Here is a 72,089-nt window from a genome sequence, read left to right on the forward strand (position 1 = left end):
TGGTTCAACAAGGTGTGGCGAAAGCACTGTTGGGGAAGAACAAAAGGCCTCCTTCCATGACGGAGGATGAATGGGATGAGATGGACGATAGAGCTCTGAGCGCAATCCGGTTATGTCTGGCGGACAATGTTCTGTTTAACATTGTGTCAGAGAAAACCGCCGCAGGCTTGTGGTCGAAGCTTGAGAAGCTCTATATGACGAAATCTTTGACAAACCGAATTCTCCTGAAACGGCAGCTTTACAGTTTGCGGATGAAAGAAGGTACCTCTATTGCTAATCACCTGAATGTTTTTAATACCTTGTTGGTGCAATTAAACAGTCTAGATGTGAAATTTGATTCAGAGGATAAGGCGATAACTTTATTATGTTCTTTGCCTGAATCCTGGGATCATTTTGTAACTTCCATAAGTTTTAGTACATCAGAAATTCTTGAATTTGACGATGTTGTTGGAGCCTTGTTGGCTGAGGAGACGAGGAAGAGGTCGAATGCAGACACCTCGACATCAGAGGTAATGATGGCCAGAGGTCGCTCACGAGAGAGACACTCCGGGGGAAAGCATAGCGACTCTCGTTCGAAGTCCAAAGGAAAGAAGCCAAAGGTGAAGTGCTGGCATTGTGGCAAGGCTGGACATCTGAAAAAGGATTGTTGGAAACGAAAGCAGGCTACTAAAGAAGGCTCTTCGACAGAAAAGAAGGAAGCCAACACCACAGATACAAGTTCAGTATCTGGTTCAGGTATGAGTGATGAAGTATTATCAGTTAATGTGTCAAATCATGGTCAACATTGGTTGTTAGATTCCGGGGCATCAAACCACATGTGTATCCATAAAGAATGGTTTAAGGATTATAAATCAATTAATGATGGTGTTGTGTACATGGGTAATGATGTAACATGTAATATTGTTGGGATTGGGAGCATACAACTACAAATGTTTGATGGGACAACTAGAATATTAACTGATGTGAGGCATGTACCAGATTTACGAAAAAATTTGATTTCATTAGGAGCACTTGATTCAAATGGATATAAAACTGTAATTCAAGGTGGAGTTATGAAAATCTATAAAGGTATCTTACTAGTGATGAAAGCTAAGAAAGTAGGAAATCTATTTCAGTTAGAAGGTAGAACTGGGTCAGATCATGTGTCTGTGTCTGAACATGACAGTAGTTCCATTCACTTATGGCATCAAAGATTGGGTCATATGAGTGAAAGAGGATTGAAAATTTTGGCTGACCGAAAGTTACTTCCTAATCTAAGATCTGGAAAACTGGATTTCTGTAAACATTGTTTGTTTGGTAAACAAAGTAAACAAAAGTTTAAAACAGGCAAACATACTAGTAAAGGGATACTTGATTATATCCATTCAGATGTTTGGGGTCCAGCTCCTACAGCTTCATATGGTGGTTCGTCTTATTTTGTATCATTCATTGATGACTTTTCTCGGAAAGTTTGGGTCTTCATGTTGAAAAAGAAGTCTGATGTTTTTACAGTTTTCAAGCAGTTTAGAGCATTGGTAGAAAACAGCACTGGTAGAACTATAAAATGTTTAAGAACTGACAATGGTGGTGAGTTTTCCTCCAAGGAGTTTGACAGCTATTGCAAGGATGCAGGGATCGAAAGACATAAGACCACGGTTTATACTCCTCAGCAGAATGGAGTTGCTGAACGCATGAACATGACTCTTCTAGAGAGAGCAAGGTGTATGCTGAGTAACGCCGGGTTGCCGAAGGAGTTGTGGACGGAAGCAGTGGCAACTGCTTGTTATGTGATAAACCGATCTCCATCAACGGCAATAGACTGCAAGGTTCCGCAAGAGGTATGGACAGGACACCCTTGTGACTATTCTAAACTCAGAGTGTTTGGTTGTGATGCATATGCTCTAGTGCCTAAACATCAGCGAACTAAATTAGATCCAAAGTCTAAAAGGTATATCTTTGTTGGGTATGGTGATGGAACAAAGGGATTTAGATTGTGGGATCCTACTACCCGCAAAATCATCATCAACAGAGATGTAAAGTTTGATGAATCCTCTCTTGTACAGTTAGATGTAGATAGAAGATTGAAATAGGATGATGTATCTGATTTCCAGCATATTCAGTTTGACAGCATTTCTAATGATAGTCATAACGACCATAGTTCAGATTCTAGTCATGAACAGGTTTCAGAATCAGATTATGAACAGGGTTCAGATGGAGGACATGAACAGGTCTCAGATGGCGATCATGAAGAAATTCCTACAGTTGATAGACAGCCCATTGTGGAAGCACCAGAAACATTCTTAAGGAGGTCTACAAGGATCAAATGCCGTCCGAGAAGGTATGATGATTCAGTTGCTTTGATCGCTAATGATGATGAACCTTTGTGTTATCAGGACGCTGTAGAAGGTTCAGATAGTGACAAATGGAAAGCAGCCATGAAGGAAGAAATGATGGCCTTAGGTAAGAATGGCACGTGGGATCTGGTTGAACTTCCCAAAGGCAGGAAAACTGTGGGATGCAAGTGGGTCTTCAAGCTGAAACGAGGTGTGAATGATACGGAAGACAGGTACAAAGCTCGACTGGTTGCAAAAGGGTTTTCTCAGAAAGCTGGCATAGACTTTCATGAGATATTTTCACCAGTGGTTAAAATTGTTTCAATTAGAATTGTGTTAGCATTAGTGGCTTTGTTTGATTTGGAGTTGCAGTAGTTAGATGTTAAGACTGCATTTCTACATGGTGATTTAGATGAGGAAATATATATGGAACAACCGGAAGGGTTTGTTCAGCATCGCAATGAGAAATTTGTCTGCAGGCTCAAGAAGTCATTATATGGCCTGAAGCAGTCGCCTCGGCAATGGTATAAGAAGTTTGATTCTTTCATGTTGAGTCAAAAATATGTAAGAAGTGAATATGATCATTGTGTTTACTTTAAGCAGTTAAATAATGGCATGTTCATTATCTTAGTGTTGTATGTTGATGATATGCTTTTAGCAAGCAAAAGCATTGAAGAAATCAACAGGTTGAAGACTCAGATGGCAAGGACGTTTGATATGAAAGATCTAGGAGCCGCAAGACAGATTTTGGGCATGGAGATTTTCAGAGACAGGGACAATGGTAAGCTGTGGCTATCACAACAGAAGTATGTTGAGAAAATACTTTTGAGGTTTGGTATGAATAATGTGAAGCCTGTGTCGATCCCTTTAGCTTCCCATTTTAAGCTTTCTTCGAGTTTATGTCCTAATACCGATGAAGAAAAGGATTATATGTCTCGAATTCCTTATGCCAATGTAGTAGGATGTTTGATGTATGCGATGGTGTGTACGCGACCAGATATTTCTCATGCAGTTGGGGTTGTCAGCAGGTACATGGCAAATCCGGGTAAAGAGCACTGGTCAGCAGTGAAATGGGTGCTTCGATACTTGAGAGGCACAAGTAGTTATTGTATTTCTTACAATAAGAGTAGTGAATATGTTTGCGGATATGTTGATTCCGATTTTGCAGGTGACTTGGATAAGAGAAGGTCAACTTCAGGGTACGTCTTTACTCTTGCAGGTGGAGCTATTAGCTGGATGTCAAAGCTACAGAACATTGTTGCTTTGTCTACTACTGAAGCAGAATACAATGCTGCTTCTCATGCTTGCAAAGAGGCGGTTTGGTTGAAAGGTTTGCTTGGTGAGTTTGGTAGGTTACAGGATAACATCAGGTTACTTTGTGACAGTCAAAGTGCAATACATTTGGCTAAAAATCCAGCCTATCATAGTAAGTCAAAGCATATTCCAATCAAATATCATTTTGTAAGACAGGTTATCACTGAAAGGGGAGTTTCTCTTGAAAAGGTGCATACAAAGGAGAACTGTGCAGACATGTTCACGAAACCAGTTTTGTTGGAGAAGCTACGTTGGTGTTTGGCTTCTCTTGGCTTGCAGAAAAGATAAAATAATAAACAAACAGGGCATCAGGCTAATTGTTGTCAAGGTGGAGATTGTTGAGATTTTTCTGTTTTAGACAAAATAGACAAAATCCCAGTGTGTGACAACAATAGAAAATCTGTTGCTGGATTATCTCCAGGTTGTTGGGAGCAAATTAATGCATCCTAAATTTGATGTGAGAGCAGTTAGGTTCTCTCTGCTATAAAATAGGTTGTCATACGGATAGCTGGGGTGAGTGTGAGAGTTTCATTGATGTAATCTCCAAATTTGATTAATGAGAATTGCCGATGCCTGTTTGGTGGACGTAGCCCAGATTGGTTGGGTGAACCACGTTAAACACTGTGTCATATGTGCTGTGTTAATTCTGCTGTGTGTTTATGTTATTTTGCTGTGCACCTGATCCAACAGATATAAGATTGTCAATTTACCCACAAATTTTCCGTACAAAATTATCCAGAGGGAATATAGAAACTCAATGTTGCCATGAGAGTAGCTAATGATTACTTTCCATGCTAAATATTGACACATATACACCTCAATTCAGCGCATGAGCCAGATATGCCAATACCTCTATATGGAGCTACGTGCGGAAGCGAAATAGATTACAAAGCTAACAAGTTAACAAATTCATAACATGTATTAAAATAATTTATAAATTATAATTATAAAAACAACTTTATTTTTCCTCAGTGTAAAAGAAGTAATTTTTGTTTTCCTTATCGCAAAGGAAACATCACTAAACGTGATACCAGTGATATTTTCTTTTTATTACTTTACACCGAAAAATCTAAACTTTAATTAAAATTAATATAATATATAAAAAGATATTTAATTCATAATATAATGGTTTATAATTTTTTATTTATTTATTACTTTACACTGAAAAATACAAACTTTAATTAAAATTAATATAATATATTAAAATATATTTAATTCATAATATAATAGTTTATAATTAATTAATTTATTTATTTTTGGTAAAATCATGTTATTTTAATATGAATGCAATGTCTAGTTCGGTGGGAATAATGATTGAATGAGATTTTATTAGTTTTATAATTCTTATGGTTTAATTATTTTATTATTATTATTATTAGATATATTTATTTATTTATGGAAATTGAATCTATATAATTAATATAGATATATTTTAAATATTGATTTAATATAAGTTCACAAAGATTCAATTTTTTTTATGAGGCAATATTATTTAATTTTTTTTACAGTTATTAATTTTTAAATTTTATATTTTTAAAATTTTATTTTATTTTATTTTGGAGGACATGAGCACAATTTCAATTTTGATGATGGACATACAGAGTTACACATCATACTGGTAGAAGAGTCTCTCTGCTCAATGAATATTGATAATTTTTTAATATGTTTATTGCTTTGATAATTTTAAAAATAAAATAATATTTAAATTTTAAAATTGATAATATTTAATAATTAAATAATTAAGTTGTTGTGTATTGGTTATGCAATTTTGCAGTTATATATTGTATAGTGAAAGTGTGAATATGGCTAAGTGTTGAGCACACATTAATTGTGAGAGTGGTGATTGTATTCAGTTATATTGAGCATAGAGTCATAGTGTGTCTAGTGTGAAAATGTGATGAAATGAGGTTTATGGTTGTTTATGTCGATGCAGGTGGATCCAATACCAAAAATTATGAAACGGGGTCCATAAGAGTTTGAAGGTTGGGACCTTTAGTGGGTGAGTGGTGGCTCACTAACAAGTGAGGGCTTATTGATTCAATGTGTAGTGGCATTCTTTCGGTTGTGGCCTGAGAAATTGGGAGTAGTGGCTTGTCTCTAGTGGTTGTTGGAATACTATTCAGTGTTGGGGCATCTAGCAAGTGGTGGCTGCAATGGGTAGGAGTAGTGGCTTCCAAGAAATGAAGCCCTACAAATTTTAGGAAGTGGTGGCTTCCATCACGTAGTGGCCTCACGTGAGTAGTTGCTCACATGATCGGAAGTTGTGGCTTGCACACTGGTGGTGGCCAATGATATTGATGACACACCCGACCGCTAATGTGGACGCTGCATGGCAACTGAACCACGTGATCTTCCCACGCAGTGACTCAAGGGTTTTGGAGAGGTTTTAATGAGGCTTTTAATGCCTCCACAGTCCACGAGGTTTTGGAGTTTTGTGCTGGCTCTATGGTTTTGTGGGAAACCCTTTCCCAGTCATTCACTTGCTCTGTTAGTAACCTAGTTGCTCCGTCCGCTATGGGTTTTGTTCCTGGTTATGTCTATGGCACTCGACCCTCCTCCGTTCACTGGCTCCGTCAACGTTCTCCCTTAAGGCGGTCTGAGACTGAGAAACCACGTTTGATTTGTTGTTTGTTGACTTGGCCTATTTGTTTATATGGCTCAGCTGTTAATAAACTATGTTGGTTCCACTAACAGGTTCTCAGTTCGTTTGCTCTGGCGACTATCCAGTTTCCTCCACAGGTAATCTTCCTTCTCTGGTTTCACTTCTTCGTGCTACTGTATCTCTTGCTGACATTACCGCTCCTTGTGAGCAGTTGTGGATTTATATGGCTCTTTGATCGTGCTTCTCTGGTTTTTGTTGAGGCTCTCAATTCCTGTTTCCCTCTTAGTGTTACTGCTGGTTCGGGGTTTGTCCAAACCCTCTTGTCACTCAAGTAACCTTACGACCTTTGTTGTCGTCATTTCGCTTTGCTCCTTTTGTTTATTGTTCAGTCAGGTTATGCTGCCTTAACTAACATCTCCGTTGTGCTATGCAGGTGGCTCATGTACTAGTGTTGAGGGCTCGGACTTGGTGGCTCGCCGTATCTCCAGTCTTCTGTCTCAGCCCTTGTTTGAAACGGGTAGGACCGTTCCCTTCAACTTGTTCTGGTGCCTTTTTTGAGGCTTTGTCTGTCAAAACAATATATAGTTGTCTCTCTGTAGGTTATGTAGGGTTGTCGATTTTCTACAGGGCTTCACGACCGTGACTCTATAGTTGGTCTTGCTGTTTCTATTGTTTCTTCGTGGTTACAGTTCTTTATATCTCGCTCTGTAGTCTGGATTTTATTTTCGTTCTTGTCTGGTCATGTTGGCCGAGGGTTTTTGGCCCTCTCTTCTGTAGATGAGATGGGACTTGTGGAAACCTGGAACTATGTGTTTGTATACAGAATGTGAATATGGAACAACATGAAGCTTGAAATGCTAATTTTCTCTGACAATTATTTGTGTAACATTCTCAATACATGTAAGTGTATTTAGATAAAAAGAAATTCTGTTGAGGAACGATAAAATGTTTGGTCTACGAGTACCTTTGGCTATACATGGTGGATGTCATTTTCCTGGGTGTGCGCACAGTTCCTATGTTCGTCCTTCGTTCTTAGATGTTTATGTTGGCACAGTCTTCATACTCGTTCTTCGTTTATAGTTTGCACTCATGCACATTTACATAAAATAATTCATGGAACAGTCTTTCTAGTTACCTAAAAATATCAATGTTTTTTCTTCTGGTTTATGCTTGTCAGAAAACTTTTACAATCTCAATATATTTCTATTTTCCTTCTCTGGATAGCAACCCTCGTGCCTTCTATGAAATGTATTTTAATAGTTTAGGTAGCCTCATTCAGTTGAGGAACTACCTGTGGTTACATTGCACAGTTACATCTCCTGTTATGGTTTTTAAACTAATTTTTTAAACTCACATTCATAACTAAAAATGAAACGGAAATAAAGAAAAGAAATTTACAATGGTTTTAACAACCTTCTTGGAAAAAGTTAAAAGTAAAAATAAATCAAAGTGAAATTTTCTGAAAGATGTTTTAGACAGCATGTCCATCTGTCGCCTCGCCATTGGATGCTCATGCATCAGGTTCCTGGGGTGAATGAATCTCATGGCTCCTGTCCATGAGCTCTTCAATCGAATATCTGGCGTGTTGAATCTGTTCAGCATCCATCCAGGTGTTGTCCTCTATCGGACGACCCTTCCACTTAACCAAGTATTGCAAGTACTCCTTCTGGCATGTCCGCCGAGCTACCTGAGTGTCTAGTATTTGGTCAATCTCTAAAGGCTTGGCTGTGGGCAGCTGCTTGATCCATGTCCCTGTGTCTTCATCTCCCTGGGTGTCTCGTGTGTGACCGGTTGAATCTTCCTCTTTGTCTATAGAAACATAAGGGTATAAGTCTGTGACATTGAAAATGGGCAAGATCCCAATACCCGGGGGTAATTGTTGTTCGTAGGAATTTGCAGAGAATTTTCGTAAAATTCGGCAAGGCCCTATCTTTTTGAATTTCAGCTTGTTGTATTCTCCTTTGGGAAACCTTTCCTTTCGAAGATGCATGAGTACCAAATCTCCTATATCAAACTGCACTTCCCGTCGCTTCAAATCTGCCTTTTATTTATACTTCTGACTACTGTTCTGCAACTCAACTTTTACTTGTTCGTGAAGTTCATTAATCATCTTGGCGAATTCTTCTCCATCAACACTCCTCCATTCCAACTGACCCAAATCTCGTAATTCGTGCAATCTTGGAGGGTGCATGCCATACAGGATTTGGAAAGGGCTTCTGCCTGTGCTACTGTCTGGAGAGTCGTTATAAGCGAACTCTGCCTAGGTGAGTATGCGATCCCACTGCTGTTAATTCTCTCCAACGAGGCTACGTAGAAGATTTCCCAGACTTTGATTTACTACTTCAGTCTGCCCGTCGGTCTGTGGATGATAAGCTGAACTGAAATTCAGTTTAGTGTCCAATTTCTTCCACAAAGTCTGCCAGAAATGGCCCGTAAACTTCATGTCCCTATCTGAAAGAATAGATGTCGGCAAGCCATGTAACCTAACAATTTCTGTAAAGAATAGGTGGGCTACATGCGTGGCATCGCTTGTCTTCTTGCAAGGAATAAAATGTGCCATTTTCGTAAAGCGATCCACCACTACCATAATTGAATCGTACCCTTTATGTGTCCTTGGAAAATCCAAAACAAAATCTAAACTAACCGAATCCCAAGGTCTTTCTGGAACAGGCAACAGAGTGTATAATCCCATATTCTGACTATGTCCCTTCGCCAGTTGACACATCTTGCATCTAGCCACATATCATTACATGTCTCGTTGCATCCTAGGCCAATAATAAAAATGACTTACTTGGCCCAATGTCTTGTCTACACACCAAAATGTCTGGCTAGACCTCCATTGTGCTTCTCCTAGATTAGATTTTACCTCATTGAGCACTCCGGAATGCACAACTGTCCACCCTTGAACAAAAATCCTTCATGCAAGTTAAAATCTAACCACAAGCTATTGTCCCTCAACAACAGATTCTGGCAAGCTTCGTATGCTTCACGAAAATATGCATCTGTCTCGTACAGATCCTTAAGATGCTCAAAACCCAACACCTGTATTCTGCTCTCCTGCATGATCAAACTCCTCCGACTTAATGCGTCTGCCACCTTATTGGCTTGTCCACTGATGTGCTTTAACACAAACGTGAAACTTTGGAGATATTCCACCCACTTCGCATGTTTGTGGTTTAATTTGTGCTGCTGCATAATATATTGCAGAGTAGAATTGTCAGAAAATAGGACGAATTCATTTCCCAACGAATAGTGTCTCCAGTGTTTCAGTGCTTGCACTACTGCATAGAATTCCTTATCATAGGATGTATATTTCTGTCTGCTCTCATTCAATTTTTCACTAAAATAGGCCACCAGTTTATCATCTTGACTCAGCACTAATCCAATGGTTGTTCCACTGGCATCGCAACGAACTTGAAAAAGTTTGTTAAAATCCGGTAACTGTAAAACAAGTTGTTCAGTAATCTTCTTTTTTAGTAGCTGAAAACTCCTTTCAGCTAAATTAGTCTAATGAAATGGCTGATTGGCCTTCTTGACAGTCTCTACCATGGGCGTGCAGATACCGCTAAAATCCCTTATAAACTTCCTGTAAAAACTTGCTAGCCCATGAAAACTTCGTACTTCAAATAAATTCTTTGGGGATGGCCAGCTGACTATGGCTGCAACCTTTTCCAGATCCATCTTCAACTCATTCTTTGAGATCACGAACCCCAAGTAAATCAATTCCTTCTTGAAAAACGTGCATTTCTTCAAATTTAACAACAATTTATTTTGCTATAATTTTTGCAAGACACACCTGACATGTCTGAAATGTTCCTCCGTGGTTCTACTGAAAATAAGAATATCGTCCAAGTATACAATAAAGAACTTCCCGGTGTATTCTTTCAGCATCTCGTTCATCAAGCGCATGAACATGCTGGGTGCATTACTCAATCCGAATGGCATGACCGACGACTCATACAAGTCCTCATTGGTCTTAAAAGCAGTCTTCCACTCATTGCCTTCTCGAATCCATATCTGATGATAACCACTTTTCAAATCAATCTTGGAAAAGTAAGCTGCTCCACTTAAGCATTCCATCATATCGTCCATGCATGGTAAAGGAAACCTGTACCTAATAATAATCTTATTAATCACTTGGGATTCGGTACACATTTGCCACTCCCCTCCTTTCTTCGGAGCAAAACTGTTGGTACTGCACACGGACTTAGGCTTTCCCGAATCACTCCCTTATCTAACAATTCTTGTACTTGTTTTCTATCTCCTCAATCTTTCGGGCTCATGAGATAAGCGGCTTTGTTGGGTAAGCTGGCTCCTGGTATAAAGTCGATATGGTGGTTGATACTCCATTTTGGAGGTAACTTATCTAGCAATTCATCCACTACTGTATCGTTGAATTCATGCAACATATCTTGGATTTCTTCTGGTAAATCCTTAACTTCAGTATGAACTAACACTTGCCTTGGCCTCCGTATGACTGCAAATTTAATCTCGTCATCTCCCAACTGCTGTAGGAACTCTTTCCGCCCAGCAACAAGGCTTTCGACCCACTGCTTTCTACTGTAGTTTCTTCCTTCATGGGTACCAATGTGTGTTTGACCCCATCAGTCACGAACTTATAGCAATTTGTTTTTCCATCGTGTACCACCTTCCTGTCATACTGCCAAGGTCTTCCCAGCAGTATATGGCATACATCCATCGACATAATGTCACACGTCACTTTATCTTTATATCTTCCAATATGAAATTCCACCTCACACTATTGATCAACAAGCAATTGGTGTCCTTTCTATAGCCAAGACACCCGGTATGGAGTTGGGTGTTTCAATCGCTTTAGGCCCAACTTTTCCACCATCTTTGTGGCTACCAAATTGTCTGTGCTCCCACTATCGATAATCAATTTACAACACTTCCCTTGCGACTTACACACAGTCCGGAAAAGAGCTTTCCCCTGTGTCGTATCAACTAATTTTTAGCTGGCTTCAATAAAAATTTATTTAGTACCAAGGCTTCGCCTGTTTCAGGCATGTTCTCCACTTCTTTAGGTGGGGCCTCGGTCTCCTTAGGCTGAGCAACATATGCCCCCCTTTGTCCTACCTGATCACTTTCAGGACATTCAAACGATCTGTGCCCCCATTTGTGGCACTTATAACACTGGTAGGTAGCTCCTCTGCCTCTACCATTACCTCTACCTCACTAGTAAGGCCTTCCTCCCCTAGTGTTACCCTCTTTGTCTGTTGACCCTGTAGCTTTCGAACTGCTGCCTTCATCATTGTTGCTGGCAGTTCTACCTCTACCATAGGACTATCCCCTTCCTTGTCTGGAACCACGTCCTCTCCTTGCATTCTGCCTTCTGTTAATTTTTTCTTCCGCTTTTAAAGCACTTTGATATGCTTCTTCTACAGATCTAGGAGAGAGAATACTGATCTCGTCTAGTATCTCCATCCGCAACCCATTCATAAACCTTGCAATCTTCTCTGGGTTGTCCTCGACATAACCTGCTCGCAAATTTACTCTATAAAAATCCTTTATGTACTCTTTTACAGTCATTGACCTCTGCTTCAGATTCTATACCTGTCTATGCAGCATAATCTGATAATATTTAGGTAAAAATTTACCCTTCAGCTTGGCCACCATCCTGTCCCACTTCTTAATCAGTGGTTTGTTGGATCTTTTCCGCTCCGCTTGCACACTGTCCCACCACAGTGTGGCATGCCCCTTCAACTTCGTAGCTGTAAACCTGATCCTCTTTTCATCACTGATCTCTTCACACCCGAAGTATTTACCTAACTCGCTAATCCAATCCAGAAGCAATTCAGTAGATAGACTACCATCATAATTTGACAGTTCAGGTTTCAGTTTATTGTTTGCTAACAGGATGGATTTCAACAATCTTATTTCTAGTCCTTCCTCTTCAGACCCATCTGTTGTAGCTATAGTCTTTGCATCACTGTCGTCGCCATCCTCTGGATCCTTGTGCCTTCCTACTTCCACTACTACTAGCCTGGCACTTAGGACCCTGATTTCTTCACGCAGTCCATCTTCGGCTGCTCTCTGAACACCTCTTCCTCTTCCTCTTCTTCCTACCTCCATAATTAAACTTTCTTCCCTAAGGAAAGAACTGCTCTGATACCAAAAATTGATGACACGTGATCTTCTCGTGTAGTGACTCAAGGGTTTTGGAGAGGTTTTAATGAGGCTTTTAATGCCTCCACAGTCCATGAGGTTTTGGAGTTTCGTGCTGGCTCTATGGTTTTGTGGGAAACCCTTTCCCGGTCATTCACTTGCTCTGTTGGTAACCTAGCTGCTCCATCTGCTATGGGGTTTTGTTCCTGGTTATGGCTATGGCACTCGGCCCTCCTCTGTTTGCTGGCTTCGTCAACATTCTCCCTGTTGTGGGTTCACCCTTAAGGCGGTCTGAGACTGAGAAACCTCATTTGATTTGCTATTTGTTGACTTGGTATATTTGTTTATATGGCTTAGCTGTTGATAAACTGTTTTGGTTCCACTGACAGTTTCTCGGTTCGTTTGCTCTGGCGACTATCTAGTTTCCTCCACAGGTAATCTTCCTTCTCTGGTTTCACTTCTTCGTGCTACTGTATCTCTTGCTGACAATACTACTCCTTGTGAGCAATTGTGGATTTACATGGCTCTGTGGCCATGCTTCTCTGGTTTTTGTTGAGGCTCTCGATTCCTATTTCCCTCTTGGCATTACTGCTAGTTCGGGGTTTGTCCAAACCCTCTTGTCACTCAGGTAACCTTACAACTTTTGTTGCCATCATTTCGTTCTGCTCCTTTTGTTTATTGTTCAGTCAGGTTACGCTACCTTAACTAACATCTATGTTGTGTTGTGCAGGTGGCTCATGTATCGGTGTTGAGGGCTCAGACTTGGTGGCTTGCCATATCTCCAGTCTTCTGTCTCAGCCCTTGTTTGAAATGGGTAGGGCCATTCCCTTCAACTTGTTCTGGTGCCTGTTTTGAGGCTCTGTCTGTCGAAACAATATATAATTGTCTCTCCGTAGGTTATGTAGGGTTGTCGATTTTCTATAGGTCTTCACGACCGTGACTTTGTAGTTGGTCTTATTGTTTCTGTTGTTTCGTCATGGTTACAGTTCTTTATATATCGCTCTGTAGTCTGGCTTTCATTTTCGTTCTTGTCTGGTCATGTTGGCTGAGGGTTTCTGGCCCTCTCTTCTGTAGATGAGATGGGACTCGTGGAAACCTGGAACTATGTGTTTGTATACGGAATACGGAATGTGAATATGGAATAACATGAAGCTTGAAATGCTAATTTTCTTTGACAATTATTTGTGTAACATTCTCAATACATGTAAGAGTATTTAGATAAAAAGAAATTCTGTTGAGGAACGATAAAATGTTTGGTCTGCGAGTACCTTTGGCTATACACGGTGGATGTCATTTTCCTGGGTGTGTGCACAATTCCTATGTTCGTCCTTCATTCTTAGATGTTTATGTTGGCATAGTCTTCATACTCGTTCTTCGTTTATAGTTTGCACTCATGCACATTTACAGAAAATAATTCATGGAGCAGTCTTTCTAGTTACTTGAAAATATCAATGTTTATTCTTCTAGTTTATGCTTGTCAGCAAACTTTTACATTCTCAATATATTTCTATTTTCCTTCTCTAGGCTGTAGAAATTTTGAATAATATGACACTTATTCACAGAGATTATCCTGATTATACACTATTGCGGAATGCATGCATAATACATAACCTCCTCTACGTTGATCATCAATTTTGCGGAATTAAAAACAATGAACATTAACACAGTATGTAACCCGGGGAAAGAATACAGCTGAAAACCCCACACTATCTGCATATTATATTGATTGAGAACATGTAACAATACATAGTACAATACTCCTCACAAGTACTCAGTACTATCTCCACCTGTTACACACAAACTAGCTCAGATCTGAATCAATCACAGGTTCAAATCTCCTCCGCTGCTTGCCTGCCTCCACTGCGCAATCCTGCATGAGAATGGATGAGAATGGATGATCCAAACTCGTATTTCCCTTGGCTGAACCACACAGTCCTCATTGGCAATACTCAATCCATTGATTGTGCAAATCTCATGCACAACTATAGTCACAACTGACAGCTGTCTTGCCCTTTCACTCACCTCTAACACTTGTCTCCACTGAACTGTCCATGCACTGAGTTAATTGATGTATTCTTTAGTTGCTTTATGAGTTAATAATTATTGAATTAATTAATAATTAATTCACATCACTCATCACTAGTGTATTTGCAGTTAAACTAAATACAACTAGTTCAACCAAGTCAAACTGAACACAACTCCATCAACTCCTCAATCAACTCCACCAAACTCAACCACTTGAGTTATAACTGAAGTCCATCATGCAATAGCTCAACTGACCCATAAGAAAAGTGTATTTCCTTTTGACAGCTGCATGTGCCACATCCGTAGCTCGAACTGAAGTGCTCTAAGAGGATAAGATAATGTTTACAGTCCAAATATTATTATGAGCTAATAATATTCGACTATTCTATTTTTAGCCTTGTAGTCTAAAAATAGAAACCGCCCATATGTCTAAAAATAGAAGTCCATATATTTTTACCAACATGACCAATCACCACAAATAGCATCTTGCAACTCATAGACCATGATCCATATATCTGCATGCAACACATTTGCCCGGTCCACTTGCTCCAACAACACTTGGAACAAAAACACTCCCAACTGACCACTCTGTTGGGCTAGGAACATACTCTGATGCTGAAGCTATACCTGCTGCTGACAAGTGCTCCCTCTCTGACATCTGTGCTACTGCAACATCTCCATGCATCTCGCACCATTGCACACCTCTCTGTACCACCTAGCACTGTGCAAAACACTTGTGCCTCTCGCATTGCTGCAACCTGCTAGCTATGCGCTGTCCTGGGATTCCCTGCACTGTCGCTTTCTCTGCCGCTCCATCCGCATCTGTCTCTACCCAATCAGTCAGTTCCTGCTACTCCACATCGGGGCTCCCGTAGCAAGGTCTCATCCAAGAGGTTGGGTACCTCAAGGATCCTGCCCCTCCTCCTTGGGACAATCAATCCACATCACCCCACCTCCTACCTGGAGGTATGGCTGCATGTGATTCCTCAGCTCACCTGGCTCGAAGTTTCCCCCTACTGGAGGTCTCTACATGAGTAGATGTCTCTACTCGATCTCCTCTCAGCTTCCCTTATTGTGGCTGCTCCACAACCTCCTGAAGCTGCTGCACCAATCGTGGCTCCTCCACAATCGTCTGAGACTTCTTCTGGCTCTGCATGTTGAGAGGTAATATATGCTCCCTCTCAACCACCAAGTCTCCATCAGTTGCCTCGCTGCTCAAGGCTTTGCATGCATCTTGAACCTCAAGAGCATATAGGTTCTTGACTCGTGAACCAATTTGCTTCACCTGTCTAGTGATGATGTGTCTAAGGAAAACCTTTCCCTTACTGAAGACTACATCACAGCCTCTGTCTTCCAGCATCATGATCGACACCAAGTTTCTCTTTAGTCTTGGTACATACTTGACATCGGTCAAGGTAAGGTGAGCTCCATGCTCCCTCTGAAAAATGACCGTGCCTACACCTGAGACACTATACTTCTCATCATTACCCATTGCTATGAGTATCTGTAGGTATTTCTCCTCCAAAGTACTGAACAAACTCTTGTCACCGGTCATGTGGAAAGAAGCTCCACTATCAAGAAACCAACCACTTCCCACCATGGATGAAACCATGCATGCGAAGAGTGTGAAATCCAACTCGAACTGTGAAGCAAGTGCCTCACCTTCAGATCCTTCCCCGGAGCCCTTCTTGGATTTCTTCTTTGGGCAATTAGTAGCATAATGGCCCAACTCATGAAAACGAAAGCATCTCACTTTCGATTTGTCAACCTTCTTCCCATCATTAGAAGAACTGGATTCAGAAAGAGAACCCTTCTCCTTCCCCTTCTTTTCTTTGGCAGACAAAGCACAATTTTCTTCATCAGATGCCTTTGATGAAGATCTATCCTTGGTATTTCGCCTGATCTCCTCTTGCAAAAGATCCGAACAAAGTCTCTCCCATCCTGGCAATTTCTCCCAACCATTGATAGAGTCCTGATGGGAATGCCAACTCTTCAGAAGACCAAGGAGAGCCAAGCTCACCAAGTCCTCATCATTGACAGTCACCCCCACACTTCCTAGCTCATCCCAGCATTGAGTGAACTTCGTGAGATACTTAGGCATACTGTCTCCTTTCTCACACTTAATGTTTCTGAGTTTATCTTTGAGCGCCAACTTCCTCTGGTCGCTCTTGCTTTGGAATAGATCTGTCAACTCTTTCCACATCAAGTATGGAGAAGCCTTTCCATGTAGGATGGATACAATGTGATCCTTCACGCCCTCCAACAGAATCCTTCGACACTTTGCTGTCTTCTTTTGCCAAGCCTCAAGTTGAGCAGTATCAGTAGGCTTTGGGACCTCAGCCTCTATGAACTCCTTCAACCCATTGTCATCTAACACCACCTCCATCCTGTCTTTCCATGCAATATAGTTCGAGCTACCTTCAAGAGCATACTCCAATCGCAATCCGTTGAAAGACATTTCAGCTTTGACACCAAGAAAACACTGCTGCAAATTCGAATTCCACCAGCTCAAAACTCAACTGCTTCTGATCTAAAATTCGTGAGAACAAATAATTTCTCGTACAGAGATGGACTATATGGGCTTTTACCGGATATCTCACCTTCCAAAGGAAGGATGAATCCAGAGGCTACCTGGCCCGATTACAGACTCTGCCTAAAGAAATAAAATGTAAACACTTTCTGAATAATAGATCTGATGATCAACAGCTCTGATACCATGTAGAAATTTTGAATAATATGACACTTATTCAAAGAGATTATCCTGATTATACACTATTGCGGAATGCATGCATAATACATAACCTCCTCTACGTTGATAATCAATTTTGCGGAATTAAAAACAATGAAACATCAATCGTATGCGCACATTAACACAGTATGTAACCCGGGAAAAGCATACAGCTGAAAACCCCACACTATCTGTATATTATATTGATTGAGAACATGTAACAATACATCTAGTACAATACTCCTCGCAAGTAATCAGTACCATCTCCACCTGTTACACACAAACTAGCTCAGATCTGAATCAATCACAAGTTCAAATCTCCTTTGCTGCTTGCCTGCCTCCATTACGCAATCCTGCATGAGAATGGATGAGAATGGCTGATCCAAACTTGTATTTCCCTTGGCTGAACCACGCAATCCTCATTGGCAACACTCAATCTGTAGATTGTGCAAATCTCATGCACAACTATAGTCACAACTGACAGCTGTCTTGCCCTTTCACTCACCTCTAACACTTGTCTCCACTGAACTGTCCATGCACTGAGTTAACTGATGTATTCTTTAGTTGCTTTATGAGTTAATAATTAGTGAATTAATTAATAATTAATTCACATCACTCATCACTAGTGTATTTGCAGTTAAACTAAATACAACTAGTTCAACCAAGTCAAACTGAACGCAACTCCATCAACTCCTCAATCAACTCCACCAAACTCAACCACTTGAGTTCTAACTGAAGTCCATCATGCAATAGCTCAACTGACCCATAAGAAAAGCGTATTTCCTTCTTACAGATGCACGTGCCACATCTGTAGCTCGAACTGAAGTGCTCCAAGAGGATAAGATAATGTTTATAGTCCAAATATTATTATGAGCTAATAATATTCGACTGTTCTATTTTCAGCCTGGTAGTCTAAAAATAGAAACCGCCCATATGTCTAAAAATAGAAGTCCATCTATTTTTACCAACATGACCAATCATCCACAAATAGCATCCTGCAACTCATAGACCATGATCCATATGTCTAAAAATAGACATAGTCTAAAAATAGACTTTGCGCCAAAAATAGCGTGCGGGCCCACTTAGTGAAGGCGACTTCTTTCCACTAAGCTCCATCATCTTGTTGCATTTTCAACATAGGTAGCAACCCTTGTGCCTTGTATGAAATGTATTTTAATAGTTCAGGTAGCCTCATTCAGTTGAGGAACTACCTATGGTTACATTGCACAGTTACATCTCTTGTTATGGTTGTTAAACTAATTTTTTAAACTCACATTCATAACTAAAAATGAAACGGAAATAAAGAAAAGAAATTTACAATGGCTGTAACAGCCTTCTTGGAAAATGTTAACAGTAAAAATAAATCAAAGTGAAATTTTCTGAAAGATGTTTTAGAAAACATGTCCATCTGTCACCTTGCCATTGGATGCTCCTGCATCAGATATTGTTTTAAAATTATATTTTCGATAATAAGAAGAAGAGCGAAGTAGAAGCAGATGGTGGTTGTTCCCTCGGATGGGTTTCCACCTTACATACTATGTTCTCATGTGATGATGGTTTATATGCTAATGCTTTGATGTGTTTTTATTCATGGTTTATCAATTCATATATAATGTTGCTCATGTTTATACGCTTATGACGTGTGCTTAGATCTATTGTTATATTATGATGTTATCATTGTATAACCAGTTAATGCGAAAGAAATGGAAAAAGGTGATTAAATTGATCCTTAGTGCATAATATTTATTCAACCCCACCTACCAGTATTGTTAAGATTCCAACAATATGATAAGTAGAGTTGTACCACCATTCAATAAGGTGTAACCATTGAAACCACCTATTTTGTTTGTTTCTTACATAACAAGAAAGGTAAGCTTCGAAACATTTATTGACAATTTCTAATTAACAACTTGTGTGAGGATGATAAGTCAAACCCATTTTGAGGTGCGCTCTAATTTATCTGAAAAAACTCCCTCCAAATGTACTCCTTAAATTTGGCATCTATATCACTAACAATGATTTTTAGAAATATATGCAATTTGCAGACTTTTTGCAAAACATTGCAATGATTTATTTTGTGAAGTTAGATTTTTTTTACTCCAATGAAGTGTGATTACTTTGTGAGTCCTACTATGTGGATTTTGTCTTTTCCATCTAACACAATTAGCCCTTTAATAAACTCCATTGATATTTCTTCCCACCTTTGATTTGGAATATGTAGGAGGTGGACCAATTCAAAAGTCATAATATTCTCATTTTATTTATTTGGCATTGGTCACACTCTACTATAAAATTTCAAATATTGTTACTCATGCCCTTCCAAAAAAATGACTCACATGCATTATAATGGATTTTAAAGAAACCGAGATGTCCTATTGCTAGTGAGTCATAAGATTCCTTGAGAACCTTATATTTAAATCTTGAAGTTGGGGTTAAGTAAATTCTTTCTTTATACCAAAGGATGTCATTTTTCAATTTGAATTTGGAGTTTTGAATAGGATGATGGATTATGGTGAATCTTTCTCAATTATTTGCATATTTGATTTGAAATTTATTGATCTATTCTGGAATTACAACTAAAATAGCAAGAGAGGGTGACTCTTCATCTTTTCATGAGAGAGCATATGTTACTATGTCATTGATTCCTTTTTTTGTACTATCTCCTTATCAAAAGTGAAAATTATTTTGACCCATTTTTGTTGCTCTATAGAAAGTGTCTTTTTGTTGGAGAATGTCTTGAAGATTATTATGATATATTCATGTGAGGAACTTTCTTCCCAAAAGATATTGTCCCCATTTGACTAGAGCATGAATAATGACTATAATTTCTTTGTGATATGTAGATTATAGATATTCCTTTTGATATTATTGCTTTCAACTTCTATTATGTGGCCATCCTACATCAAACTGCTCCTATTCCAAAACTTGAAGCATCACACTTGATTACAAAATGTTTTGAAAAGTACGGAGTTGCTATTATAGGGGTGGTTGACATCATCCCCTTTAATATTTCAAAACATCACTCTACTTTATATTTCCGTTGAAACTCAATGATAAGTTAAAATAGAAAATTTGGGGCGGAGCTCTGGAACTAGGGTTCTGAAAAACCCTACGATGACGCAGACTGCGCGACCTGCACATTCTGTGCCCCCTTCAGATCGATTGCCTGCCAAAAAGTCACAACCCTCCCTTGGTTCACCAACGCGGTAATGGAGTTTTCCCAGGGTGGGCATAAAAGCCCTCCCCTTCGTCCATTCGTAAGCCACCAGCGCAACAAAGCACTCAGCCCTCTGAGCCAATACAAGAGGATGAGGTCAACAAAGATTCTCCACAGCAAAACAAGACAAATGCGACCACGCTCCAAAGAGAAGAAAGCAAAGAGATACCAGATGGGAAACCAGAGTCAGAGGAACGACCTAGGGTCACATCGAAAACATGCAAACCAGTGGCTACTGAAAGGCCCAAGATAGAACTTCCAAGCCACAGGATCAATGGGCAAATCCAGTTTATGAAGGACCACGCGCTTATTGGAAAATTTATCAGCTTCTGGTCGACGGAAAAGGCATTGCAAGGTTGGATCTCAGCCAAATGGAAGCCTAAAGGCCATGTTACCCTGCAGCTAGGACCGAAGGGGTTCTTTACTGCGATCTTTATTTGCATAGAAGATAGAAATCGAATCATGGATGAAGGACCTTACTTCTTCAACTCAGCGGGCCTGTACTTAAGAGAGTGGGTGGAAAGATTTAACCCAGACAAGGAGGACCTCAGTTGGGCTCCAGTCTGGATTAGGATGTACTCGCTTCCAGCAAAATACTGGGATGAATATTCACTCAAAGACATAAGAAATGTGTTGGGGGAGTTCATAAAATCAGCGGAAGGGATGAAGCTGTGCAGATACACCTCCTATGCCCGTATCTGTGTCTTCATGTAGCTGGACAGACCCCTCCTGGATTCGGTAAGTCTTTTCCATGATGACTATGAATGGGTTCAACCTTTGGATTATGAACATGTTCCCTTTCGCTGTCGAAGGTGTCACGCTCTGGGGAACCTCTTTAGAGACTATCCTCTAAATGCCAAAGCCCAAAATTCTGTTCCCTTAGACAAGCTGGATCAAGACGGCTTCATCAAAGTAGCCAATCGTAAAAGAACGCACAAGAAATCCTCCACAGGGAAGAAACCCCAGCAGGACGCTGCCTCCTTTCCCTCAACAAGCAATAGTTTTGAGGTCCTTGCTAAAACCTCAGATGACCATTCTCTGCATTCGACGCCCAACCCTAAGCCCTCCTCCTCCTCCGCTATCCCTCATCCCTCCGGCTCCCCCTCCATATCCCGATCCCCTATCACTGCTACTGACACCCCAAAGGAGGCCAGCAAGATCTCAGATGGAAAAGCAAAAGAAATGGATGTTGACGGTGATCCCAGTCAGTCCTTAAGCCTAGCAATCATTGCAGATGAAGAAAACCAGGTACAACAAATGGATGAAGAACCTGAGAGCATTGACCTAAATGGTCTTGACATTCTGGAGCTCGAGCAGGTCTGCAAAAAAAAGGACTATTATAAGATACCAGAGCACCAGATCAACAAATTGGAAGTAATCATATCTAGGGCCTACCAGCAACAGCAACTTGGCATCCAACCGGGTAGTCATTAGGATGGTCGCTTTCCCCCTAAAGATTATAAAAAGCGAGGGAGAAGAACAGATCTCCAACGAACTATTGCTATAGGGAAAATCCTGGTGGATTTAGGCAAGTATGCTAAGTTAACTAAGTACTACAAGCCCTCCCCTAGTAGTGAATAATGAAACTTATTTCATGGAATATAAGAAGGCTCAATAGCCCGGGGAAACTCAGATTAATAAAAAACATGATAAAGCAGGAGCAGCCACAAATTTTCTTTCTCCAAGAAACGAAGTGTAACAGTATCACTCTTGGGAACATTCTTTCCAAGGCATGGCCAGATTGTCACTCGCTTGCAGTGGATGCCTCAGGGGCCTCGGGCGCACTGGCTATTGCATGGAACACTCAAGCGATAGGGCTGACAGAAATCCATGCTTCTCATCACATTATTCAAGCCACCTTTCACATTATAGGTACCAACATTCATGGTCATCTAACCAATGTTTATTTCCCACAGGAAGCTAGCAACAAAATCACAGTTCTAAACACAATAGAAGCACTCAATCTCAACAGAGTACACCCTCTTTGGATCATGGGGGGCGATTATAATATGATTACCAGGATAGAAGAAAAGCAAGGAGGGCGAGCTAGGCTGGAGCAGGAAGACGCCCACTTCAAAGAATTCATCCAAAATAATTCTCTAATTGACATGCAATTTTGCAACGACACACATACATGGAGTAATCGAAGAATAGGGAGGCAATAAATCGCATCCAGACTTGATAGATTCCTCATTTTTGACAATGCAGTGCACCTTGGAGGAGATCTTTCTGCATCAATTCTCCCCTACTCAGGCTCGAATCATTGGCCTATCTCCCTCCAGTGGCAAAGACCGGGTAATGTCACTAGGCAACCATTTCGCTTCGAAGCATTTTGGCTCTCCCACCCCGCTTTCAAAGACTTCATCAGATCTACTTGGACCTCCTTCCCTCAGCCAGAAGGTACAAAAATGTTTCAGTTTCAGCAAAAGCTCAAATTCCTCAAAGCCCAAATCAAGCGCTGGAACAAAGAGACATTCGACAACATCTTTCAAGTGCAACAGGATTTAAACAAGGAAATGAAAGAGCTCCAGCAACAAATCATCACAGAGGGACACAATGAAGAGACCCTTGCTCAGGAACAACACATTCATAATCAATTGGAGGAGAGAAGGAAGCAGGAGGAAATACTGTGGAAGCAAAAGTCCCGGATTAGATGGCTGAAAGAAGGCGAGAGGAATGCCAAATTCTTCCATTAAGCGAAGAATGCACAATACCATTTCTTTCATTCAGAACCTGGAAGGGGAGAGAATGGAAAACCATGCAGAGATTGAGCAGGAGTTCCTAAGACACTTCCAACAGGTTCATCAAGAGCCCCATGCGGATAGGCGGCCGGCTATAGAAAAAATCATTAAAAATGTGCCTAAAATCATTACAGCAGAGCATAACGAACTCCTTCTGCACCCAACTACGCAACAGGAGGTGGATGCAGCTATGAACCAGCTCAAGGAGGGCAAAGCCCTTGGCCCAGATGGCTTTACCACTACATTCTTCCACACTTTCTGGGAGTTGATAAAAGAAGAGGTCTGGCTAGTGGTGGAGGAATCGCGCACTCTTCATTGGCTTTTGCCCTCACTCAACTCTACCTTCATTGCGTTGGTCCCTAAAGAAGAGACCACTAGAACCCCGGACAAATTTCGTCCAATTGCACTCTGTAATGTAATATACAAAGTGATATCCAAGGTCATCGCCAACAGGTTAAAGCCGCTATTGCCCATGCTCATCTCGCCGGAACAATCGGGCTACGTGGAAGGAAGACAGATTCTGGATGGCATCATCCTCACACATGAAATCATACACTCCCTCAAGCATTCCAAACAAGCAGGTATGATTCTCAAGCTCGACCTCTCAAAAGCTTTTGATAAGCTCAACTGGACTTATATACAAAAAATGTTAACAGCTTTTGGTTTCTCGCCTATGTGGGTGCGATGGGTTATGAGCCTTATCTCTTCAACTTTTTTCTCCATCCTCATAAATGGCATCCCTTCCCATCCTTTCAGCCCTTCTAGAGGAATCAGGCAAGGAGATCCTCTATCCCCTTTCCTTTTTGTGCTAATGGCAGAAGGCCTGGGTCGCCACATCAAGCAAGCCCTCCTCTCCCAGCAACTCAAAGGTTTATCCATTCACAATTTGCCAGCTATCTCTCATCAACAATTCGTGGATGACAATATGCTCTTTGGGTACCCTTCAGTTCAGGAAGCCTCTCTTTTCAAATCCCTGCTGAATGACTTCTCTGAGGCATCAGGCACCAGTATCAATAAGGCTAAATCGCAGATCTTCTTCTTCCACACTCCCCCTGTCACCCAATTTGCCATTGCTCGAATCCTGGGCTTCTCCATAGACTCTCTTCCTTCTAAATACCTCGGAGCCCCCCTCATTGATTCGGCCCTAAAGCATGCTTCTTGGCGTATTCTCCTTGAGAAGCTTGAATCTCGCCTAAATCTCTAGACTCATAGAACCCTGAACATCGCTAGTCGTTTGGTGCTAATCAAAGTTGTCCTTCAGGCTATGCCTCTCTACCTATTCTCAATCTTGGCTGCGCTGAAATGGGTTATCAAAAAAATAAAGGCCCTTCAGCGCAACTTCCTTTGGGGCACAACAGGAAGTAATCGCAAATGGGCCTTGGTAAGATGGACCATAGTTTGTAAGCCTAAAGAAAAAGGGGGCATAGGTTTAAGGGATCCCAATCATAGCAACACAGTTATGTGTGCGAAAATTTGGTGGCAATGGCTAACGACTCCCAACAAGCCTTGGGCAACCATTTGGACTGCTAAATACGCCAACCATAGACTGCAGGAAGACCTGATCAGATACACACCCACTGTAAAAGGTTCTCTTATATGGAGCGCCGCTAAACAACATTACCTAATGATCCAGCAACATAGTTTCTGGGAAGTGAGAAATGGTCGATCAACGCGGTTCTGGATGGATGCATGGAATCAGCTACCGAAGCTCTACAACACACTTGAACAGCCTCCAAACCACTACAGGGAAGGGCAGCTACAGGAAGAGGTATGGCAGAATTGGATTCAGGAGACAGAACAGGGGTATAGACAATGGAAGCACAGTAATAGAATAATTGAGAACGCGGATCACCAAACTCAGCAGCATCTGGAGAGGGAGCTCCAAAATTGAAGGATTAGATACTCAGAGGACAAGGACATTCTTCGATGGGGCTACTCACCTAGGGGATCCTTTACCACAAAAGAGGCCTACAAAATCATTTGCATGGATCCGGAGCCCCTGGATCCCATCTGGAGTAGAATATGGTCTTCAGGCATTTGGCCCAAAGTCTCCCTTTTCCTTTGGCTGGTCGGGCACCGGAAAATCCTCACTTGGGACAATCTCAGACATAGGAACTTTCATGGACCCTCTATGTGCGTCAACTGCAAATCCCAGGAGGAAACTATCCAGCACCTCCTTGATTCTTGCTCTCTTGCCAATCAATTGTGGGAGAAGGCTAGCTTTCGATGTCAAAGAAAATGCAGAAGGTCGGAAGACATCCTCGACTCCTTGCGCCAGTGGCAACAGAACCCTTACAAAAGTGAAATTCTCAACCATTTATGGAGAATAATTCCTGGTCTCCTCCTCTGGACTATCTGGAAAGAGAGGAATAAGCGCATATTTAAGGATCAAAGCACTCCGCAGGAGATCATATGGGGCAACTTCTGCCATAACCTCAAAGAGACCTTGGCGCTTCGCAGCTGGGCTCAGGACGACTTTCCCTCCACCGCAAATGAGAAGGCCATTTGGGCAAACTGGAATCTGCAACTCCCGCAGGGAACTCAAATTCAAGCCCAGTCCGTGCGCAACAACAATAAAAAGGACTCCTAGACTCCTCCCCCAAAGAACACAATCAAGCTCAATTTTGATGGCGCTTCTAAGGGTAATCCCGGAAATGCAGGATTTGGAGGTATTTTCAGAAACCATGAAGGCTCACCTCTCCATATTTACTTTGGGAATATAGGTTGGGATACTAACAACTCGGCGGAACTGGAGGGACTCTGGCAAGGGCTTCTCCTTTCCAGAGATCTCAATTTACAGCCCCTGGAAATTGAAGGCGATTCCCAAATTCTTATCAACATGGTTAAACAACTTCAAAATGGGACTCATGCGAGGAAAATAGCCAATAGCTGGAGGCTTGAGGCCAGACTGGAAGCCATAGAACAACTTCTCCATAATAATCCAGCCATTATCTTCAATCATGTCAAGAGGAATGGCAACAAGGTTGCTGATCTTCTTGCCAATTTGGGAGTGGATGCGGAGAGCACTATACTCACAGGAACTATAGACATCATTCAGAATCATGATCAAGCCCAGGAATGCACCATTTTGGTCCAAAAGGATGCAGCTCCCCCGGATGCGGGTGACTGAGGTGGCATTCAATATGAAAAGACTGGGGTGGGGTGAGGCAGCTCGACACCTGCCCACCCAGTACGCCGCGTTAAATATTGGCAAACGGGAGAGTGCTTGGCATGCGCGCAAGGCAAGTTACAACAGCCCCCCTTCAGGTGGCCCTGGTTCATTCTTCCTGTCCTCTGCAACGGCTCCTCCCTCCGCACGCTACAACCTGCAAGAGATGACGACGATCATCAATGCAGTAGTAATGGAAGTGGTTTTTCGAGAAAGGTCTGGCAAGTATAAGGCGAGGCACTGCTCTGAGTTTGCGTTGATGCCTTGCGAGTTGTCTCTTTGGGCTCATCCCCTCGCTTCGGCTCAAATTACGGTTCTCTCTGAAGTCTCTTGGCCCTTGACGCGGAAGCTTAACTCGGCCATCCAGGGGCAGCTCCTGCTGTTCCTCTCTCTCCTCTGGGGGGTTTTGGACTATAGTCTGGCGGTTTTCGTGTCAGTTTATCATCACCGGGTCTCAGTTCTTGCCTTTGGCTTTGGCGGGTGGTTTCTGAGTAGTTCCCTCTCAGCCTCTGTCCCCTCGTTCAAACGTTTGGTCTTAGGCCTGGTCTCAGATACTGGGGGGTGGAAGATTGGTCCTGACAATTCAAAGGTTGCTCGTTCTCACTCTGGAATTTTTCGCTCTGTGCTCAATTGGCTCCCGCTTGCGATAGGATTTCGTAGGTTCTCTCCCGGGTCTCCGCGTCTTTGTTGTTCCGCTCGCCATTGTCTTTGTCTCGGGTCAATTTCTCAGCCTGTCTGCAACTGTTCTAACGCTCCCTCAAAGATGGCTCGACTTCGTCAACGTATGGGGTGCCGTAGAGGCCAACCCCGGCGCGCTCCGACAGGCTCGTCTTCGGATTCGCCTACCCCCTCCAGTGAATTGTTTACTGGTCATTACCCAGGCACTCGAAGTGGGAGAGGGCGGCGTCGTGCCTCCAGTCACTACCGTGGGCCTCCTTCCTCGACCGGCTCTGCAATTTTCTCCTTCAACAATTCCCTGCATTGGCCTCAGAGAACGGCCCACATAACAGTGGTTTTCTATGAGACCACTCAGATGAGGACTCAGACTCTCATCCGGGAGGCTCCGGGGCAGTCTCTGGTCCTTCTCCTTCGATTCAGCTTGGAATTGTTATGGCGCCACAACATATTCATAATGCTCCGGGTTGCAGCACTCAAGATGCTTCCTGTCGATCCCGGACCCTCTGATCAGATCGCTGCTCCAGCTATGGGTGAGCCAGAATTCGGATGGTGCCGAGTTGTGGAAGAACCACAAGCTGATTAGCATGCTCTTGCTGGCGACAGTTTTTTGGTTATGCCATGGCTATCATTGGGCAAGTTTACTATGTTAACTCTACTGTGGATTTCCTATGTTTTTTTGTTGTTTTGTTCACTATGAAGATCCAGAAGAGTATCAACCCGGTCCCCTGCGTGGGTTCTGAACTTGGTTTTCTTACCTGTTTTTTCCTGGAAATTCTGCCTCCTATCAGAGCAGTGTACTGACTTCGGTCACAATGTAAATATTTCTCCTCTTTATTAATAGAATTAGTCTTACTCAAAAAAAAAAAAAAAAAAAAAAAATTCCATTGAAACTAGTTCATTTTCAAAAAAATTATTAGGGGGGTAGTTATGTGAGAATAATGTCGAAGAAACCTTTCATAATTTCTTGTTAAACCCAAAAATCCTCTTAACTTGGAAGTGTTAGTTGGCCTGGGAAATTGTGTGATCACCTTCATTTTGTTTGGATCTACCTTCACACCTTCTTTCGATATCACATATCTTAAGTAATTAATTTCCTCTTTCTAGAAGGTACATTTTGATATATTTCCATAAAATTTGTTCCTGTTGAAAGAAGAGGGAGAGCTTCCTTCAAGTGCTTTAGATACACATCCCATGTTCTGCTATATATAAGAATGTCGTCAAAGAAGACTTGCACAAATTTCCTTATGTAGGGTTGAACCACTTCATTCATGGCTACCTAGAAGGTGGTTGGAGTGTTGAATAATCCAAAGGGAATACATTTGAATTCGTAGTGCCCTTCAGGATTTCAAAAAGTGTTTTTGTGAAATTTTGTAATCTTACTCTATTTTGGTAGTAACCTAATCTCAAATATATTTTGGGAAAATACTTAGCTCCAAGAAGTTCATCCAACATTTCATCTATCAAAGGAATAAGAAGTTTATTTTTTATTGTTCTCTTATTCAATCATTTGTAATATATACATAGCTTGAAAGATACATCCTTCTTTTGAACAATGACTACATGAGCTGTATAATAGATTCTATCTTTTGTGATAATACCGCATCTGAGTAGACCTTGCACTATTCTCTCGATTTATGTTTTTTGATGATTTGGATATTGATATGGTTTAATGTTGATAGTGTTGTATCATTCTTTAATTTAGATGATGTGCTCAATATCTCTTTGAGGAGGCATCTCCAAGGGAAAATCTTCGAATAGTTTTTTGTGTTTTAAATTAATTCTTGAATCTTTGTAGGACTGACATTAACTAGTCCCAAGGCCAATATTTCAATTTGATGACATTATAATATATATGTTGGTGCCCATTTTGGATTAACTTGACCATATGATGGGAAGATATGACTTGATTTTGATGCGGTTGAAACCCATGCGGCTTATATTTTCTCCTTGCCATCATAGTAAATTGTTTTTGATGGTTGGCATAGTAAATGCCTAATGTTTGTATCCATTGGACACCTAGGAATACATCCACTCCTCCAAGAGTTACATTGTAAAAATGGGTTTCTAAATTGTAGCATTGAATTTGTAATTTGACATTATGACATTTTCTATGCCTTCAAGTTCTTATGGATCTACTATCATAAATTTTATATTGGGCATTGGATATATAAAAAGGTGCAATATTTATTCAATATTTGTGTCAACAAAACTTTTAGTGCTTCCTATATCTATCAGGACAGTTATATTTCTCTTATTGATGTGCCCTTTTAAGTTTAAGGTCTGAGGTTGAGTTGTTCCTATCATGGTTGATAATGGTAATTATGGTACATTCTAATTATCTAAATCTTGAGAGAAATGTTGATGATCTTCAACTTCTTATTCTATCAAGTCATCACAATAGGAATCCCCTTTTGCTTTAAATATATATGAATTCTTAGCATTATTTCCTATAAGGAATTTATGTTTAGGGTCCCAATTTTCACCACAATCTTTGCATTTGCCTTATCTTATGTGTAGAAATTCAAAATTAGGTTTACTTCCTTCTCTTAATTATGGTAGAAGGTATTTTGGATTTTATATTTCTGTAGTTTAGGGAATCCTTTGTATTGAATATACTTTCTTGAATTTGGTCAGTGACATTCTTTCAAATTCTTCTCTATAACTTTTTCTTTTTGTATTGCATCGTCCATAGTTGCAACGTCATGTAGCTTTAGCTTATTCTATATGTGTGGTTCCAATATGATGATGTAAGATTGCACTAAATATCTTGTCGACCATATAAGTACTCTTGTAAAAATTTATTTCCATTCACATGTAAATTCATCCACATTTCCTTTTTACTGCAACCAGGTTAGTTCCGTGAAAAAATAATTTTTCCATGATACCTTAGAATTTTTTAAATAATTTATTTTTAAGTTTATTCAATTTTATTAAATACCCTGATTTTTTCCACAATAAATACTATTTATGCACATCCCCTTCTAGTTGCATGGATGCATATCTGATCTTTTTATCGTCATTATACATATTGTGGATCTTGAAATATTATTTTGCTTTGTTGAAAAAGGCCACACCTTGTTTTATGTTTATGTCAAATTTTCATAATTTTAGTTTCATTTGAGGAGATTATTCAAAGATTGGTTGGCTATATGGTGGGTATCAATTCTAGATCATCATGTTATGAGTAGTTATGTTTAACTATGGATTTGGAGTATGAAGAAGAACTTGAGGTATGGTATAGTAGGTGATTTGATGAATTCGATGTTTATGAAGCCTTTTTTTCTTGACTGATGGTGTTTTCTAAGTTGATTAAAATCCTCTATAATGAGGCAAATTTTTTGTATCTCAACATGATTTTTTCTAACTAGTGCCTTCAACTCAACTTGATCCTTTTGTATGAAAATTTGATTTTGATTGATATGTGCTTCTAACTATGTATACTTCTCTTTTAACTCATTTTGAAGTGTATCATGTTGTTCATCTAACTTGATTAACCTGATACTAAATTCACTCATAGTAATTGTCCTAGTGAACAGTGGAACTTCTCGATCTATTTTGACAAAGCTCTTTTCTTTGAAACTAATTAATAATTTAGTTAATTAATTAAATTATATATCCTAACTAAAACTTAACAAAAACACACCTTTTCTACATTTGGATGCGACCACATTATTTGATAAGGTACATGATTTTTGAAGTTGGGTTAAAAAAAAAACAGAGTCAGACAGGGAGGGGGTGTCATACCATTAATATAATGACATTAAACATCTGACACTGGAAAGCGGACAACATATTGTGGTGGCAGCAAAGGAATAGTCCTATATGTCAACATCTAGCTCTAGTACCAAATGATACACAAGAAATTTAATACACAAAAATATATAGTTATATGTATATGAATAAATAAAAGATTAATAAGTTGATGAATATTAAAATGAGGCCCCAATTATAAATACTTAGCCAGGGAGCTTTTCTACTAATGAATGTGTATTTTTTATCAGACATGTCTATTCATTAACTAATTAACTATCACTTATTATTTTTATAACACTTAGCTGTGTTCTTGAACTAATTTCATGAATGTAATAGAAATTGAATGAAAACCAAATCTGACACATGTGGACATGACATTTTTAAATAAATTGGGACATAACTACCAAGATTAAGGTTTGAAAAAAATCTCAACTTTGTATCTCTAAATACTACTAAAAATATTGCATGGAGATTAAATCCATACCGTAAAATTAATAATAATTGACGATTAAATTAAAATTCATACTTTGAAATAAACATACTTAGCAATATAATGAGAAAAAAAATTCTCCTCTAAGCCATAACTTTTTAATAACCATAATAACCATCGATAATTTCTTAATGATTGAAATTATGCATATAATAATAACCAAACAAATTTAAATTTAAATCTAATACTTTATTTTTATAATCTATATTACCTTTGTACTAATTGAACTTAACCCCTCTCTTATAATATAATAAAAACTAACCAAATTTAAACCTAAAACTTTACCCATACAATCTTGTAATAACATAATAATATAATAAAGAAAACCAAATTTAAACCTAAAACTTTACCATGTAATCCAAACCTTCTTTACATAGTGTTATTTTGTACCATATTCAATTGAATTTATTGAATCTAAAAGATTGGAGGCTATAAATTTGTTGGAAAGTTCTTTTTTCCTAAATTTTTTTTCTTTCTTTTTATTTTTTATTTAACAATAAGAGTGTTTGAATTATTTTTATGTTGGGAATGGATTCAATACCATAAAAAATCTTGAGCACTCAAAATCTTCAAACTTGACAGTTGTAACCCAATTTTCTCAAAATTTCTACAAGATTTTGACAAAAATCATATTGGAATTTCCATTATTTCCCAAGACTACTGGTAAGGGTGGAATTTGACGGATGTCACTAGCCATTTTGCCCGTCTTTAACATTTAAAAAATGAGGTGACCATGTGATGTGAGTTAAAGTTTATAAAACTTTATTTTTACAATTTGGTTTTTTCCAAACGGTTATTAAGACCTTATATTAAGCTATGGAACTATTAGATATAAGGTTCATCTTAAATTTTTGAAAATAATTAGAATATCTTATGCTTAGTATTTAATAAGTTTTAATAATAAGATGAAACATATAATATTATTTAATATTATTTCGTGTTTACTTTTTAGAGTTTATTTATAGTAAAAAAATTCAAAGTTTGTGTTTTATTCAATTTTATTAATAATCAATTGGTGACATATATTTTCTTTTATAGTAAAAATTTCAAAGTTTTTTTACAGTTTAAATAATCTAATTTATTATCTAATTTTTCATTTTTATCAAATTTTAATAATAGTCAATTCTATATATATGTTTTCTTTTAGAGTTTATTCATAGTTCAAAATTGGTTTATAACTAGCATAGACCCATTTTAACTCTAGATTTTTTATAAGCATCTAGATTGTTCAAGTCTTTCAAATGCAAGTGCAAAACTTGAGGAAATATTTGCACTTCAAAGAGATTTGATTCCTCTTGCCTCTTAGTAGATCTTGAGTTAAAATGGATCTATCTACCACACCATTAATTCAAAGTTACTAACATCACACCAAAACTAAATGCATATTACTGAAATAGAATTAGGAGAAAATTAGCAATATGAAACGGATATTAATATATGAAGGTTGAAATTTCTTCATTTATTGTGAATTTACCACCTAAGTTGTTCCCCTACGAACCACTAAAACTAGGCTGAGCCAAAGAAGGGCTCATTGGTGCACACCAGACTAAGAAATGGTGCTTAACCTAGAAGGAGAGTGTAGACCCATGCACATCATGGATGCCAAAAGTGAACATCATGGAGTTTCTGAATGCAAAGGTACAAAATGTAAATGAAGATTTTTTTCAAGATGTGAACTATAAGCCCATGGAAAATTTCATAAACCCTATGTTGTGGGACACTTCACATACTCTGTGGGGATGGGAGAATGGCGATGCTACCTCATTTCCTTTAGGAGATAGAGGATGAGATGGTAGTTCCCCAATTGTCATTGTAGAACCAAACATGGTGGTCCCAACCATGAAGTACAATAGGCCATCAATATTAAGCAAAACCAGGTGAATAGAAAATCTACATAAGTCCTCGACACATCAAATAATTGAAGGTGCATGCATAGTGCAAGGGAACTTCAAACCCTTCACATTGAAAAGGTGTCGGGTAATTTGACCCTTTAATCTTCTAACACTTATGGGTGCCACCAAATGTGAAATGGGAAGGAAAAACAATGAATATGTTCAGGGGAGAAGTGTAGAGAGAGGAACAATCATTTGAAGAGAAGCCAGAGAATTGCCACCGACCTTCTTATCTAGAGCAGACAATGGCATGTGTTTTTCAGTAAATGTTAGAGAATAAGCGTGGTGGTAGTGGGAGCACGAGGATGTAGTGGCTCAGTTCCTTAAGTGATGGGGGACACAGGATTTGAGTTATTGAGAAGAGCCTACTAGATTTCTTTTATGTAAATACCTTTTGTTCATCATACGTATACATATTGATTACCTTTGTTCATTATATGTAATGTTTAGATCCGTTCTTGAAAATTCACATTTTCTATTCTTCTTCCATTTTGTATACCATTAATCCCTTCTCCATTCAAACTTACCAAAGAAAAAATAAATGTTGCTACAGAGCAAGGCATAGAGGGTCGTCGATTGTTAAGTTGAGTTCAATTCCATTGTACACAATTGATTTGTCTTTCCTTTTCTTACTATGCTTCTTTCTATTGTTGCTGTTTTTGCTATGTCAATGGTTATTTCTCTGTTCTTGTTCTTGCTTGTATGTGTTTGTGGAATTTGAGTTTTTTGTTTGGCTTCGATATTGGTGTTTTTTTATTGTTTATATTTGGTATCCTATAGGAGAGGATGTCATAGTTTCTCTAAAGACGCGGAATTGTACTAAGGAAAAGGAATATTCACTCATGAATGATACTTTTCCTATGATTCAGACTCAACTTAATTTAGAGTCCTCAAGTTCAAGTTGTGAAAGAAGTTGTATTGTGTTCTTTTAAAAGGTAGCATACTTATTTTGGAAACCTAATTGAAGAAAGAAAATAAAATCCATAGACCTTACTTTATGTGATCTTCTCCTTGAAAGACTTTTCCATTGGATAGCTATATCATTCTTAACCAAATCCAAGGTCACCTCCCCTCACTCTTAACCAAGTTTTAAATCTCCTTTCCTCTGTCCTACATAGACCACTACTTGACATGAACCTCTCTCTCTTTATTTTCGAGGAAGACATATTTTTGTTTTGGTCAAATTATGGGTAAGTAATGATTGAAAAAAGAAAATGTGTATAAAAAGATAAAGATATGGATGAGAGTAATACTAATATTGTTGTTGTACTAACAAACACATGCAAACAACAATGAATATCTCCCCAAACAAAAATGATAAAAACCCTAACTTATTAGTGTTTCACTCTGCAAATCAATTATTTTCATTAGTGATTTTATATGTCCCATCATACTTTTTTAGTCATATCTCATATATACAAATGTTATGCAGGTTCAAGTCTATGACATTTGGAGATTTTATTGTGAATACTCCACGCAATTTTAAACAAAAATTAAAAATTTAATAAATTATTTGTGTTAAGATAATTTTGTTATTACCAAAAATATGTAAAGAAATTAACATCAATTTATTATTGAAAAATAATTTTTAATCAAACTTTTATTAGTAAAAAATTAATTTATTAGGGGAACATTATTCTCAAAAATTAAAATTTTAAACATAATATTTCTCCATGAAAAGTATAAAAAGCCAAAACGTCAATTCATATTACCTGTACTGAAAAATCCAAGTTCCCAAAACGTCAATTCATATTACCTGTACTGAAAAATCCAAGTTCCAAACCGAGCCACGTTACACTACTTTTGCCCAAAATACCAACAAATAATGGTATCGAAATCTTCAATGTCTTCGGATGCGAGATGACGTCGCAACGGAGTTGTTTATAATGCGATTTTTTGGAGATTTTGATTACGGAATCCCGCGGTAAAATGGCTTTTTAACTGTATATTTGGATTCAGCACCCTGGAAAACCCCTGCGACGCTTTCATTGTGCAGAAACTAGCTATCAAACTTGCGATTCCAATAAATTTTTGCCGGATTTTAACTGAAAAAACCGGCCAGAAAAACTTTCAAAAAATCGCGTTATAGACAACTGCACATCGCAATTGCAATGTCTTAGATGTGAAAGTCAGCCTGTCTCCATCACATCATGGTTCAGCTGCCCACCGCCGAGAAAAACTCATATCTATGTCTAACAATGGTCCCCAAACTAATTCCTCACTCGAAAATCCAGCTACACACCTACTTCAAAACTTCATCTCTATGTGATTTAATAATCCTAAACAAAGTCCTTAGTTCCGTCTTGATCGAAAATCGATCGTTGTCAATAACCTTGCGACTCTATATATATCAATCAATCGATAGTTGGTGGCCATGGAACTTGAGGCCAGCAGGCTTTTTCTTGTGTGTGTTTCTTCTGGCATTTGACCAAGATCAGTAGGTTTAATTTTTCCAGAATGTCCAGTGTAAGTAGCATGGAAGCTGGAACTGGAACAGCATGGTTTTCTGAACTAGAGTGCGATCATCTATTCACTAGTCTGGCACATGAAGATTGGGATAGCAACTCCGCAGCATTAGGACACTTCCACATGGATTTGGATGGAGCCCAATGGTCATCATGGGATAATTTAATTATCCCCGACAACAATGGCTGCTCCGTTAATAAACTATCGTTGCCAGTCATCACTAGTCTGCCACATGAATATTGGGATAGCAACTCCGCAGCATTAGGACAGTTGCACATGGATTTGGATGCAGCCCAATGGTCGTCATGGGATGATTTAATCATCCCCGACAACAATGGCTGCTCCGTTAATAACCTATCGTTGCCAACAGACTTGCAGGTAATTGAAAAGTATTTAATGTATACTGATCTCCAAGATGACAATATTAATATCGAGGAAGATCCAATATCGAGTCCACGCAGTGATGCCATTGTCTTGCAAATCCCAATAGACAATGAGCATCCGGGTGCTCTAATTGCTGAGGATCAACGGTTTTCTGGCTCTGCTCATGTGGTCACAAACAAGGGAGACACGTCCTCTCTCGATATCGATCATGGCTCCCTTCAGGATATGGAATACAATGGCTTGAGGCTCCTACATCTCTTGACAGCATCTGCAGAAGCAATGTTGCAGGGAGCACAAGATGTAGTGGAGGTCATACTCTGCAGATTGCAAGGGCTGGTTTCTCCCACAGGCTCCACCATGGAGAGAGTGGCTTACTATCTCTACCATTCTCTACTTCACTCTAATGTCAATTCCCTAACCCATTTGGACCGCAATTATAAGAACAGTAAGGACCATTTTCTGGGGGCTTTAAAGCTGCTGCATGTAACTTATCCTTACATACAAATACCCCACTTCACTGCTAACCAATGTATTCTGGAAGCAGTAGCGGCCGCAGGCGGTGCTAATGATGTGGGAATCCATATTATTGACTTTGATATAATGGAGGGTATGCGATGGCCGCCATTAATGGAGACACTGAGGAACACTGGAAATAATGGTGTTGGTCATTTCAGAATCACAACAATCAAATGGGAAGAGGATGATGACGAATGCCCGCTTTATTCTGGGCACGCCGGAAGAAGGTTGTTGTAAATGTGTTAGAAAACCTGCACAGATGAATCTAGCTAGTAAAGGTTGAACACACAGCTTTGCAGAGCAAAAACACTAAAAGAAAATCGAAAGAAGAAAAGAATGATTCGATTGAAAATTATGTTACAATGCTCATGATATAGCATTACTGGGTGAAGATCCCAAGGTAATGACTATAGTGGTGATCAATGAGAAGACTCAACACCTACAACAAGTTCCGGAGATAACTAGTCAGTTGCGGAGTTAAAGAAGGAGCAAATCAAGGAGTAAATCAAGGAGTAAATCATGCAAAAGGAATTTTGCATGCAATCCCATGCTCTAACTAAAAGTCCGCATGTAGATGTGTAGTAGTTCCAACATGCAAAAGGAATCTTGCATGCAGTCACATGCTCTAACTAAGAGTCTGCATGTAGGTGTGTAGTAGTTCCAACACCCCCCCTGAACACCACTATGGGAAAAATAGAAAATGGGCCCTGGCAACTAAGGCCAAAGGTCACCCAAAATACAGTGCAACTTGTACTAAAATTGAGGAAAGAGGGAAAACCTCGTGGGAAAACCCCCCCCTCAAAATACAATGTAATCAAAAGAGAAGAGGAAGAAAAATACAGTTGCTAAGCAATTGTGTCCTTCACTCCAAGACGATCACGCAAAGAGCGAAACTTCTGCTCAGTGAATGTCTTGGTGAAAATGTCTGCAGTCTGTTCTGCTGAAGGAGAGAACTGCAAATCAATGACCCGATCATGTACTAAGTCTCTGATGTAGTGCATATGGATCTCTATGTGCTTCGTCCGCTGCCGCTGTACTGGATCCCTGCAAAATTTGAGAGTGCTCTGGTTGTCACACCAGATGACAATGGGCTGGTTGAACTGGACGCCCAACTCAGTGAGGAAGTGTTGTAGCCACAGAGCCTGAATGGTGATGTTGACTACTCCTCGGTACTCAGCCTCAGCTGAAGAGAGAGCAATAGCAACCTGCTTCTTGCTCGACCAACAGATAGGGCCAGATCCTAGACTGAGTGAATATCCGGAGGTGGACTTGCGATCAATGCTGTCTCCCGCCCAATCAGAATCTGTGAAGCCAAGGAGATTCAATGAAGTGCCTGCTGCATAGTGAATCCCGAAGGTGATGGTGCCATGCACATATCGGAGGATGCGCTTGGCAGCATTCCAGTGTAGCTCATGCGGCTCCTGCATGTATCTGGAAACTGCCCCTACTGCGTATGAGAGATCTGGTCTGGAGTGGGTGAGGTACAATAAGCTCCCCACTAGCTGTCGGTAGAGAGTGCTGTCAACTAATGGAGTGTCACCTCCATCCTCAAGGCGGACCCCAGACAAAAAGGGAGTCGGTGCTGGCTTGCAGTCAGTCATGCGAAATCTCTCGAGGAGATCCCGTGCATACTTAGCCTAAGAGAGTTTGATGCCTGTGGCATTCTGGCTGATCTCAAGACCAAGAAAGAAGTGTAATGGACCCATGTCCGTCATCAAGAACCTATCATGCAAGGCCCTCTTGACTGTAGCAGTGGCTGAAGCTGAGCTGCCAGTGATTAGGAGATCATCTACATACAAAACTAAGATAAGAAGAGAATCATGTGTCCTAAGCATGTAAACATTCGGATCAGACTTACATCTTTCAAAGTTTTGTGATAAGAGAAAAGAATCCATCTTCGCGTACCAAGCTCTCGGGGCTTGCTTAAGGCCGTAGAGAGATTTCTTCAGTCTGCAGACCAAAGATGAATCCTGAATGAAACCATGTGGCTGCTCCATGTAGATCTCCTCAGATAGGTCTCCGTGAAGAAAGGCATTCTTCACATCCATCTGATGTACTTCCCACCGCTGGGCAGCCGCAATGGCAAGTGTAAGGCGTATGGAATCCATCTTTGCTACTGGAGCAAAGGTCTCGTCATAATCAATGCCATGCACTTGTTGGAAGCCTTTGGCTACTAGCCTTGCTTTCCGTCTGGTGATTTGCCCATCTGCAGCACTCTTGGTCTTGTAGACCCATTTGCATCGGACAAGTTTCCTTCCTAAAGGAAGGGGGACCAGATCCCAAGTCTGGTTCTCGAGGAGGGAGTTATACTCCTCCTCCATGGCGGACTCCCAAGATGGATGCCCAGCAGCCTCAGCATAAGACTGTGGATCAGAAGACTGAACCAAATGACAATGCCAGGAGGGCGATGGTTCAGTGGCAGTGAGGACAAGAGGAGGCTCAATAAACTCTGAGCTAGTCCTCTGCAGATTAGAATTATCCCCCACAAGACCATTTCTAGCAGCTGGTTGGTCTTGTGCATATATCTCACGTAAGCTCCTTGTTCTCTGATTTATGACAGGGGAATATGATTCACTGCTGGAAGCCCGATCTGGGCTTGGATGTGGATCATCATTTGCATGCACTAGATTTGTATCTGAAGACTCTGTCTTTGTATCTGCATGCTCTTCCTCGGCATCTGCATGATCTGTATCTGCATCTGAATGCATTGAGTCATCATCTCGGACATGAGGTAGATAAAAAGTGTCTGCATGCGGCGCTTGAGGTGCATGCGAGAGACTTTCCTCAAATTTGACACTTCGCTCAATGATGAGCTTGTCCGTAGAGGGAATCAGTAGTCGATATCCCTTCACACCATCAGGGTATCCAACAAAGATGCACTCAATGCTCTGTGGATCAAGAGCTTTTCAGAGGGGATCCGGGCCCATGCTCGAGAGCCAAAAACACGGAGGTGAGTGACCTCTAGTTTAGTGCCGCTCCAAGCCTCAAAGGGGGTCTGATCCTTGACAGACCTATGAGGAGATCTGTTATGGATGTAGTTAGCACAATTAAGTGCTTCGGCCCAAAGCTTATGAGGCAGTGACTTGGCATGCAACATGCAGGAAGCCATCTCTTTGAGAGATCGATTCTTTCTCTCAGCAACTCCGTTTTGCTGCGGAGTGTATGGAACTGTATACTGCAACTGTATGCCGGACTGAAGGCAAAGGTTCTGAAGTGCTGTGTTAACATATTCCCCCCCATTGTCTGTACGGAGGGCTTTGATCTTTCTCTCTGACTGTGTCTCAACTAGTGCTTTGAAATCTTCAAAGTGCTCAAAAACTTCAGATTTGTTCCTGAGAAGATACACCCAAGTATACCGTGAGAAATCATCAATAAATGTAAGCACATACCTTGCTTTGTTGATGGAAGGATGAGGAAAAGGCCCCATGAGATCACTATGGATCAGATCTAGAGGAGAGGATGCTCTGTGAGTCTTGCCGGTGTCAAACTTTTCTCTAGGATGTTTGCCAAGAACACACCCTTCACAAACTCCTTTGGAGAAACTGATATTTGGCAAGCCTTCCACCATCTCATTCTTGCTTAGCTGCTGCATATACCTGTAATTTAAGTGACCAAACCTCTCGTGCCAAAGCCTACTACTATCATCAGCATGTGTAAGCAATAAGGAGGATTCAGATTCAATAAATTCAGAAAATGTATACAGTCTGGCTCCATTGTTTACCTCACCAGTTGCAATTTTGTCATTGCTATGTAGATCATATATGTTCACTGCATCTGGAGTGAATTCCACTCTCTTTCCGGTGCCGGAATGAGTGATCTGATAAACTGAAAGCAGGTTTACCGAAAGTTTTGGAACATGAAGCACATCTTCAAAGCTTCCGTGTAAAAGTTCCACTCTACCTTTTCCGGTGACCTCAATAGGTGAGTCATCTCCCATGAGGATGGGAGGTCCTTTGCATGCATCCAAAGAGGAATATACTTCCTTTGCAGCAGCCATATGATGTGATGCACCAGAATCTATAATCCATGCATCAGGAGAAGAATTAATTGCAACTAAAGCATGAAAATTGTTACCTTTCCCGTGTGGCGGATCCTCAGTTTTCTTCTTGGCGCCCTGAGGTATGTGGTCCCCAAGGTTGTGCTTCTGAAGGATTTCTGCCATTTGGTCAATTTGTTTCTTCATGCAAGAGGATTCTGGATGGAATCCTCTTTGACAGTAGGTGCATCTGTTTCCTTTCTTCCCTTTCTCATTTCTCGAGCCGGAGGAGTCATTGAAGGGCTTGGTGTACCCTTCCTTCTTTGGATTGGAATGTGATTTTCCTTTGTCTTTTTGCTGCTGATTTTTCTGATTTGAATCAGATCTGTGATTTTTATTGTGGCTGCCATCATGCACAGCAAGTGCATGTGCTTTTGGAGGTTTGATTTTCCCCATGCCAATGAGTTTATCTTGCTCAAAAATAAGGGACTCCATAAATTCTTTGAGAGAAGGCATAGTGTAGGATTTACCTGTTGTGAGCCTCACTGAATGAAATGTAGACACAAAGACAGAGTATTCTGGTCCGAGCTTTGACATAATAGAGAGAACTTGGCGACTCTCCTCCTTGGATTTGTCAATTCCACAACCCTTGAGTTGCAGCAATAGATCATTATATTTGGTGAAGAAGTCTTGAATTCTGTCATAGTTCCGTGGATCCAATGATAGCAGTTTCACTTCGAGCAGATGTCCTTTCATCTCATCCTGTTTCTCGTAGAGCTCTTCAACCTTTTTCCAAATGTCATTGGGAGTATTGCAGACAGATAGATGAAACTGCAACTCTGGAGAGATGCACATGCATATGGATCCATGGGCCTCATCCATACGGTTGAGGTACTTGGATTTCTCTATGGCTGAAGTGGGTTCCACTTCTGTAGCCATGGTAATCCTGTACAACCCTTTATGACGAAGGTATCGAGCCATTTGATCCTTCCATTCATGATAGTTGTACGGTGTTAGGATCGATGCTTTGGGAAACTCCATTTTTCTGTCAATCTTCGATCTCCAAGCTGTAATACTTGCAAAATAAAGTACTGATGCGCCTTTTATCTAGCAACCTGTGGGCTCTGATACCATGTAAATGTGTTAGAAAACCTGCACAGATGAATCTAGCTAGTAAAGGTTGAACACACAGCTTTGCAGAGCAAAAACACTAAAAGAAAATCGAAAGAAGAAAAGAATGATTCGATTGAAAATTATGTTACAATGCTCATGATATAGCATTACTGGGTGAAGATCCCAAGGTAATGACTATAGTGGTGATCAATGAGAAGACTCAACACCTACAACAAGTTCCGGAGATAACTAGTCAGTTGCGGAGTTAAAGAAGGAGTAAATCAAGGAGTAAATCATGCAAAAGGAATTTTGCATGCAATCCCATGCTCTAACTAAAAGTCCGCATGTAGATGTGTAGTAGTTCCAACATGCAAAAGGAATCTTGCATGCAGTCACATGCTCTAACTAAGAGTCTGCATGTAGGTGTGTAGTAGTTCCAACAATTGTCTGAGTACTCAAGCTCTGCGGGTATCCCTTTTTCGTTCCAGGAAACGGATTTGAAAGGTCTGAAACAGGTCCTGCCATCGCATGAGGGAGAGATTGTAATAGTGAATTGCATATGGCAATTGCCTCACACGTTCAATCTGCAAAATAAATCGCAGTTATTGGACTTCCTCGTCGGTGCACGCCACTCACGGCGCGGAGAGAAAGAGGGCCATTTTCGACTCACTTGAAGCTGGACTGCCACAGCATGCACTTGTAAGAGCGATGGTGGAACGCTTCTTCTTTGGACCCGCCATGGCAAAGAGAATTGTGAGTAGCAGTGTGTGCGGTCCACCTGATAACAGACAATCCAATGTTCTTGACCTACCTCTCGAGTGTGGTTACGGCGCAGGTAGTATAAGCAAGGAGAATATGTTGTATGCAAAATATATGCTGCAGAGTGTGGGCAGGGGATCTTATTAAGTAGAAATGGTGGGTGATCATCGACTGGTTATGAAATGGGTTTGTGCCCCTTTGGTGTGGGTTTCTACATGGAAATCTACTTGATCATCTCCTGCATATTGCAGATGCAAGGTAGAGCCCAATCAACCAATCCGTCACCACACTTAGGTAATTTGGGTCTGGACCTTCAGCTCGCTCTTATTTCCTGTAAGTCAAAAAATTAAATGATATGCATTGAGTTCTTTAGATGTTAAATAATTTCGAAAATGTTCCATCGGGGCATATATATGTTATGTTTAATTCCAAGGTTGAACAGATACATAAAGAAGTATTTAGAAAATAGAGAGGTACGGTGGAGGTATATGATAAAGTCATAGAGAGAAACGCTGAACCTTCCATAGGTGTGTTTTGATATTTGTGGTTACAATCCACGATTCAAGATAAGTCTGGTTTTGGTTTTGTATTTAAGGAAACATTAAGGAAGCAACGAGCTACAACGGAGGTCGATAAGTTATAGATGGAAACAATTATGCATATTGTAAACAATTATACATTCACAAAAATTGCAATATAAATAAATGAGGTTAATAAATATTTGTATGAATCAAAAGCTGAGTCAATTAGAAAGCTATATTTCTCATAAATTCATACATTCACAAAAATTGCAATATAAATAAATGAGGTTAATAAATATTTGTATGAATCAAAATCTGAGTCAATTAGAAAGCTATATTTCTCATGAATTCATACATTCCCCTCTAATTTTGGTATTACCATAGCTAGTGGTACTTTAGTACTAATATCACCATCCTCCCTCACTTTTAGACAACAAATATTAAGATCACCATCCTCCCTCACCTTTGGTTGATGTGATAGCATAATTCCCCCCCACTTCAGAATTAAGATCACAATCTTTCATCACTCTGCAACTTGGATAACATTAAAGTCATTCTTCTTCTTGTGCTAACATCACAGACAATTGCAATTTTATGTGCTATACCTTATATGTTTTTCCCTCACTTTTTTAAATCCTCGCACTTTAAAAATGATAAGAAACCAATGGTTGCAATCCTCTTCATGGGGGGAAACTTCTTTTACAATGAATGCAATGTACATGGAAACATTTGATGATTCTAAGACTAAGTCTCCTTAGTATATATATGTAGAAGAGAAAGGGTACAATTATAATAAAATGAGATCATGAGGGATTTCGTACATAACAAGATAACAATAGAAATGTAATCACTCAATTCCTAGAGATTATTAAGGGTTTTTAAAGTTAACATGGTCTTATATAAGTCTTAACATGCCCCTCCACTTCAAACAAGTCTCATCCTCAACACTTGAGTAACTATTAGTAATTCTGCCAGAATAAGACATATTCCCATGCCATCTATTCCATTGGTAGGTTCTTTTATTTGATGATGTATTGCATAATTTTTGGGTTACTCGATTGCTTAATCCTTATTTCAAGGATTGTTTCTACTTCTAGTATGATTTTCCCTTCTTCATTAATCTCTGGTATACTTTTCAACCACAAATGAATAACATAGTCATGATCTCAATTAAGTGGAATACCTTTAGGCATTAATCGAAATACCTTGTGATTATTGTTGACAACTTCATGATGACCCTCTGACATAGATGATATTTATGTTTGAACACTTAGTGAACATAATTATGCCACTACACCATGGTTCCCCTTTTTGAGTAACTTTGTAATTCCATTGGAGCTTATCACTTTATAGGTCTTCTGTTGGATACCTCTAAGCTTAATTTCCCTACCTTATGAGGTAAAGTGATCTGTAAATAGACATGGATAATCCATTGGACAATTTTTCACAATGAATTTGATAAAATTATATTTAACAATCCAAAATATATACTGTAATATCCCTACCATAAGACTCCCGTAAAAAATCTTATATTTACAAAGTGAAAATATTATGATTTTTTTATATATATGAGTATCAGTAATCAGTTAAAATAAATTTTTTCTTGATAACCTCCTTCTCATTCTTTGTTCGCTATGGATCTATTCTCTGAAAAAGAAGAGGGTGTGATTATGTTAAAAGGGGAGGAACCTTTGTGTTATGAAAATGAGGAGATATGTGAAAAGGGGATAACAAAAGTGGCTCATTCACATACACTTGGAAATAAAACCATCCAACTGTTAGCGGTGAATCAGGCACATCGCCTTTCCCAACATAATCCCTATGCCAAAATTATACTTCAACTCAATAGTCCTGTTCAGAAAGACAAAAACTTCCCTACATTAAACTAAGGACATTTCCAAGAATGTGGTAAAGCCAACAGGAGGATATACTTTTGTGTCAACTACACTTTTCCTTCATATAGACTTCATAACTTTTTGTATTATTCTATTCTCATTGACTCATAATATCCATTATCTCTATCGTTTCTTGTTTATGATATGATTAAAGACACCTCCTTTTGTTATTGTCCACCATGCTCTTCTTCTTTTCCCAAATACAGGCTAGTTGGCCTTTGGAATGCTGGTGTTTTACAACTGTTTAGATCTGATGCCCTTAAGAAGAGTGGAGGGGAAAATCTTCCATTTATATCCCTCTTATGAGAATCGATTGTGGATGGACTCGTCGGATACAATGGATGTTAAGATAAGAAGCCATGCTTTTCTTGAAAATATTGCATTTGAATCAATATTAGATTATTTACTAATACCATTGGAAATACTTGCACGATTACTATGCATGAGATTCTTGAAATTTTTGCAAGACTCTATGTGTAAAAATACAAAGAAGCCATGATATTTTCTTGAAGTAGAATGCATGTGAACCATGCACATAAGAAGAAAAAGATGCCAAGATAGATTTCTTGAAAAAGAAATATGTTTTACATGCATGAAAATAATATTTGATTGTGATAGATTTCTTAAAAATGAGATATATTTTTGCATGCATGGAAATAATAGCTATTGAATTAGATTTCTTGGAAAGAGATGTGTTTTTTCATGCATGGAAGGAATAACTATTGAGTTATATTTCTTGGAAATAAATGTGTTTTGGGATATATGTAAAGAATAACTATTGAAATAGATTTCTTGGAAAGAAATGTGTTTTTGCGTGCATGGAAATAATAGCTATTGAGTTATATTTCTTGGAAAAAATATGTTTTTGCATGCATTGATCCAGTGGATATTGGTGGCCACCCGCCTATTCCACTTGGACCCTCACCATTGTTTCTTTAAGTTTTTCAGTTTCCTTAATTTTAGCACAATTTACTACTTTTGGCAGTTTTTCGGGTCCTGAACTTCCGGAGCCATTTTGAGGCCCTATACGATGTTTTTTTGGCAAAATTGCTCGATGATTACTATGGAAAAATGGCTTAACAATTGCTATGAATATCAGATCGCACGTTGTAGTCCTCATAGAGATGTTTCCAACGAGGTATCATACGCATCAAATGGAGATAATATTACCAAGCTACGACTCTGGGAAGTTGGCTACCCAACTAAACCCAATGGGGCCCATAAACTCTTGGTGTTACATCTCCTCGGGTTAGGGCTTTGGTTTTTTAGGGTTTTCTCTTATTGTTGAATAATAAAAATGTAGCCTCATTGTAACTTAGTCCAGAGGCATGTAGCCGCCACATCTCTTCTCAAAGATAAGATATCATCACCCAAGCTATCTTATTTCCATTTTGTTTGTAAGCATAGTTCAATATTTTTCTATTAATGAAATGAAGTGTTTTTCTACTTTATCTCTGTGTTTATGATTATATTTGTAATTTGTTTCGTTCTAGTTTAAGTTTCGATCAGTGGTATCAGAGCAGTCTGCTCTTTCTTTGTTTTTATTTGCATGTCTCCAATGAGGTCAGGGTATAAGGAGTTAGGGCTCGATCTAGTTGAACCATTTCTGGATCAGCCTCACAAAAGCCAACGACCTCCCATGGTGGAAGAAAAGAAAGACGAGGTGCTAGGAGATCCTTTCAAAATGCTGCTCGAGGAAGCCCTCGAGTGATAGAAGGATGCGATGATGGATAAATTTGCCCAGATCCTTCGATGACTGACCACAAGTGATGCATCTTCATCCAGCAACCACTCTGGAGGCACCACTCCTTTTAAGGTACAAGTTAACTTCAACATTCCCACATTTGAAGGCCTGATAGATGCAAATGTTGTAGATAAATGGTTAAATCCATTGGAAGGATATTTTTCATTTCATGACTTTTCTAATCTGGAAAGTATTACTTTTCACTTCTCAAAGCCACTCCACACATCATGGACTGGTAGGAAACCTATTGTGAACAAAAGGATGAGAGTGAACCCTCGATGTTTTTAGCTGCACCCACTTGGAATTATTTTTGAAATTCCATCAAGGAACAATATTACTCTGTCGAGAGCTATGAAGATAAATACATAAAGTGGACCATGCTCCGGTAGGGAAGGGAGCAAGATGTGCTAGAGCTCACAAATACTTTCCATACCCTTTGCACGAAGCTGGGTATCAAGGAACAATATTACTCTGTCAGGAGCTATGAAGATAAATACATAAAGTGGACCATGCTACCTATGAAGATAAATACATAAAGTGGACCATGCTATGGTAGGGAAGGGACCAAGATGTGCTAGAGCTCACAAATACTTTCCATACCCTTTGCACGAAGTTGGGTATCAAGGATACTGAGCGGCATTTGGTGCTCAAGTACTGCGACTGTTTACAAAAGTACATCTAGAACGAGATGGAGTTCCTGGACATCTCCTCGCTATGCACGATGTATCAATATGATGTAAAGATTGAGAAGAAGTTAAAATAGAAGAAGCAGGACTTTGGATCTACGAATCCAAAGCAAGGGAAAGGTGCCCCCAAACCACAGAACAAAGGACCAAGCCAAGGCGGGGCTATGGAGGACAACCTGCCAAAGCTGCAAGCAAAAAGCAACAACACGAAGATGAAGAAGGACATGGGAAAATGGAGTGAATTCCATAAGAGCTCACAATACAAGTGAGTGTCGGGCCAAGCAGTCACTCGTGGCCGAGCTGAAGGCTTTCACATCAAACAAAAGTTCTGACTTTGAATCAAAACTCGATAAGGGAACTGACAAAGGGATGAAGATCATTGATAGGGAGCCTAGTTCCATCGTGGCCACCATAAAGATCCAGAAAATTGAGCCTAAAAATCCAGAGGAGGGGGAACGACTCTTCCACTCATAGATGTGGGTGAAGGGTTCTTCGTTGTAGTTCATTGTCATAACACGAGCCAAAAGAACCTCATTTCAGTAGAGGTCATGAAGCGGCTTGGCCTAAAGACTACAACACATCCACAGCCATACGGCTTCACCGAGGATGATATCTTTGCGTGAGCTATCAGTGTCGCCTTCCCTACAGCATCAAGCCCTTCAAGGATGAGGTACTGTGTGGCATTTCACCTCTTAAAGTTTCTGATGTATTGTTAGGAAAACCATACTTGTGGAAGCGACATGTTGTATATGAGTCTAGACCTTGTTATGTGATTATTACTTTGGCTAATAAGTTTTACAGGATACCGTAGGTAGCCCCACCTACCACCATCTCTTTGATCACTTGAAAGAAATGCAGTAAGATCATTTCCAAAACCAGGAAATTTGTTTTTCTTATGATTCACTCATAAGGCAAGAAGAAGGTTATGGCCACGGCTTCTAGGCAAGGCTCCTCTCCACAACAACAACAGATGGACAAGGTCGTGGAGGAGTATATGGATATTTTTGCTTCACCCACAGGTGTATCTCTCCACTGTCAGGTCAAGCACTCCATTGATCTGACCCTGGGCATGTCGCTACCCAATGGACCGATCTATCGACGCTCTATTGTGGAGAACGATGAGATCAATAGGGAGATTCAGGAACTACTGCAGAATGGGCACATCAGGAGAAGATCATCACCTTGTGGGAGTTCGATTGTATTGGTATAGAAGATGGATGGGACCTGGAGGCTCTGTATTGACTATCGGGCGTTGAACAAGATTAATGTCCATAATAGGTACCCAATCCCATGAATTGGTGACCTTCTGGACCAGCTGAAGGGGGGGGGGATATTTCAGCAAGATTGACTTGAAGTCAAGTTATCACTAGGTTCCTATCGAACCCTCCGATGTGTGGAAGACTTCCTTCAAATCCAAGGAGGGCCTTTTTGAATGGTTGGTCATGCTGTTTGGATTGACGAATGTCCCTCCAACCTTCATGAGACTGATGGATGACATCTTGCGACCCTTCACCAATGCAATCTTGGTGGTGTATTTAGATAAAATCTTGATCTTCAGCCACAGTTGGGAAGAGCACCTCCACCATATTTGACAGGTCCTTCAAACCCTTCAAGAACACAAGTTGTGTGCTAACTTGGAGAAATGCACCTTTGGCCTGACCCAAGTTCAAAATCTAGGGTACATCATTGATGAGAAGGGTGTGCATGTGGAACCATCCAAGATACAAGTCAGTTGGGATTGGCCAGTCCCAACCACTTACAGAGCTCTACAAATTTTTGGGTCTTGCAAATTTCTACCATAGATTCATGTTTGGGTTCTCTCATATCACTTAGCCTTTAAGTGAACTCACCAAAGGCAGAGCGAAAGAAAAGTTCTTTTGGTTGGAAACCCAACAACGAGCATTCTCCAAGTTGAAGATTCGCCTATGTTCTACACCTGTGCTCATGTTACCAGACCCGCAACAACCATTTGAGATTGAGACAGATGCCTCTGATTATGCTATTGGTGTGTTTCTTACTCAGCATGGGCATCCAATGCCTTACCATGGTGAGACACTTTGAGACACAATCTGAAAGTATCCCACTTAAGACGAAGAAATGTATTCCATTGTGCAGGCTTGCCATTAATGGAAGCATTACATTTTGGGGAAGGAAATGGTCATCCACCCAAACCACCACCCTCTACAGTTCATATAGACACAAGGGAAGTTGCAGAACGATCACCATTAGAAATGATCCACCTATCTACAACAGTTCCATTTGAACATTAAGTATAAGAAGGGCAGCACCAATAATGTCGCTAATTGCCTTAGCTGACCACTGGTCATGGCGCTAATCACTGTGCTCGACTCTTGTGGGCATGAGACATCAGGGTGGCTGCATCTTTACAAGAGCGATCCAGAATTCGGCAGCATATACCAAACACTCCTAGAAGGTAAGAAAGTTCCACATTTTCATCTTCAAGATGCAATGTTATGCCACTTCGGACACATCTGTGTTTCTTCAAGTGAGCGTACCAAGATGATTTGGGAGTCGCACTATAGTCGGGTCGCTGGACATTTCGGAGTAGAGAAAAAAGTGCCGGTATTGCATAAGTATTTTTATTGGTCAAAACTTCATCAGGATGTTGGGAAGTACATTAGATCCTGCACTGCCTGCATCATTGCCAAACCAACCATCAAGAAGAAAGGCCCGTATACTCCTCTAGCTACTCCTAGTTGGCTTTGGGAATTTCTCTCCAATGGATTATATGTAGGGACTTCCTTCTACTAGTTACGGCAACAATTGCGTTTTCGTGGTCCTCGACAGATTCTCTAAGATGGCCATCATGGCGGTGTGCAAGAAGAGTATCACAATAGAGGCCACTGTTAAGCTCTTCTTTGAGCGAGTGTGGGTATGCTTTGGGATCCCATAGTCCATTATCTCAGATTGAGACAGCAGATTCCTGAGTGCATTTTGGTCAAGTGTCTGGTTGATGCTAGATACAAAATTTACTAAGTCCACAACTTTCCATCCCCAAACTGATGGCCAAATAGAGGTTGTCAACAGGATGATCATACACATTCTACACATGTACAACTTGAAGCATCCACACACATGGGATGAAAGTCTCCCCTATGTCCAACACAACTACAATAGAGCTCTCCACAGCTCAATAGGACATAACCCCTTTTAGGTAGGGCTGGAATTTCAGCCATTATGCCCCATTGATGTGGCCATACCATTTGCAGCCACTCAGTTAGATTCGAGTCACGTGTAGTCTGAAGCTAAAAGGGCTAACAACTTCATTGAGCACATTCAACATATCTGTCGATAGGTCCATGATATATTGGATAGAGCTAATGCTAAGTACAAGCAACGCCATGATCAACATCGAGTGCCACACAAGTTCCAGGTGGGCGACAAAGTTTGACCACATTTGCAGAACGAGCGCCTTGCTCGACCCCACCTCATGCTTCGCTTGCTTCAATATGGGCCATACACCATCACCAAGGTTGTTGGTGACAATGCCTTCGAGCTTAGCATCCCACCGTTCCTTGGTCTACACCTGGTGTTCAATGTAGATCGCCTTCGACCATACTGTCCACCATTGCGAGACACATTTGACATTGCAAAAAAAATCACACCAACAAAGCTCAACCCAAACTGCATGGAACAAGCCATAACTGATCAGAGCATACACACCGATCAAGAAAACTCGGTAACAAAGGATACAACTATATTGAGTTGTCAAAGCATGCCAACTCCTACACCAAGGCAAATGGCTCACCAGGGACCAAGTTCAGTAGAAGTTTCCTCATCTCATGGAGGAACTCAACGTAATGGGGACCATTTCTTCTTAAGGGGGGAGGACTGATCCATGTGGATATTGGTGGCCACCCGCCTATTCCACTTGGACCATCACCATTGTTTCTTTTAGTTTTTTAGTTCCCTTAATTGTAGCACATTTTACTATTTTTGGCAGTTTTTTTCGGGTCTCGAACTTCCAGAGTTGTTTTGAGACCCTAAATGACGTTTTTTTTGGCAAAATTGCTTATCGATTGCTATAATAATTGTGTTGGCCGCTATGGTCCTTCGATAGATCTTTCCAACGAGGTATCGTACGCATCAAATGAAGATAATATGACTAAGTTACAACCCTGGGAAGTTGGCTGCCCAACTAACCCTAACGGTGCCCATAAACTCTTCGTGTTACATCTCCTTGAGTTAGGGTTTTTGTTGTTCAAGGTTTTCTCTTATTTTTAAATAATAAAAAGGCCTTTGAGCCTCATTGTAACTTAGTACAAAGGCATGTAGCCACCACATCTCTTCTTAAATATAATCTACCATTGCTCGAGCTATCTTATTTCCATTCTGTTTGTAAGCATAGTTCAATATTTTTCTATTAATGAAATGAAGTGTTTTTTTGTTGCATCTCTGTGTTTATGATTATATCTATAAGTTTTTGCATTCCTGTTTAAGTTTGGATCATGCTTGGAAAGAATAACCATTGCGTTATATTTCTCTAAAATAATATGTGATTATTTTTATAATTTTTTGAAAAAAAACATCTGCTTATATGCACATAGTTATTTTTCTAAGTTTCTTGGAAAATAATATGTACAAACAATAGACATCATGTTAGTACTTATTGAAGAGAATATGTATTTATGTACACAAAATATTGGCTAATGTGTTAGTGTTCTTGGAAGAGAACATGTGTTTATATGCATAGAAGTATTGGTTGTGGTGTTAGATTTATTAGGAAATAAATGTGTATTTGCATGCACAAGAGAATAACTATTGTGTTATAGAGAAAAGTATTTATATGGACAAGGATAATAGTTGTTAGGATAATTTCTATTTAAAAATAATATGAATTTACATGCACAAAGATCATAGTTAATATGCTAGTTTCTTTTAAAATAGGGTAGTTGTGGTGGTTTTTCTTTTGGAAACAAATGTGTCTTGTGCAAGAAATAATAACTAGTGTGGTGTTTAACTTTGAAAAGATTTCCCTCTTCTTGTAGAGAAGGTGATAACCATGGAAGTTACTTTAAATATTACCATGTTATTGGAGGAATACGTAGAATGAAATTGTTTCCCTTTCTCATGATACATGTAAAGGAGGGATAAGTGAGCATGCCTTGGTAACCTTTATATATTTTAACTTATGCATGTTAGTTAATGATGGACTGACATATGTCATAACCATACAAGTGTAAAGATAAATAGACATGTTTTTGGTAATTATGCACTTTTAATTAATAAATGTATAGTAAAAGAGGCATGTCTTAATATTTTGTATGGTTTTTAATTGTGCACATGAAAAGGTGTTTAAGGCATAACTAGACCAGACTTGTTATTTCGGTTTGATAAATATTTTATAATCATGATGTCAAAACTATTGATTTTATTAATTGCAGGAAATGACTATGTATTATGTGAAGGATGGATTATGTTTAACATTATGGTAGGAAATAAAATAATGGCCCATGCTGGTCAAGGGATTTTCAAATGCATGATAATGTATTGTAGGGAACAACCAAGCCACAAAAACCTAATGTTCGAGGTGCTTTGGGGTAAATGATATCATGATTAATGTAATAACTTCTATTTAGTTATTTTGAATTTAAGATGATATTTCTTTATAATATTTTATGACAATGGTCAAGGGATTGACTCCCTTACAAAACTTTATTGAGGGGTGAAGACCCTCACGAGACATTTAATAAAATTAGTTTATTAGTTTTTTCATGCGGGGTTTGAAGGGTATATCAGTGTCCAATGATGTGTTTTCCTTTTAGTTCATTCTAATGATGTTTCTTTCTTGAATTTCATTAACACTTAGATCATTAAACATGTGATTAACTAGCCTAATTAAATGAACAATGATAATGATGTAAGATTACAACAAGGAGATTTATTTTAATATACCGCAACAATGGTTGTTATGATATGTGACTTACTATTCCATTTTTAAGTTACTTTATGTAATGATGATGATTTCATCTAATGGTCAATTAAGAAATATGTAATAAGTGATTGGGAATACTACCTACTAAGTAAATTCGGTAAAAAGTTCATAATCCTATGTATTTTTACACAAGGTTTACTGAGGGATGTTACATATACTACGGGGTTTTATTTCTCATAATATTTATGGTTCTGTAAATTACTGTCTATTGCATATGCATGCAAATTATAATTATGCAGAAAATAGAGAATAAAAAAATAAAAACTCACAATCCACAATTGGAATAAGATGTAACCTAGGAAACCCTTTCAGGTGAAAACCTAGCTGGAAGGTGAGGCCGCTATGCTCTCTTTATCATGATAGAAAATGGTTGCAAGAACAAAGAAGTAAGGCCTGTGGCCTATGGGATACTAGAGTGCAAAAATCCTTTCTATGTTCTCTCTCCCTATCGCTCACGGTTACTCTTCTCATCTATGCAAATAAATGTACTAAGAAAGAAGGGAACCCCTTTTCCTCCTAGTGGCTCGGTTATAACATAATTCGATAGCCTACGAGTGGTTAAGTTTGACTCCTTCAACTTGTATTTAGAGCTACAATATGGAATCTTATAACATATTATTGATCATGATCATGTGGCTAGCCCCTTTTCCATGACTAATTGGGATTGTCGTGGAATCCTCTTGAATTATTGTGGTCAATTTCAATAGAAAAACGTGTGGGAGGGATAAATTTCTCATATGAGATTTGATTGAGGTGATTCTTGCACCGTTGGAAAGGTATCAACATGCATATTATGGAATTTATGTCCTTAGTAAGGTTAATACCAAAAAATGTGTTCATTTAAGGCCTCAAAATGGCTCCTAATGTTTTTTACCCGAAATTTTCCAAACTAGGACTACTATTAAAAATGGTCCTGTGAGCTTCCCACCAGGTGTAGCTCAATTGGGGATCGCCTTGTTATGAAGTAATATGTAATCTCCATAGTGAAACAATGCATTAAAGGCCTCCAAAACACACTAGGATGAAATAATTTGTCATATTTGTGATACTAAAAAGGTGGATAATAAAAAGTATTTTCGCTTAAAATGTTTTCCTATGCTCATTTTTAGTCTCAATTTCATAATATTTGTAAAAATAGCGAATTACTAGCATCCTATCTTATAAAACTATAGATATTTAGAGAAATATTTTATAAAATAATTTTTTAATAACTATATAATTATTTTTACTATTAACATTTTGATGATAAATTATGGAAACATAATTAGTGAAGAAAAATATTGTTAAATAGTTATGTGTATAGGTATTAGCCTCTTATATCAACTTTATACTAGTGAATTCATTTAATTTGGATAAAGAAGTGTGATATCTCTCTTTACTCCAATGATCTATTTTATCGTTTAGTTCTATGACCATGTTGATTATTAGAAATGTTTGAAGTTTTTTTTTTTTTTTTTGACAATTATTAATACCTAAATATTGATTTATTACATTTATTTGATATATTAATGTTATTTTTATGGATCATATAGGCTACTTAATGGTTACCTATACCTTTTAATTGCAATTGTTATGATTTCATATATATATATATATATATATATATATATATATATATATATATAGATATATATATATATATATATATTTGGTTATGATTTCATATTATATATATATATATATATATATATATATATATATATATATATATATAGATAGATATGATCTAGTTTTAGATATCATCTTATTTAGTGCATTTATTACATTGTAAATGGAGGTACCCTTCCAACAGGTTTTCATTTTTATTTATTTATTTTGATTTCTAAAGGTATGGGGTTATAGTTTGACTTTTTATTTTTATGTTATTTGGGTGTTTTTTCATAACATTTGGCTTTTAAGGAATATGATCATGGCTTATTCAAATGAGTTATCTTACTGTTTTTGTTATAATTTTGTTATAAATAATTTTTAATAAGTTTAACATAGTGAAAATTTTTAGAGCTTAAGATAATATAGAATAATATTTATGTTAAGAATTTCAAATTCTAGTTCTCTATACTTTCATAACTATTGAAATTAAAATTTTAGTTCTTGAAATTAATCTCAAATAAATTATCATAGCATTTTTACTATAATGTTTTTAAATGTAAATTCAAATAAAAGGTACAATAAAGTAACAAGGGTAATAACTACAAAGAAACTAGTCACTTTATTTATATCATGATTTGTAATTGTGTTTTGAAATTCAATAAGAGGAAAACAAATATGCTACAATTTGTTCAACCAATTATAGGATTTAAAAATTTGATAGGAGAGTAAGACAATGCATTACATTGCATAAGAAAAGATGACAAAATACAATGAACTAGCTATATTTTTTTTATATGGTCATGCACCTAAAAACATAGAAAATAAAACCTAGCATATGGATGAAAACATAGACTACTAAACATATTTATAAGGTGTCAAAAACCATTAAATAATTATAAGTAAATGTCATTATTGTTATGTGATATGGGTAAGCACCATGCTAATAAATAATGTGAGCCATACCATACAACCATAATGAACTTTGTAATAAATAAAAAAATTGTAACATGACCAACTTTAATATGAAACAAAGGGTTAAATATTGCATATTACCTTAGCCAAGTATGTTCTTTTCTACTTACATTATATTTTCTTAATCCTTGTTTCATTTATTATCAATGAATCATCGTATCGCAGAGACAAATAGATAGGAAAGGCATGATGAGCGTTGTATATATAGCATGTATACAAATCAATGAAATCTATAAAAACATGAAGTATATGATTGGTTGCATCTATCTAACTAACTAAACTCAACACCATGCTTTTTAGTTACTATTTTTCTTGCTATCATTCCTATTTTTACTTTTCTTCCAAGTAGGTATTTGAGAATATAGAATAAAGACAAGAAAATAGAAAAAAGAAAGACCATATTTACACTAAACTAAAACTAGAAGACTATACAAAGTGTGGAGCTAAAATAAGAGTGAAAACTGTGAAATAATAATTTCCTAAATAGTAAACAAGATAGAAGAGCTATAAAAAAACAACAAATTGAATATATATACATTTGTTTCATATGAAAATCCTTTAATAAAAGTGTCTCACATGAACTTTAAATCTATCCGGTTTATGACATGTAAGGAACTATGCTTCAAGACAAAATTAGTTCTAGTTTTTGAATGTCATGATTTCAAATGAAGACACTATACAAGTGCAACGATTATGTTTTTTAGCCATACATAATTTTTAAAGATAGTAGATTACAAAAATCCACATGCTAGTAAAGCTTGTTCCCCCCTTGCTTCGTGAAACTATAATTCATAGTGGTATTTCTTGTTGAAATGAAACTAAAAACCTACATAAGGATAGGAAAGAAAGATTATCAATTATAAGAAATGTGTAAAAAGGGAAAAAATAAAATCAAACTAAAGTTTATTTCTTCTTTTATCTTCTCTATTAATATCCTCGATATGAATACCATAAGTGACAGGGGGATTAAAAGAATTGATATAAATATTATATAACAAAATCATTGTAATCACAATAGGTGGCATATATGTAGTTAATAATATTGAGTGGGAAGTTGTGCATGAAAGGACAAGTGCGGGAAAGTAATTGTATGGGGTAGTGCATGTGTAGAAGGAGGAACATGTAGAAGGGGAAGTGTTGTGTGGGAGAAGGATATGCGGAGGTAAGGCATGTGCAGAGTTAAAGACTATGTGGAAGCAAGGAATTTGTGAAGCTAAAGTCTATGCAAAAGTAAAGTATGTGTGGAGGTAAAGCATGTGTGAAGGAAAAAGGGTACATTAGAGGAAATTTAAGCTTAAAAGTGGCCTCCTAAGGAAAAATAGTAAAATAATAGTTAAAATAATAAAATAAGATTTATGAAATTTGGAGGGAAAAGAAGAAAACTACTTTTTTGAATTGTATTTTTGACTTATCTCCTTATAGGTTTACTCAAATTTCAAGTGTAGACACTCATTGGATGCAAAATTAAATTCCACATCCAATGCATAGCCACATGCATACTTTTGAGAATACCTAAATTGATAAAAAAATGAAGATACATTAAACAAATGTGTTAAACACACTTTTTTATGTATTTTAATTTTGTATCAATTTGGGTTAAAAATATGCATGATGGGTACTCGTTGGATGCGAATTTTAATTTTGAATCTAATGAGTGTCTACACTTGAAATTTGAGTAAACCTATAAGGAGATAAGCTAGAAATATAATTAAAAAATAGTTTTTCATCTTTTCCCTCCAAAATATTTACATGTACCTATTTTTAAATTTAAAGGATTTTAATTGGTTTACATATCATGACATGGAAATTACGTGAAAATTTCATGGGAAATTTTAGGCTAAAATTTCTGCTAATGAGTATTATTTGAATCCTTCTGCAATATTCCAAAAGCATGAAGAAGATATAATATTTATGCTTTATTTTATTTGATTTGGTTTTACACCTAATATATTGGGAGAAGTTAAGCCATATTATGCACATGTTAAGGACTTAATAAATATTATGATTATATGATTTCTTGAGTCATAGAATTATTTTTTCAGTTATGTAGAGAGAAATGAATCTACTTCGATAGATGAAGGAAAAACATAGAGACGAAAATAGTAAATTAGGTTTAAATTCACATTTTTATTTATTGGAAGAATTTTTTAAATTTGATATATTCCACTCATTTGGCAAAAATTTTTCCTTTCCCCCCTACAATTTTGGTGGACTAGAGTTATTTCGTGTGTGAAAGAAGATACTGTGTGCAAATGTAATTTTCGTGTTTTTACTTGGTAAGAATTGGATAGGAATTTATACTTACAAGATAAACCTTTAATTTTTGAGAGAAACATATATTAATTTCATTAACAGAAATATGTTTGTGGATATATTAATGTCTATAAGCTTGTTTGACAAGTATGCCTGCTTGAAAAATATTATTAAGTCTAAAACTAGTGGAAGTAAGGCATGTGCAAAGGTAATGCATGCGCATAGTTAAAGAATTTTCAGAAGCAAGACATGTGCGGAGCTAAAGTTTGTGCAGAGGTAAAATGGAAAGTATCATTTGAATCTCGTAATATTCCAAAATAATGTAAAAGTCAAAATATTTCATGTTTTATTTTACTTGATTTGATCTTACACCTAATAAATTGGGAGAAATTAAGGCATATTGTAGATATGTTAAGGAATTAAAAAATATCATGGTTATATGATTTTTTCTAGTCACAGAATTCACTTTTGAGTTACGTGAAGGAAATGAAGCTACTTTGATCCACACAAGACAAATATAGAGGCTAAAGTAGTAAATTAGATTTAAATTCATATTAATAATTTGATTGGACAAATTTATTAAACTTGATATAATCCACGCATAAATATTTTCAATGGTATTTATATCAAAATTAAGCATAAAGTGAATACTGACACTCTAACTCATTGGGTGGAAATCTTCCCTTTTCCCCATATATTTTTGGTAGGCTAGAGTTATTCTGTTCATGAAATAAGGTACTATGTCTAATTGTAATTTTTTGTTTTTAATTGGTAGAAATTATAGAGAAATTTATACTTACAAGATATTAAAATTTTAATTTATGGAAAAAATATCTATTAATTCCATTAATGAAAATATGTATTTTCATATATTAATGTCTATAGGCCTCAGTGATAAGTTTCCCTGTTTGAAAATTTTTACTAAGTCTAAAACTAGTGGAAGTAAGGGATGTGTGGAATAAGGCATGTGCATAGGTAAGACATGTAAAAAGTTAACTAATGTGCAGAAGCAAGGCATGTGTGGAGCTAAAGTCCATGCAGAAGTAAGACATGTGCAAAGGTAAAGCATGTGCGAAGGTAAATCATGTGCGAAGGTAAAAGGGTAAGTTGCACTAATCCAGACAAGCTGGGACCAAAAATCAAATATTTGTTTATAACCGTGTTGGAAAAGAGGTCCGCATATTTAGACTTTGCTATAAATGTTAAATAATAAATTTGTGATGAAAAAATTAAGAAGAGATAATAAATGATCTATTTATCTTATTTGGAATCTGACCCAATAATTTAAAGATTATATGAAGCAATAAAATAATTCAACTACAAAAATAAAGTAGAAAATTAAGAGAAGTTCTTGTACTTATTTGTTGAAATTCAAATAATTTTCAGCTTATTTTGAATTTGATTATTTTTGTCTAGCCAACATTTAAACTTTGAATGCAGAGTGTGCACCAATGCATTGTTGTTATTTTTAATGATAAAAAATAAATGTCATGATCAAAGAATTTAAAAATTTGGTAGAACAGTAAGACATGTAAAAGATTACATTGCACAATAAAAGACAACATAATACAATGAGTTGGCTAAAGCTTTATTGAAAGAGTTCATGCACCTAAAAACATGGAAAAATAAACATAATGTATGGATGAAAAGCATGGACTACTAAACATAATTTATAAGCTGTAATTTTTTAAAACAATGATACGTCAAAATAATTATTGTTATGTAATAAGAACATTTCTAATGATAGAAAAGAATATGAGCCACATCATACAACCATAATGAGCTTAGTAATCACAAAAAATTACATAACCAACTTTAATATGAAACATAAAGTTCAATACAACATATTACCTTAGTCAAGTATGGTTTTTTCTTAGATCATATTTTCTTAATCCTTGTTGCATTTATTATCAATGAATCATGTTATTTCATAGACAACTGGCTATAAGGAAAACCATAATGAGATTTCAATGCATAGCATGTATACAAATCAACGATATCTATAAAAATATGAAGTATATTATTTGTTGCATTAGGTAACTAACTAATTTGGACACCATGTCTTTTAGTTAATATATTGCTTGATATTGTTTCCATTCGTACATTTATTCAAAGTAGATATTCGAGAAGATAAAATAATGACAAAAAATGAAAAGTAAAAATAAAAATCACATTTACACTAAACTAACAATAGAAGGCTATAAAAACAAATTAACTAAAAAAGAGTGAAAAGAGTGAAACAATAACTTACAAAACAGTAAACAACAAATTCAGTAGATATATGCTTTTTTTATATGAAAGTCCTATAATAAAAGTGTTTCACATGAACTTTAAATGTTCAAAGTATATGACATTTAAGAAATTATGCTTCAAAAAAATTTAGTTCTAATTTTTGGAATGGCATAATTTCAATTGGGTTATGTGGAGAGAAATGAAAATACTTAGATGCATGCATAAAGTTCCCAAAGTATCCTGTTGACACCTAATCATAGGGATTGGGTGAACAACTGTAAATAGTGTAAATAAATAATAGAGAAAATGGAGAGTCATCGGGAGACTAAACTCAACAATCACTCCCTCATGTATATAATAATGAACAACTTAAATGAATGACATAATCTCATTTTGAGGATTTACCTCCTGGCTTGACATGGTATCAGAGCTAGCTCCATTCTTGGCTTCCCTCTTTGCCCTTGTAACTCCCTCCTACCTATGTTCAGCCTATTTTGTAAAACTGACACCTTTATCATGCTCCTGAGGCCTGAACCCACCTTACCTACACTGTCATATGCGTTTTCTATTCCCTTCATGAACAACTCGTCTCCCCATACCACTCCACCATTGAGGGCCGAGACCTGTCAAGCCCCTATTGGTCGTGTGGAAACCGAAACCTCGTTCTGGTGATGGCACTGCCCAAACATGGTGTATGATGCATGGTTTGTTGGAGGTGCATTCAACATCAAATTGGAATGGAATTAGAGTGAAGTAGCGGAATGTCATATGGATCAATGGTATTAAATTCCATTTTTTAAATGCAATATCAGTCAATTGTGTAATAACACCACTCGACTCCTCCGGTGTTGCTTCCATAGAGTTGTAGAAATCTAACTTGTCCGCCTCCATACCCACAGTGCTCAGCCTCCATTGACTACGTTACCACTGCCATACGTAGCCCCAACACTCAGCCTCCATACTCGTGCAGTTTTTGTCTCATTATTTATTGTTGTAGTGCATAGGTTATGGACTCTGTAAGTTGCATTTTGTTGGGTTTGGTTTATGCCTTTTCTACAGTTATGGGCGATGAATTTTTGATTAGGGTATTTATTTAATGCTTGGAGCGTTCCTCTGGAAGTCAATATTTTCCAAGGATCAGTTGTATGCATTTTTTTATGTGTGCACAACTTGTTGTAGATCATGGATTTTGAAGTGGGATTAATTAGATTCTATGATAGCGGTAGAACAATACCTTTAGAGCTAGTATTTGCCTATCATGTGAGCCTTTTTTTATGCAATAATTATTCTGGACCAGCGCCTTGAATCAAATTGTAGGACATGAATTTTGTCTTGGACCTTAACCACACATTAATGGTATATACCCCATCATACCACTTCAAATACCATCAAATATACCTCTACCATATATATATATATCAGAATTAGTTTTTCTTACCATCGGGAGTAAAATTTTGCAGCAGAAGTATATTTTTTTTTACAGTACACAAATTTTTTAAAATGCACTCATTGATATCTATTATGGTAGTGGTTCTCACCAGCAAGGAGAACTATCTAGAATGGTCATGGAAAATCAAACACACTCTCATTTTTAATGAGTTGTGGAAAGGAGTGTGTGTTGGAGACGGAGACAAAGAGCCAGAACAACCTACCTCAGACAAGGAATTCACCATTTGGGAAAATAAGAACAACAAGGCTTATGCATTGATTGTAGCATCAGTAAATGAAGAGGTGAGTCGCCATATTTCGCCATTTTAAAATGCTTTCAAAGCCTTACAAAAACTGAAGGAACTCTATGACTCACACTCTACACTTGAATTTATTCAACTCATGATTAAATTGTTCACCATTGAATTACAAAATGATGATCCTCTTGCTCTTGCATCAGAAGTAAAATCTATTATGCATGATATCAAAGTCACTAATGTTGAACTAGACATTCCTCTAATAGCTTTTCTCAAGGCACTTTATCCCACTTACTCAAATTATCTTGAGTCATTGCAAGCAAATGGAAACCTCAAAGATATTACCTTTGACTCCGTTGTGAAAAAATTTGTTGAAAGAGAGAAAGCTTTTGGGAAGAAGACAACTCCTCAGTTTTTGAAGAGGCTGTGTGTCTTGCACATAGAGAGAAGAGTCTTGCTCAATATTCTTCCAGAGGAAGAGGTGGCCGAAAAGGAAGAAATTTCAGAGGCAGGGGGGGCCGACACTCTCAAGGAGAAAAGTCAGATTTTCATTGCATACGTTGCAAAAGAGATGGATCACATGATGCATCCACATGCAAGTTGCCTTGGGACGTAATTGAGGAGTGTTAGGCCCCTATACTACTAGTGTAACCCCTTATTGTTATTATTACAACCCACTTATTATATTGATGTACCCATGTAGTGCCCATATTGTTACTATTGTGCCCCATAGAAGCCCACTATTGTTATTATTGTGCCCTTACATTATTATTGTCATGTCGGTTTTGATTATGTTATGACCCCTTAGACTCCTATATATAGAAAGGAGGTCTTTTCATTTGTATCATCTAAGAATTGTTCATTTATGTAATGTAAAGGAGGTTGTCCCCTCGAAGAGGCTGAATTCTAAGGCTTTGATCTATCTTTCCTATCTTTTTCTTGAGCTGGTTTCATAACAAGGAGGAAAGAAGCCAACCCAAAGGTAAAACTAATGACAAAGAGAAAGGTAAAGCACTTGAATCCGCTCACTATGTTGTGGCACACTGTAATATTGGAGTAAATGAAGACTTATTTAATGCTTCACTTGCTTCTTGGAAAAATGATTGGTTGCTTGATTCATGAACAACTTGCCACATGAATTTTAGAAGATATTTTTTTGAATAATTTACTAAAATATTGATGGAGCAGTATACTTTGCAGACAAGTCAAAACTCAAGCCATCATGGCTTGGCATAATCAGGCTTAAAATTGTGTGGTCTTCTAGACTTTCTTCTACATCATGTTTTATATCTCCCACAATTGAGAAGAAACTTGCTGTCCCTGGTCCACATTCGCCAGCAAGGACACCCCATTCATATGTTTGATGGCAAGGTTGAGGTGAGAAAAGAATCAGACCACTCACTTGTCATGACAGGGATAGAAGAAGAAAGGCTTCTCAAGCTGCAGGGTACCTCTGCTCGTGCACAAAATTTCTCATACAATTCTCATTATGAAGAAGGTACATTTCCATCAAGTTTGGACACTTAAACTATCAAAAACCTCCACTTGTTGAAGAAAAATGGTGTTACTGGTTTGCCTACAATTGCTAGGAAACTTAAGCAATGTGACGCTTGCATTCTAGGAGAGCATAGAAAATAGCCTTTTCGTGATTCACATTCGAGAGCACATAGAAAAATTGAACTCATTCATTCAGATTTATGTGGTCCAATGCCTGTTCCTTTTGCAAATGGAAATAAATATATGATGACATTTATTGATGACTACACCATAATGTGTTGGGTTTATTTATTGAATAACAAATTTGATGCTTTTCAAACATTCAAGAACTTTTTGACATGGATTGAAAATGATGCATAATCTCATATTGGCTCTATTCGCACTGATAATGGAAAAGAATACACTTCAAATGAATTTGAAAACTATCTTCGCCAAAATGAGATCAAACATCAAACAATTGTGCCTTATAATCCCCAACAGAACAGAGTAGCTGAAAGAATGAACATGACAAGGTTAAATACAGTGCACGCCATGATGTTTTTCAAAAATGTAAAATTGATGTTTTGGGCTGATGCGGTTCTATGTGCTATGTATATGTAAATAATAGATGTCCATCTAATGCTATTAGAAACAAGACTCCTTGTGAAATGTAGTATGGACACATTCCTTTGGTAAAGCATCTCAGGGTCTTTGGTTCCACATGTTATGCCTTGATACCAAAGGTAAATAGAAACAAACTTGGTGCAAGGAGTCGTAAGTGTATCTTCCTAGGGTATTCAAACACCTCCAAAGCATACCGCCTCTATGACGAATTCAATAAAAAGTTTGTTGTATCCAGAGATGTAATCTTTCTTGAATCATCCAAAGCTGACAATGTTGTTGAGCGGAAACTTGATCACTTGGATAGATTCACAAATGAAAAATAATTTCAAGAATTTGATAATCAGATTCCACATCTTGGAGGGGGGATTCCTATACTAGATCAACTTGTGGAATCTTCTTCTGAGGCACTCTCTCCCCCTCATGAAACTCTAACAACGGATGATACTTTGAGTGATGCAATTGACAGAGTTGGGAGACTCAATCTTGATTCAGTCCCAACTCAATCAACTCATCTGCCTAGACCATCTCAGAAAGGTCCCCCAAAGTGTTTAACAAAGACACTTGAAAGTGTTCATCCTGATGAGGTTGGAAAGACAGGAACTAGAAATTCAACCCGACAAAATGGAGGTTATTTATATGACTGTGATTCACTTGTTGATATGGATGTTTCTTATGATTGTGAATTGAATTTGTCTACATATTTTGAACCAATTTCCTTCAAAGAATCTGCTTCTCATGATGAATGGAAAGAAGCAATGAAAAAGGAGTATGATGCCTTGATAAAGAATGACACTTGGAAGCTGGTTGATCCTCCATTGGGAACCAAACCAATTGGTTGCAAATGGGTCTACAAGAACAACTATAAAGCTAATGGCTCACTTGACAAGCAAAAAGCCAGGCTTGTGGCAAAAGGTTTTGCATAGAAGGAAGGGGTCGATTATGAGGAGACTTTTCCCCCACAGCAAAATGGGATACCATCCGAACACTCTTTTCCCTACTAGCTCAGAATGGTTGGAAAGTCCATCAAATGGATGTAAAAACTGCTTTCTTGAATGGAGATCTAAAAGAGAATGTTTTTATGTCCCAGCCTGAAGGATTTGCTATGAAAGGACATGAACATAATGTATGCAAACTTATGAAATCCTTGTATGACCTCAAACAAGCACCGCAAGCATGGTATGAAAAACTAACTGAGCATCTTCTGAAACTCAATTTCAAACATTATGATCTTGATGGTACAAATTTGTTTGTCAAGAAAGTTGGCAAAACAGTTGTATATCTTGTGGTATATGTAGATGATCTTTTGATGACAGGGAACAATGAGAGCTACATTTCACCCATAAAGAAGGAATCGAGGAAAGGTTTTGAAATGACTGATTTGGGCTATGTTCATTACTATCTTGGTATTGAAGTAACTCAACATCCGAAGTCCATATTCCTTTCTCAAAAGAAGTACATTGGAGAACTGTTGAACAAGTTTCACATGGCTGAATGTAATCCTCTGACTACTCCAATGGAACAAAACTTAAAGCTCACATCCATTGAAGGAAAAGAATTTGAGGATGCAACAAAATATAGACAAATTGTAGGAAGTATCAACTACCTGACTACTACCAGACCAGATAGTTTGTTTGCTATTGGAATCCTCTCCAGGTTTATGCAAAAGCCTTGTGAGGGACGTTGGTCTACTGCAGAAAGAATTCTAAAGTACTTGAAGGGAACTCAAGACTTTGGACTCAAGTATACACAGGTCGGTGACTTCAGCTTGATTGGATACTCTGGTTCAAACTTCAACGAAGACAAAGAAACTGGGGTCTCTACTTCGGGTTATGCTATGAGTCTTGGATCAGGAGCTGTCTCCTGAAGATCATGCAAATAATCAGTTCCAACAGATTCCACAATAGAGGCAGAATATGTGGCAACATCTGAGGAAACAAAAGAAGTTGTGTGGCTCAGAAAAATTCTGGAATATTTGCAGGCAAAACAAGTATATTCGACTCCACTCATGATTGACAATACCTCAACAATAAAGTTGGCCAAGAACCCAAAGTTCAATGATCGAATGAAGCACATCAATAAAAAATATCATCTGATTTGACATCATGTTGAGGCCAAAACAATCCATCTTTGCCATTGTTCCACTAATGAGCAGATTTCAGACATATTCACCAAAGCACTTGGAAGAGAAAAGCTTGAAAGATTCAGAACGATGGTTAGACTCAGCAAAATCCCTTCAGATTAAGGGGGGGGAATGTTGACACCTAATCATAGGGATTGGGTGAACAACTGTAAATAGTGTAAATAAATAATAGAGAAAATGGAGTCATCAAGAGATGAAACTCAACAGTCACTCCCTCATGTATATAATAATGAACAGCCTAAATGAATGGCAGAATCTCATTTTGAGGAGTTACCTCCTGGCCTGACATATCCAAATGAGTTCAACTCACATTAATTATTTAATTGGAAGAATAACATGTGTTGAGCTAAAATATTTATGGAAGAAAAGCCTATATGAAGCTAAAGTCTATGCAGAAGAAAAGTATGTGTGGAGTTAAAGCATGTGCGGAGGTAAAGCATGTGCGAAGATAAGAGGGTAACTTCCACTAGTCTGCCCAAGACGGAGCTAAAAGGAAATATTCAATTTATATCCATGTTAGGAAAGTGTACTAGGTATTTACACTTGGTTGTAAATGATAAATGATAAAATTGTGATGAATAAATTAACAACTTTTGAGTCCCAATGGGGGAACTCAATTGGTGATTGAAGTAATGAGAAACTTATGAAAAGTGAGAGATGCAAGGTTCAACTTCCCCTGTTGTGACCCTATTTACGAAGATAAGGACAAAACGTAGAGGCCCAGAGGTTTAATAGTGGCTATATGTCAGGGGGGCTGCTAGGTTCCTTTGGGATACAAAAAAAAATTTAACAAGTGTTAATAAATGATTATTTAACTTCTTTGGAATTTAACTCAATTTTTTTAAAACAGATATGAAGTAATAAAATAATGCAATTATGGATAAAAGTTAATAATTTCATGTAATAGTTTCAAGTTATTGTCATTTTTCATTTAAATATTTTTGTTTAGTCATGTGTAGAGCTAAAGTAAATGTTATGAAATCTCTAATTATTTTGTGGATTCTAAGATACTCAAAGAATATTGGATATACATTTGATGTTACATTATTATTATATTTTTGCACATTTTCAAGGTGATGGGAACCAACGGTAGTGAATAACTAATCTATTTTGCGAGACTCTCTTTGAGTGCCAACAACAAAATTTGATCTTGTATTTCAAATTTGTTTCTTTTTCACTTGATTGGATTCTATGTTTGGCTTTAGACAACCCAAAGTAGATAATTTGGTTTAAACTCACATTAATTATTTAATTGGAATAATTTATTAAATTTGATATAGTCCATGCAAAAAGATTTCCAATGGTCTTTATATGAAAGTTTACTCTCCCTCATTTGGTGGAAATCTTTCCCTTTTTGCTTACATTTTTGGTGGAATAGCATAATTCCATGTGTGAAGGAGGATAGTATGTTCAAATGTAATTATCATGTTTTTACTTGGAAATAATTAGAGAGGAATTTATACTTATGACATAAACTTTTAATTTCTGGACACAAGATTTATTAATCCCATTAACACAAACATGTATGTGCATGTATTAATATCTATAGACTTGTGTCACTACGTGTCATGCTTGGAAAAATATTACTAAGTCTAATGCAATTGTGGAAATAAAGTTGTCAATTTTAGGTAATAGTTTCAAATGAAATTTTGTGAGGCATTTCACTCAAAAGATGAGGGTTGAAGAATTGGTAATGTATGTAATAAGGTAAGAAGACATGGATTTCTAACATACAACAATCATAATATAAAGGGAAAAGCATAAGATATACAACAATCATAAGATATACATATCAAGATAGAGTCTAATACACTTATTCTAACCCATGTATTACTAGTGACGTCACTTACAATACAACTATATTGTATTATTATTAACTGAGTTGGTGCCTCATAATTGACACTATTGTATTACTATTAACTAAGTTGTTGCTTCATACTTTACGAAAGCATAATGTTAAGTTAACCAAATGCATGTAACTTGAAACACATAAACAAACAAATGCATATTATTAAGCCAACCAAACGCATGTAACTTGAAACACAAAAATAAATTGATGCATGTAAAGAGAGGAAAACAAAGCCCCAAAAAACTAGGAAAAAATGATTCAATTTGAATCACATTGAAACAAAATGCTCCGCAAACAAAAATAAAAAGCACATAAAGCATAAAAATAGCATTTACTTACTAGTTCTCTATATCTCTCGTTATGCAGGATGCTTGGATGAATCCTCCATATTTTTCTTTTTTGTTGGATGCTTCTCTCTTTTTGCAAGATGGTCAGATGACTCATCTATATTTTTCTTTTCTGTTCGATACTTATATTCCTTCAGATACTTTAATCTTTGTATCTTTTTTGACACTTTTCTACAACACTACTTCATAACAAGCTTTACAACTCTTCATATGGTGTTAAATGACTAATGGTTTTAAGTTTTTTGCAGGATGTTAGATTACTTATGGACTATGAAATTGTAGCTCTACTTCTCCATACTAAGTTTTTTAGCTTGAATCCCAAATATTCCCCTCTGCAATCGATAGGATATATTCAATGTCCATGGTGTGTTATCTTATCACTACTACATTGTGACTCAAGCTTGAAGTAAAGCAGGGAAAATTTTAGGGGTTAATATTTGCAGATGGGCTAATTTTCCATGCTTTTTCCAAAAAAAAAGATTCACCAGTTTCCATTTTTTCTAAAAATGATTCACCCACATTTGATAGTATAAAATTATTTTACCTTAAAAATCGCTAAAATTTTATATAGACTAATATAAAATCATTAGAAATCTAAATAATTTTACAAAAATATAGCCAAACATTTTATAATTTGCATATTATGGACTAGTAAGATTCGCCAAGTTTTCTAAACTTTAAGATAAACTTCCATCCTTAAAATTTTCCTTGAAGTAAAGTGTCCCTTATGCCCTCCCATTTTATGATAGTGTAAAAAATAGTTTCAAATCAACAGTCGTATTTGATCATCCATGTTCTTAAATGGCTAGAACACAAATTTTTTAATTAAATTTTCATCTTCACTCTCACACTTGAAGTGAAATGTTGTTTACGCTTTGCTAATTTCTAACAGTGTAAATCCAACTGAATTCAAGTTTTTTTAATTAAATTTTGGTTTGAACCTGACACTTTATGACAACATAAATTCGATTGTAAATCAACATTGGGATTTTATCATTAATTTTATTATTTTTTAATTAAATTTTGATTTGAAATGAGTTGAATAGCCATATTTTCTTTTATTAAAAAGAACTCGCACAAATAATCAGTGATCTCAAATAAATATGTGATTTTGCTATGTTTTTATTTGTAAATTTTGCAAAACACAAAATACCTATTATGTTCTTTATTATTACTTTATATATAGTGACGCATGAAATATGCATGACAGGGTTTTGTCATATAAATATACATAATTCAATAATGTGGTTTTATCACTAACTTTTATTTTTAATGATCAAAGATTTCTCATATGTTAATTGGTTTTTTATACTTTTATATATATATATATATATATATAATTTTACATATTGTTTCTAATTACAAATAATTAGTATTTTTAAGTATTTTAAGTAATAAAAAATTTCATTTAATTTCGTTTCTATAGAATTATTTTATTCACAATGTTTTCATAATTATTTTATTTTACAAAACATTATAATAAACTATAGAAAATTGAACTTTTTAAAAGTCAATTACATCTATTGGAAATGTTGACAAATAGATTTTTTTGTACACCCACATTTATTAGATACCTTGGAAATGTTGACAAATAGATTTTCCTTTTCTTGTCTACACCCACATTTATTAGATACCTTGGAAATGTTGACAAATAGTTTTTTCTTTTCTTGTCTACATACGCCCACATTGTTATTATTAATTTTTAGGATTAAAACGTGTGATATCGTTATTATTACATTTTAGACGGAGTAAAATCCTTGTGATTTTGTCTTGAACGTTTTAAAAGAGAGAGTATATTTCTGCCTTATGCTTTCTAAAATCCTATGTTGCAATTTTGCAAAGTCTTATGAATAACATGTTGTAAGCTCTTCGTTTATCATATGAGAAATGCAATCTTTGATATAAAGGGAGGTGATGTGAAATGAGTAGTTAAACATATATATTATTTTAAAGATATTTAATTAAAAAAAAAAAAACTAATCCAATTGGTCGTGTATAAAGTTATATTTATGTTATTTTGTAAAGTAATTTATTGATATTATTGAAATTTTGGAGCAGTAATTATTTTTATGATTTCTAAAATTGATCAACAATTATTTATTTTTAACTATGGGATTTATAATATAACATCTATAGGAGCTCCTAGAAAAGAATCAATTCTATAAAAAGGGAGAGAATTCCTTGATTATCCCATTATATCTTTCTCAATGTTTGTTTGAACCTTGTTGTTGATGAAATATTTGAACAATTAAGAAAAAAAACTAAATTTTATACTTAATATTAATTTAAGGAATCCATTTACATGTTAGTTTGTCAACCATATCATTTATAAAGGGTGTGCATGTTCTGAAGGGACCTAAGGTCGAGAACTAGGGAGATTAAAAAAAAATTAATCCCTTCAAAGTTTATGAGAGTAGACCGCCATAATTAATATCATTAAAAGAGTGATTGGATTGGGAAGAGTACCTTTTTATTTGGATAAATATGGATTAGTGATCGCCTAGGATTTTGACACACTCAATATTAAGAATGTATCAATAACTATTATGAATCAAGGTGATGAAGAGGGTCTAAATAGACATTATTTTCCAAACCTCCTTCCAAGTGGGAGGCTTTTATTGATTTTTTGCCTAATATATACTTTCAAGGCCATTTTTTCTTTTGCCACTTAAAATACTTTTTTCCCCAAAAAAATCCTAGTCTCATAGACATTATTTAATGGTCCTTATCTATCTAAACTCCCTTAAACTACAACACATCTGAATACTTATATGAAAACCATAAATTTATTCATTTCTTATCAAAAATTTCATAGGCCATTTTAAATATTTGCATATGTAACTTTGGAGGGAACCCAACAAAAATAGTGGTACACATGTGTCACATCCCTATCACAACTAAGATTTAAGTGCAAACTAAAAATTAATAACAAGGGATATGCATTTGGTATCAAATTTGTCAATATATATTTTGACTCTTTAAGTGTCTACTTAGATTGTTTTAGAAAGTACTAAAAGGAAAATGAGATATCCGAGAATCTAAAATCTAGTCCAATGAAATAAAATACTAGTTTAGCAAGCCCAACAAATCGAGGATAGGGTGCTATTTTTATTTTTATTTTTATCATTTCACTTTATCGCCTTGTATGCTAGAACATTCGTGGATTATCTCTCTCTCTCTCTCTCTCTCTCTCTCTCTCTCTCTCTCTCTTTCTCTCTCTCTCTCTCTCTCTCTCTCTCTCTATAGGAACTGTATGGTATTATGTGAGGATGTTTTGTCTTCTAGAATAGTTAAAGGAATGGATGTTTGCAAAGTGATGAATAACCAACTATTTTACTTTGAGTTCCCTGAATAAAAATAACTTACACTTTTGCACAAATACGATAACCTAGGGCTTCAACAACCTAATAAAAGTTTGTAGCCAAAGGACAACTTTTTCTTGTTTATTGAGAAATGCCCACACCTTTAAACTTACTCCTCTTAATGAAAGGTTATTTTATCAATTCCATAAGGAATTTTTTGACACTATGAATCAATGTGGAATAAAAACCCAAGAACTTGATGAATATAAGAATCAATATTAATTTCACATAATTATAAGGCTTTTTAAAACTTTTTTACACGATGAAGGATTCAAGATCGATAAATTTGGCCCATTTCATGCCTTTCCAAGAGATAGTTTATATCTATATTATCTATCTCTTACAAAAATACATCTGGTTTTTTTGAGTGAATGATTTAAGTAAACTATTCCTATGCACGAGGAAATTACCTTGCGCAAAATAGTATAAGAGATATTTAACAAAGCTACAAGGTGTTAATGACATGGATCGTTATATAATTTATATTATATTTACC

This window comes from Pinus tabuliformis, chromosome 6 (genome assembly GCF_031772625.1).
Source record: "Pinus tabuliformis cultivar Carrire ecotype Pingquan chromosome 6, CPIR1, whole genome shotgun sequence".
Taxonomy (NCBI): Eukaryota; Viridiplantae; Streptophyta; class Pinopsida; order Pinales; family Pinaceae; genus Pinus; species Pinus tabuliformis.